The sequence below is a fragment of the Apium graveolens genome, chromosome 9, assembly GCF_009905375.1.
Source record: "Apium graveolens cultivar Ventura chromosome 9, ASM990537v1, whole genome shotgun sequence".
NCBI lineage: Eukaryota > Viridiplantae > Streptophyta > Magnoliopsida > Apiales > Apiaceae > Apium > Apium graveolens.
Genome location: NC_133655.1, coordinates 231802618 through 231874706, shown reverse-complemented (window position 1 = coordinate 231874706; position 72089 = coordinate 231802618). Strand labels below are relative to the sequence as shown.

Below are 72089 nucleotides of genomic sequence, written 5' to 3'. Positions count from 1 at the left end.
CATCTGATCAAACAAATCATTAGTTCGAGGTAACAGATATTTGCTCTTGATAGTAAACTTGTTGAGCTTTCACTAGTCGACACATAATCTCCTACTTCCATCTTTCTTATTAACAAATAAAACCGGTGCACCTTATGGGGTACCCTAGGTCTAATCGCTCTTTCCTTCTAACATTTCTTGCATTCGCTTTACTAACTCCTTCATTCATCTGGCGCCATTATGTGCAGGGCTTTGGACACTGGCTTCATTTCAGGTTCTAAGTCAATCATGAACTCAATTTCTCTATCTGAAGGCAATGTTGGTAACTCGTCTGGAAACATATCTTGAAACTCATTAATTACTATAAAACCTTCAAATTATGTTTACTCCCGACTTCCATTCATAATCACCGTAGTGCTTACCTCTTGGTCACCGTAACTTCTTAGCTTAAGTCCTCGTTAACAAATTCTTTACCTTCCTTCATCTTCTGAACCTCATCATATTCTCATTTGGCATCTTCATAACTATTTTTCATCACGACGGTCTATCTGGGCATCACGCTTAAATATTTAATCCATTTCTTAGAATAATGTCAAATCCTCTTATCTCAAATGATATCAATTCTTCACAACTTATTTCCAGAAATCTCAATTCCACTATTGGTACTTACTTATTTAACAATTACACGTTCTTGACTTGCTAGTCCTTTAGTCATAATCAATTCAACAGGGTAATTCATCTTATCAACAAAACCTTGAGAGATAAATGATCAAGTTGCTCCCACATCTTTCAATACTTTAACGCATAAGGTATTCATAATTTAACAAAATTAGAGTTGAATAGAAAGAAGAAGTAATGACTTGAATATGAATGAGACAACCATATTGGTACTTAAGATGGCCAGTCTTTCGTACCATATGTCATACATCACATAATTAGGTGGTGTCCCACCCGACTCTTTATCATTCCTGACAAAGCGTCTCACCATAATACTGCTCGTCCCAATTAGAGAGCAAACTTAAGGGAAAGAATTAAATTTATAAGGAATGAAACATCCTCCTTTTTCTTATCACCAAAAAGAATTTTCAAGGAAAGAAGTTCATACATATTTAGGAATCATAAAAAGAATATACGCTGTAGTATTGGAGAAAATAATGATACTATTGGTCGCCATCCACACTTCACTTATACCCATCTTTCGAGCTTGTTCGATCATATTCCATTTGTGTTATATAACAACTTCAGAAATTTCGCTGAAATGCCTTCGCAATTTAAGCATTATGATGGATTCTTACTTGTTAAGTCTGGCGTCTCTAACATCGCACCTACACGTATATTATTTTAACAATTCGATCATAATGGCGCTCTTATCGGATAACTTCAAGTTTTATCTATGCCACTTAAAGTGACTATTCTTTTGTTACTAATGTTCTTCCTTTAGAAAAGTCTGGAAATCTTCACAATCTTCTTCGATCATGCTCAAGCTCCTTTTAAATCAATGAATTCTTTAAACTTTAAGGGCCCCTGCAACTGGATGAATAACTTCTCTGTACTCTGGTTCTGTTGTTAATCTCATCAAACAAGATTCACATTCTGCTGTTAGGATTAATCGAAACTTCTTCATAATAGCGGGTCCATTTGGCCCTCGGAATCAACCATACTAATTTATGGAACACGTACTTTCTAAGTAATCTGGTCTTATAACAAACAATAAACTCAAGCAGTAACTTGATAACCAATGTTTTAAAACTTATTTTATTAAAGGGCTTTTGGAAATTTTGTTAAGAAAAATCTTTTTCGAAAACTTGTTTAAAAATTTTAAAAATCGCATATCTGGTTGTCCTTACTATATGAGTTGGTTGTTGTCCTTCCTACCTATAACAAGGTACCAAATTAAAGAAATGATCACATAAAGGTCCATCTGCCTTCCTTAATCAACGAAAACTTCAGTTGTTGTTGCATGTTATCTTATTCGTAGCTTCACATCAAAGTTTCCATACTGGTAATACTCCCGTCATCAACTTTGCAGTCGTTAAGTGGAACAGACTATCCAATAGTCAACAAGTCGGCTGATGTCACATCACATTGTTACTATAAATGTATCCCCTCGTCATAGCACCATTATCTAACTTCAAGAAAGCTCCAGATCCATAATCTTCTCTAACTCTCTTTCTAAACTCATCTAATCTATTCCACAAGCTAGCCATGGGTGGCCTAGTCACTAATGGCTTCTTTTAACCTGGTAGAAGCTACTATCCACAACACATGAATCCTTTTTCTAAAACTCCTTCTCACCTTTATTAATATCTCATGTACCCACCATTTACTGTAGCTCTTGAATCCATCCGCGAAGATACTGTTACTCCATGGGACAAGTTTTAAACTGAGGGTATAGAACAGGGTATAGAGTAGACTGAAAATATACACTTACAGTTAAATGTCCATTAGAACAAGAATACGAAAATGAAGGTTCTTAAATAGGTGGTCTCACATCAGAAGGGGTGGAATAATGTAGAATAGCTTGAAGGGGGTGCAGTTGTTATAACAGGAGGTAATACAGTTAATACTGTGGAAGAACAATGTGCAAGTCAAATATGGGTGAAAATAACAGTCCTCGAACGAAAGGCTCCGAATAATCAGATAATACGGGGAGAATAGGATCTGCCATTGCCGTTATCTAGAAATCACATCAGAAGATAACAATCTTGAATCGCAACACGAACCGTACCGAAGACCTACCATATAGTCGCACTCAACCTCACAACGTCTTATCTTTCTATTTCCTAATCCTAACCCTCCACCCAATCCCGAAAATCTAGGCTTGTTTCAGTGACTTATAACCAGTAGCTCTGATACCAATCTGAGGCGCTCTCCAAACCCAGATCAGAAGTTTGGGGTCCACAATACATACAATATATATAAACTTGTACAAGAAATATTATTTGCAATGACCCTGCTTTACATAACCACGGATCGCAATAGGTTAAAGTATGAAAACAAGCCACAACCTTAACTTTTATTACAACGTACTAAATCCCAACTAATTTAACTTACAACTGATAAAGAATTTATTCTTACAATCTTGCTAACTCAATTACCATAAAAAGCTCCTGCTAGCTCGATCCAACTCAATCTGGTATCCTAGCTCGAATACTGAACTGGGAAACCTCGCTATCAACCATATCCTTCTTAGCTGTAGAATACAGAAAAAGGTTCGCAAGAGTGAGCTAACTAGATCAGCAAGTCATGTTAACAATAACTAAGGTTAAACAATGATCAAACAAGATGATTCAGAGGAATCAGGTTTCTTGTTAAACCATTATTAGAATTGGATATTCATTTTAAATTTTAAAACCAAGGTTAGGCTGTTGATCAGTCACGCACTAACCCCGAGCAAGGCACACAACTCTGCTCTATAAATTAAATCCAAGGCACATATTGGCCTAATTCGACCACGAATATGGTCCACATAAAGAAAACTATTCAATTCTAAAGCAGTTCAATATGATAAATGGTATAACTCAGTGTAATAAGCTCATCATCAACAGTAATAAAACATTTGCATAAGAGCATGGTGCAATGCATGGGTACCACGAGGGTATATCAAAGTATGTAAAAGAAATGGCCTCCATCCTGTAAAGGAATCAGGTATTAGATGAATCAAGGATTTTTCAAGGTTTAGTTCTTTGATGTTATACACAATGGTTGGGGTATAAAAGTTTCTGTATGTTCAAACAATTCGGTTCCAGTGTTTGGTGTTTGGTAGTTATATATTTGGAGAGTAGTATCATATTTGTGCGGTTTAGTATCTGGAAATCAACAAGGAATTGTTTACAAAGAATAAGGCTACGGCTCAAAGATCAAATGATGTGATCCGGGTTCAAGGCTGTATGATTCAAAGTACTCATAATATAAAACATAACTATTTTGAATACTTAACAATATGTCACAAGAGAATTTAGAAATGTTTGCACTATATCTCGAGAAAGGTTTAGAAGTACTTGTTAGGAATATATGTGTACTAGTTTGATGATAAGCTAAACAAAACACTTAAGTAGAAAACTAGTGTTTGTAGCCTCAACGGATAAGACCACTTTGGCTATCCGTTGATGGAGTAGCTTTACTTAGAAATAAGTTTAGTATTGTAGCACATTTCAGTCTTTGTAAATGAGTTATAATTCTTAGAAGTTGTAGGAAATTATAAGTCATGTTGACTACTAGTGGATATGCAAATAGGAGGGCTAATTGTAAATATTCCATGCCTTGTAATTTTGTATAAATGAAGTAGTATCAACTGGTAAATTAAAGACCTTCAACGGATGAGAAACAAAGCCTCAACAAATGTCTCTAAAGCTTCAACGGATAACATCCATCAACGGATGAGTGCATCAACCGATAAAGCTTCAACTGCTAAAGCATCAACGGATAAGAGCATCAACGGATAAAGCCACCAACGGATGAAAGCTTCAATGGATGCTCAGTTCCATAGCAGTTGATAGTGACAATTCATAAGCTGACAGAGGCACATGGGTTGACAGAGACAATTGGAATGTGGTAGCCTCTTGGAGGAATCAAGAAAAAGCAGTATTTCCATTCTGGTGCAAACAAGGAAGTATTCAAAGATTCACAGATTATCTTAGATTGCATCGGATAGAGTAATGAAGAAGAAACATGTGAAGGACTATTTTATAATTGTATTTTATCTTTGTCTTCACTTGAAATACTTGGTGATATATAAACCAAGTCGCAGATAGTAATTAGACGTGAATTTTCAAGAGCTGTTTAGAAAAATTCAGAGAGAAAATCATCTAGTTTGTACTAGGAAGCAACTGTGAACAATTTTTTGTATCACAGATTTTCTGAAATACACATCTCTGGTGGAACAACAAATCCACCAGAAAAGTTTTTAAAGCCTCTGTGTTCTTTACATTTGTGTTTTAAATATACATATGTCTGTACTTACTTAAAGCAATTCACACACATCTGTTCATCATACACTTAGCTTTTGAAACTGCTCAAAACTTGAAAAAGTTTTGAGATTTACATTCAACCCCCCTTCTGTAAATCTCATTGTTAGTTCCTTGGGAATAACAGTACTTGCCTTGCAGGGCTTTATAACTATTACTGATCGACCCTGAGCCGACTCTGTCGCTCAGGCTTTATTATCTATCCAATAGATCACCCTGGATTCGACCTCAACACTTAAGTCCTTTGATTGGAACCTTATTGAGCTTTCCAACTGACCACCAAACTATCTTTCGTCCAATGCCAATTCTCGGGCCTTCCAACTAGAACCTATAGAGTCGAAATACCCTAATTTAGACTTTCGATTATGCTTGACATATCCTCACTAACAATCTACCCGTGCGTTAAAAAAACCCGACCCGTAACACATACATTATTGTAATACAAGCATCAGTTAGGGTTCACGTTCTCGAAAATCGATTCGGTGTTCGTTTTTCAGAAAATACGTATACTCGTCATTGTACGAAATTAAGGTCATTGGTTTTGGCAAGACATTTCACCACAGCATACGATCAGGTTTCGAATAAAACATATGTTCATAAATTTATATATATTCGCTCAGCGTCCCGATAATTATTGGATACGCTCCTATATTTCCGTAGTTCGATTTCCCGGAAATCGGACAGCGTTTCCTTTGCTTATTGGACCACCTGGTGAAACAATTCGACGTCACAATCAACAAGCAATTCAACAATTAATCCAACAATCACAAATCCTAATCACCGGTGTTATTCAATTATTTACCATTATTCGCGTTTCCAATTCGGACCTCAACAATTATATCCGCCTATTTACACTTCGAAAATAATGGTACAAATTAAATATTAAATATGGTTTTATAATTATAGGACTCAGAATTAATTCGTCACGGTCCACCGTCAACTCATCGAAAATCACTGTTGACGGCGGCAAAATTCGTCGGTGCCCGTTTATTTCGGGTGTCCCCGTACAAATTTCACCGATATTACCGTAAAAACGAACATTTAATTCGATAATCACGAAAGCCTCATCGAATTTCCTTCACAAAAATCACACAAATAATTCGAATAACCTGAAATAATGGTTCAAATTATTCACAGTAACACAACAACATTCCAAATCAACAACACCGCAACAGTAACCGGAAATAAGCCGAGAACTAAACAACACAGGCCGAAAAAAGACTGAGGCAACAGCAGACACACGCACAACTCACACACTGCACACACACACACACACACACTGTATATTACACACACCACACACACATATAATACTCAATCGAAACCCCATATTCACGCGCCACCATACCCGTTGGGAAAGCAAGACAGGCAGCAACGGATAACAGGGGCGGTGGCCAGAAAAACCGAGGCGGCGGCCGGACTAACCAAAGAATAAAGGGAATCACTGGACAATCGGGAGAAAATAAAGAACAGGGAGGAGGATGAAATAGGGGAGATCGAAGGGGGAGATAAGAAAAAGAGAGAGATGCAGCGATAGAGGGAGAGAGAGAATTAAAAGATTGAGTGAGAGAGACCATCGGGCTGTGTTTGTGTGTGTATTTTGTTATACATAATTTATTATTTTATTTTTATTCTGCAGCAACCACTGAGCAACAACCACGAATCAGCTGAATTGCCAAAAATCTGACACGTGTATTTCCCCCTTTTCTGACGGCCCTATTTCGTCACGTTTTCACAATTTAACGAACCATCGCGCGAATAAAAATAATCCCGAAAAATTCTAAATTAATTTTAAAATATCACAACTAATTCAAGGTTTTTAAAAATAATTTTTTCATAAATTTTAAAGTATTTTTGAAACGCAACTCGTACTCACATTTAACAATTAAAGATCCGAGCTACACTTAAAAAAATTCAGAAAATCACAAAAATAGTCTTAAAATATTTCAAAAATCCCGAAGTTTACAAAAACATAAATTTCATAATTTTAAAATAAATTCTGAAACACAGTTTATACCCGCTTTCATCAATTAAACGAATCGACGAGCGAATGAAAGTAATCTAAAAAATTCCCAAAATAATTTTAAAATTCTCAAAATATTCCAAACTTAAATAAATATGAGTTTCATAATTTTTGAAGAATTCTGGAATTAAATACATATTTTACAAATAAACGCAATTAGAAAATAATACAAATAATTGATGAAATATTGATTTCTAAATTTTATAAAATCCTAAAAATAATTATTGTAATTATAAAATCATTAAAACAATTTTTAGAGACAATTCACATATTTATACAAATAAATTTGCATTAAATTTACTTTTAAAACAGGAAACAATTTAATACTATTCTATAATTAATTACGGGGATAACCCGGTACACCATAAATCGCACATACATAATAATAAAATAACATCGAGCTGACAAAAGCTATACACATACTTTATTGATTTAGTACTTTCATAATTACATATTTAAATAATTCAAAAATACACGAGTCGTGATACATATCCAGTTGGAACCAGATTTCTTAGCTATCCAACTTGCATCACTGTACCCCTCGAGTACCCCGGAAATCTCCGGTAATGCAAGCCAAGGGAAATAGTTCCCTTCAGATATCTAAGAACTCTATCCAGTTCCTCCTAATGAGTCTTGTTTGGACAGCTTTTATATCTAGCTAACTTAGACACAAAATCAGAAATATATGGCCTAGTTACATTAGCAAGATATTGCAAACTGCCAATAATCTGAGAATACTTTAACTGAGACACAGGAACTCCTGAATTATTCTTGACTAAGGCAACTTTTGAATCATATGATGTACTAGCGATTCTACAATTTGAATAACTGTACTTCTCAAGTATAGATTTCTCTATATAATGACACTGTGACAAAGTTATTCCATCAGTTGTCTGAGTCAACTTGATCCCAAGAATCACACTAGCCTCACCCATATCATTCATCTCAAAGTGCCTCTTCAAGAAATTGTTTGTCTCGTTAATAATCTCAATATTGGTTCCAAACAACAAGATATCATCTACATACAAGCACACGATCACAAAATCATTACCTCTAACCTTATAGTAGACACACTTGTCACTTTCATTAACTAAAAACTCGAAGTTTAAAACAGTTTCATCAAACTTTTTATGCCAGACTATAGGTGCTTGTTTAAGGCCATAGATGGACTTGACTAGTCTACATATTTTCCTCTCATTACCAGATGCAACAAATCCATCAGGTTGATCCATATAAATCTCTTCTTCAAGGTCACCATGAAGAAAAGATTTCTTTACATCCATTTGATGGATGATAAGACCATGTATAGAAGCCAATGCAATAAGCATTCTGATTGTTGTTATTAGTCCCTTAACAATATAGCAAGAATTACAGAAGAGGGGTTGAATGGAATTCTTGACCCTTTTTCTTGAAATAAAAATGTTCAACTCGATTATAGATACATTTGTTTTGATTAGCACAATGCGGAATGTAAACTTGAATGAATCAAAACATAAGTAATTAAAAACAAGAGTCTTTAAAAACTTTCTGGTGGATTTAAAAAATTCCACCAGAGATATATATATAATATATCGAGAGGACTCTGTGTGCAGAAATGCTCACAGCTGCTTACAAAATGGAACTACTGAGAATACAGGAAATGCTAAAGATTATGCTTACAAAGATTTCTCTGTTTGTGTGTTTCTCAGCTATCTCAGTCATTTTTCTATTTGCTACTCTCTTGGTTTATATATTACCAAGATTACAAAGTCAAAAAGACTGAACAAATATAAAATCTAACAGTCTTGATCTTTGCTGATTTTCGTCCTCTATTACCCAGTTAATGGGCTTCCACAGTGTGTTTGTATCCAACTGGACGGCTGTGTGTCAGCTTTCACTGTTCAACTGATGTTTGAATTCTTGATATGATCATCCGTCGATGACATGATTGATCATCCGTCGACTGCTATGTTAAACATCCGTTGATAGTCATTTGATCATCCGTCGAAGGCTTTGTTAATCATCCGTCGGTAGCTATTTTGGCACTTGACTTCATTTCACTTATACAGAATTACAAGACATTGCTTATGTACAATTAATCAACCTATTCTGCATATCTAGTTAAAGTCAACATGACTTATATGCTACTACAGATTCTATACAAAGGTGCATACATCACTGTGCTACAAACTTATTATTACATAAGCTACTCACTCGATGGATAATAAGTTAATCATCCGTCGAGACTATAATGAGTTATCCGTCGGGACTATAATTCTTATCCGTCGAGAGCTACATAATTTCACTAAGTAAAACCTACTTAAACATTTTGTTTAAGTGATCATCAAGTACACAACATATTCACAATAATCTCCCCGAATTTATGTCTACTGGAATTATAGCCATAAATTAAGAGACACTTGATGATTACAAAACATCCTAAACATATAACTTTAAAGATAAGTAGATAAAACTGAAAGTGCTTCAATTTAAACAAAATGTACAAGGTTTGGCTCACAGTCAGTTCAAGATGCTCCTCTAGCCTGAGCAGATTTTTCTAGTTTCTTGAAGGTCTGGATCTTCTTCCAAGCTTTCTGTTATTTTCTTCAATTTGATTCTGGAGCTGCCTGTGGAATTCTAATTCATCAGATTCTGAGAGATCTAGCATTTCTTGCATCTCCAAGAGAGTCTCATTGCTAGAGATACTCAATTGGTCTTCTAGTCTGAAGAATCTTCTCACACCCTTGTCATCCATGAATTCCATCAGCCAGTAGGGCCTTAGATGCACTCTTCTCCCTGTGTATGGGATGATAAGAGTCTTGGGAAGTGCATCTTTGGCTCTAACACTTCTTAGCTCTTCAATCTTCTTCAATACTAATCTTCTTGCAGTTACATTGAACCCAAAGTTTTTCTTGAAGGATGAATAGACTTTGATCAACACAGCTTGGCTTCCTTGAAGTATCCTGTGAAGAGGCCACTGAATCTCCCTTCCTCCTTTGTACTTGAACACCAACCTTTCAGGTAGGTTTCTGTATGCATCAATTGCCCTTACTTCATCCAGCTCCTCTAGATAAAGGTTTAGATCTGAGAATTCTTTGATATCACACAAGTACAAGTAGTCTCCCCTGTTGACCTTGGGTTGAGCTTTGACTACTAACTTGGACTTGAGAGGTGACAGCTTCATTTTCTTGACTGCCCTTGATTTTGTCCTTTTTGGCTTAGTAAGGATTGGCAAGTTGAAATCAGGAATTGGTAATTTATCCCACTCTATTGGCTCATCCTTTGGCACAATAGGCTCTCCATGTATGTTCCTGTAGGGGTCCACCACCCTTATGTCTTCAAATACCACAGAGGGCTTTGATGCTTGAGTTTTAGCTTGAGTGGATTCCTTAGGATATTGATCTTCCAATTCCTTGTCAACAATATCCAGTTTCCTTTTTGTTCTTCTAGCCAGTTCTTTCTTTCTTGGGGATTTCTTCTGTTCTTCAATCTTCTTCTTTGATTCAGCAGCTTGAGATGGTTGAGAGGGAATTTGTTGAGAAGAATTCACAGCCTGTAGCTTGGCCAAGATAGCAAACTGTTCTTTCTTTTGTTTAGACTTCTTTGCATCTAGAGCAGCTTGCCTCTTTTCCTGCTTCAATCTGGCTTTTTCTTTTTTCTTTGCATGAGCAAATTATGGATGTCCAGCTACCACACAAATTTCCTTTCCATTTCTAAATATCTTTGCAATTCTCTTTCTTGAGGCTGAATCAACTGGATCTTTGTAGAAGACAATAGATCTTGACAGAAGCTTCTTTTCATCAGGCTTGGGTGTCTCATACACAATATCCATAGGGTTCTTCAAAGATGACTTTGGATAGTTTGCCCTTGGTTTAAGAATTATCTCAGCCTTTGTAGTCTTGATGCAGGAAGATTGTCCTTTCTCCAAATAGTTCATGCTCATCTCATTCACACTGATTGGCTTGACATGAGAGTGATGGATGGCTGACTGAACTGGTTCCTTGACTAATTCAAACTTTTTCTGTATTTCCTCATCAATCTTTTTCCAGTTGATCAGAGTCAACTTTCCTTTATCAGCATCTTTCAAATTTTCTGCTGCTGCATTGATAAGATCTATACCATCTGCAACTGGTGGCTTGGAGATAGTAATTGAAGGTACAATTACTTTGCCGATTTGAACTAGAAGTGTCTCCCCCTCAGTTGGTCCTTTCTCCCCCTTACTTGATTCTCTCTCCCCCTTTTTATTATCATCAAGTGGAGGAGTTAGGCCTTGTGCTTTAGCCAGTTGCATAAGAAGATTCGTCTGAGTCTGTTGATTTTGAAGAAGTAGAGCCATTGAATTCTCAATAAATTGAACTCTGTTCTCCAGCTTGGCTATCTTCTTGTCAGAATCTGATTCTCTCCTTAATCTCAGTAATAGATCTTGCATGGTACCATATGGCATTACTGAATCCAGCTTCTCAGAGTTATAGTCTTCAAGTCAGCTATATCCCTTTTCAATTTATCCACACTGAGATTCTGTCTTAAGTGATGGATCTTCATTAGATGTAGAGAGTCCAGGTGAGCTTGAAGAACAGCCTTGGTACCAGCATCTGAAGTTTCCTGAAGAGCCTGTTGAATAGCTATTACTTGCTTGACCAAGGATACCTCAAATTGTCCTGGTATAGATTCCTTTGCCCATGCCCATTCAGGTAAACTTAAAGCAGAACTTGGGCCTTCAGCTCCCCCTAAGTTCATGCTTCCATCCAAGGAACCAGAGTCATCATCATCAGAATTTACTCCAAATTCTCCAGATGGCTCTCCAGCTTGAGAAGGCATCTTGTTAATAGCAGCTTTATCTCTTTGAAGAGATTCTGTGGTGTGCACTAAATTCAAAGTCTGCTCTGCCTCCACATTACCCTGAGCAGCCAACAATTGATAGGCTGAAACAGGGTGAGTAAAAGTGTCAGCATCCAAGGAAATGTTATCAATTACAGCTTTGTAATGTTGCTGAAATTGTCTTTTCTTTTCAGCATCATCCACAATCATTGACTCACTAGCAATGGCTGGTTCCATCCTTATTTCTCCTGTACCTGCCTTTCTCTCATATTCTCTCTTTTGTTGCATCAGGGTCTCACCCTGGCTCCCCACCCTCACACCCTCACCTTCACCTATTAAGGTGGGACTCCTCTCACTCACTTTTGCCAATCCTGAAGGAATGGATTGCCGAGATTCACTCTTTTCCTCTCCTTTTACCTGGGAGCAACCCAGCCTCTCACTCAATGCACTCTCCTCTCTCAGTCCTAAGAGTGATTGTATTACCGCTAAGTCTTCTGCACTTGAAATTATTGAGGTTTGAAGTTGTGCAGAGACACTCGACGGATAAGTGATATCCGTCGGGTGAGTGGTAAAGCTATCCGACGGATAACTGCTGTTAAGCTTATCCGTCGGGATACAATCACTACTCGACGGATGAGCAATATCCATCGAGAGAGTAGAAGTGAATGAGGTGGGAAGAGAAACTATTGTAGACTCTGTGTTGATTGAAGTTATTTGAGGCACATATGTCACAATTAAATCTGAAAGAATTGGCAAGTGAGCCAACAAATCATCTAAAAGATGATGCTCATATTACACTAGATTTTGGCTTCCGCAACAGAGTTAAAGAAGGGGAATCAGGAATTGAAGTGTTTATCATGTCCACTTCCAGTGAGTTAGTTGGTGAGTATAGTGTTTCAGTGGCTTCTATAATGAGAGATTTTGGCTGTGACTCCACATTTATTGGAGCCACATCAAACTGAATTTGAGAAGGTGCAGAGACTGTGTCTTTAGCACCAGTTTGCACTAAGTGTGTGCCCTGTGCATCCCCAGTTGTTTTGGATTTCTTCTTTCTAGTGTAAGTTTGGGGTGAGCTTGTGTCCCTAACCCTCTTGGCCTATGCTCTTGGATGAGAGCTTTGTTAAATAGCTACATCTTTTTGGGAGGATGCAGCTAGAAGAGAGCTTTTGTCCTTTTTAAGCACTGCAGTTTGTTGGGAAACTGCAGTGTGGCTAGGCTGGGATTCACTCAACTCTCCAACCTTATCCTTGGGGTTTCTTTGATGTTCACCCCTTCCCTCACCTATCTTACCCTCCTTTACACTCCCCTCTTTGGCTTTGGTAAATTTTTCAACTGGTACCTTTTGAGAGATACCAGAGGGGGTTTTCTTTGATTTGGATTTGGAAATTGCAGTTGTTTTGACAGCTTTGGTAGGCAACTGTTTGGTCATTGTCACAGTTGCCATAGCTATGCCTGAAGTCAAAGAAATAGAGGAGACTGGAATAGTTGAGGGTATGGTTGAACTTACCTCACTTACCTGAGGTGTCAGCATTACAGGAAAATAGAACATTGGCACATCCCTGTGATGGTTGGCTCTGTTCAAGTCTGCAATGATTCTTCTCTCTTGAACCCAACAAGCCAATTTGTTGTCTGGGTTCTCAAGTACAATCTCTTGACAAAGATGGTTAGCCAAAAGCATAAAAAATCTAGCATAGTAAACATTCTTTCCTCTTTTGGCTAAGTCACCTAGTTTAAAACCTAACTCATACAACACAAGGTCACTGAAATTGTAAAATTTGTCTGTAACTAGCATGTATAGCATGTTAAGCATGGAAATGTTCACAAAATCAAAATTACTGATTTTTCCAGAAAAGTCTTTAGTTACAACATCACACAAATAACTCCATTCTTTCCTAAGACCTAGTCTTCTAATCTCACTAAGCTTATTAGTAGGAAGTGCATAATGCATGTAATTAAGCATATTGATCAAATCAGTGTCAGTGTGTGGTGAAGTTACATTATCATCAGGAATCTTGAAACATGCTTTTATCACATCACTATTTATACAGAATTCATTATCTTTGATGGTCAGAGTGATGGTTTTGTCAGTAGAGTTGTAGATTGCTGTTGTCCACATCTCCTCAACAACTTCACAATAAATTGTGGGTGATTCCAGCATGGCAAAACTTAACTTGCAGTTCTTCACGAAGTCCATCATCTTGTGATAGTCCTCTGATTGCTGAATACCCTTATTGACCAAAGCAGTGAAGTTGTTCTTCTCATAGATGAACCCAGTCTGTGACATGATCTTTACTACGGGTGCCATTGTTAGAGAAGAAAAGCTTGAAGAGAAAGAGGATTTTTGCTTGAGAGAGAATGAAATAAACACAGTTGAATTTGAGAATGATAAAAGAAAATGATTAGAATGAAATAAGCTTTTATACTTTGCACAAAAACAACGGATAAAAGTAATAAAGAGAAGTAAATTATCCAATAGAAATTGCCTAAATTAGCCATTTTAAAATAAACTGTAAAAATTTCACCCATTATCCGTCGTGTAATGCTTACAAACTGTAAGTATACTCGATGGATAATGTTCAGGGAATTAACGGTTAAGATTTAGACACTTCGACGGATGAGGATAAACTGTTATCCGTCGAGTTTTAAAAGATTCCAGAAAAATAATTGATTTTATTATTTACAATTTGTATATTGACGGATGACTCAACCCGATGGATGATGGTCATCCGTCGAAATGTAAATTTTGACTTAGCCAAAATTTCATTCAAGACTAAAAATAAGCTAAATTTCTGGCTACTTTTCAACTTGCAAAATAATTCAGATAAATTAAAGAGTAATTAAGCATACCTAACTCACTTACCAACCTAGAAAAGGTGAATTCATCCAGTGGCTTGGTAAAAATATCTGCAAGTTTCTTCTCACTTGGAACAAAATATAACTCTACAGTACCATTCATTATATGTTCCCTTATGAAATGGTACTTGATGTCTATGTGCTTTGTCCTTGAATGTTGCACTGGATTTTCAGTGATGGCAATTGCACTTGTGTTGTCACAGAAAATAGGAATCCTTTCAACTTGCAAACCATAGTCTAGCAATTGATTTTTCATCCATAAAATCTGTGCACAGCAACTGCCAGCATCAATATATTCAGCTTCAGCTGTAGAGGTAGAAACTGAATTTTGCTTTTTACTGAACCAGGACACAAGCTTGTCTCCTAAAAATTGACAGGTTCCTATTGTGCTTTTTCTATCAATTCTGCAACCTGCATAATCTGCATCTGAATAACCAGTTAGATCAAAACCAGAATCTCTAGGATACCAAATGCCAAGTTTTGGTGTTCCTTTGAGATATCTGAAAATTCTCTTAATAGCTATCAAGTGAGACTCTCTAGGATCAGCCTGAAATCTAGCACACAAACATGTAGCAAACATTATATCTGGCCTACTAGCTGTTAAGTATAGAAGTGAGCCAACCATGCCTCTATAGCTTGAAATATCCACAGACTTTTCAGTAGTTTTTAGTTCAAGCTTAGTTGTAGTAGCCATGGGAGGTTTTACAGATGTGCAATCCATTAGATCAAACTTCTTTAAAAGGTCAAAAATATATTTAGTTTGACTAATGAATATTCCATCACTGACTTGCTTAACTTGTAAACCAAGAAAGTAAGTTAGTTCTCCCATCATACTCATTTCATACTTACTTTGCATCAGTTTGGCAAACTTTTTACAAAGTTTCTCATCTGTAGATCCAAAAATAATATCATCTACATAAATTTGAACAAGTATGCTAGGGCCATTAACATTTCTGAAAAATAAAGTTTTATCTACAGTACCTCTTGTGAAGTGATTTTCCAAAAGGAACTTTGATAAAGTGTCATACCAGGCTCTAGGTGCTTGCTTCAGTCCATAAAGTGCTTTCAGTAGATAATAGACATACTCTGGAAAATGTGGATCTTCAAAGCCAGGAGGTTGACTAACATACACTTTTTCCTCCAAATCTCCATTCAGAAAGGCACTTTTGACATCCATTTGATAGACCTTGAAATTGGCATGGGCTGCATAGGCTAAGAAGATTCTGATGGCTTCAAGTCTTGCAACAGGAGCAAATATTTCATCAAAATATATTCCTTCTTGCTGGAAATAGCCTTTAGCAACCAATCTTGCTTTGTTCCTTACTACTATGCCATTTTCATCCATCTTGTTTCTGAATACCCATTTGGTGTCTATTGGTTTCTTTCCTTTAGGCTTGGGTACCGGCTTCCATACTTTATTCCTTTCAAATTGGTTTAGCTCTTCCTGCATAGCTAAAATCCAATCAGGATCTAACAAGGCTTCTTCTACCTTCTTTGGTTCTCCCTTTGACAGAAAGCTGTTGTATAGACATTCTTCTTGAGTTGCTCTCCTGGTTTGAACTCTGGAAGAAACATCACCAATAATCAGTTCAAAGGGGTGATCTTTTGTCCATTTCCTTGGTTGAGGTAGATTAGCCCTAGATGAAGAGACCTCAATGTTGTCTTGATGTGTGATTGAGTTTTGATTGCTAGAAACTCCCCCTAAGTTTGTGGATCTTTGATTTGAGATAGGGGTACTTTCTATGGGTGATCTGCCTTGACTTCCTGCTCCTTTTGATAACCCGACGGATGGTGAATTTTGAGTACCGACGGATGAGGCAGGTTGTCTTCCGACGGATAATACAGATTGCCTTCCGACGGATGAAGCATTATGTAACTCGATGGATGTTGAGTTTTGTGCTTCATTTGTGGTAGATTTGTCTGCATTATCCTTAGACACTGTTTCTTGATCACTCTCATCATCACTTTCATCACTAACCATCTCAACATTGTCGAATTTGAGGCTCTCATGGTAATCTCCATCTTTTAGTCCTTCAATCTTTTTTTCATCAAACACAACATGTATAGATTCAACAACAATGTTGGTTCTTAGATTGTAGACTCTATATGCTTTACCAACAGCATATCCAACAAAAATTCCTTCATCTGCTTTAGCATCAAACTTCCCATTTTGATCAGTTTGATTTCTCAGAATATAGCATTTACAGCCAAAGACATGAAGAAAGTTTAGAGTTAGCTTCTTGTTCTTGAACAATTGATAAGGTGTCATGCATCTTGCTTGATTAATCAGAGAGATGTTCTGAGTGTAGCATGCAGTGTTTACAGCTTCAGCCCAGAAATATGTTGGTAATTTTGATTCTTCAAGCATTGTCCTTGCAGCTTCAATAAGAGATCTATTCTTTCTTTCCACTACTCCATTCTGTTGTGGAGTCCTTGCTGCTGAAAACTCATGCAAGATCCCATTTTCCTCACAAAATGCTCTCATGACATAGTTCTTGAACTCAGTTTCATTGTCACTCCTGATTCTTCTAACTTTAAAATCAGGATGATTGTTAACTTGCCTTATGTGATTGATGATGATTTCACTAGCTTCATCTTTAGACTTTAGGAAATATGTCCAAGAGAACTTTGAGAAATCATCTACAATTACTAGGCAAAATCTTTTCTTAGAAATTGACAATACATTGACTGGTCCAAAAAAATCCATGTGAAGCAGTTGCAGAGGCTCTTCAATTGCTGAATCAAGTTTCTTCCTGAATGATGCTTTAATCTGCTTCCCTTTTTGGCAGGCATCACACAGTCCATCCTTTGTAAACTCCACTAAAGGAATGCCTCTAACTAGCTCTTTCCTTACCAGCTCATTCATAGTCTTGAAGTTTAAATGAGATAGCTTCTTGTGCCATAGCCAACTTTCATCTTGACTTGCTTTGCTGAGAAGACAAGTTACAGACTCTGCTTTAGTTGAGTTGAAGTCAGCTAGATACACATTTCCTCTTCTCACACCAGTGAGAACCACTTTGTTGTTTTGATTATTGGTCACAACACAGGCTTCTTTGTTGAAGGTTACTGAGTTGCCTTTGTCACAAAGCTAGCTGATACTCAACAGATTGTGTCTGAGACCATCCACTAAGGCAACCTCTTCAATGATGACATTGTCCTTTGAAATCAAGCTATATCCCATAGTGTAACCTTTGCTGTCATCTCCAAAAATGATACTTGGGCCAGCTCTCTCTTCAAACTCTGTGAGCAGGGTAGAATCACCAGTCATGTGTCTTGAACAGCCACTATCCAAGTATCGAAGATTCTTTCTGTTTCCCTGCACACATCAAAATCAAATCAAGTTAATTTTGGTACCCAAGTTTCCTTGGGTCCTGCCTTGTTAGCTTTCTTCTTCTGTTTCTTAGGTTTTAACTCATTTGACTTAGGAATTTCAGATTCTTCCTTAGTCATTTGGGTTGGGCCTTTGAAACCACTAGATGCAACAAAATTATCATGCATATTATGGCTAACAGGAAATGGCATGCTTGGTGCAAACATGTTATTCCAGTAAGGCATGCTAAATGGCATTTGAGGCATATTGTATGCAACATAATATGGATTAGGTGCAAATGACATATTAGCAAACTGTGCAGTCATATTCTGTGTAGGCATAGCATTAACAGGCATGGGAGGCATGGCATTTATATTAGGAAATTGAGGTTGAACAGACATGGGAGATTTGCAATTAACAGATAAATGATTTACACTACCACACTTGACACAGATCTTTCTAGGAGCATATTTATCAGGTGTGTAGTTATTGTGTTTGTTAATCCCTACTTTACCATTCCTATTGTTTTTCTTTTTAGTCTCTGTTTTTACCTCTATTTTCTCAAGTCTGTCACTTAACTGTTTGACAGTCATGTGACCGACATTATCCTTTTTCCCTTTCTTAGCTTGACTTGATTCTCCTGAAACAAAATTCTTGGAAACAGACCCATACTTATCATTTAGCTTGGTTAATTTGGCTTTGCTGATGGGTTTGCTTATAGCCGACGGATGAGGATTTTTATCATTCGACGGATAACACTTTTTGTTATCCGACGGATAGTCCTCATCATCCGTCGAGTCTATATCTGTTAGCAACCCATCTACCAAAATAGGTTCTAGTTTCGCCTTATTCTTTTTCCAGGCTTCATCACAAAAGGACTCAATTCCTTGAACCTTGGTGATTTGAGAATTAACATCTCTGGATGTTTTCCATGCTTTAATCACCTCTTGTTCACGATCGAACTGCTTCTTTAAAATTTCTTCCTTTTTGAAGGACTCAGTTAATTCCTCCTTGGCAATCCTACACTCAATTTTTAGTTTCTCAAACTCAACAAACTGAGACTCAAGCACATTATTCCTCTCACTCAAAAACAAGTTATTTTCTTTGATTTTAGCATTTTCTTTAGTGAGGGACTTAAGTGTAACACGCAAATGATACAATTCTGTAGACATGTCATTTATGGTATCATTACACTCAGCTTTAGATAAATGTGCAAGGTTTGTAGTGATTACCTGATTGCTTGAGGAACTTGTCTCTGTTTCATCAGACTTGGCCATTATGGCTAGATTGACATAGCTGACATCTTCATCTTCATCCAAGCCATCAGCTGCCCAGTCATTCTCTTGTGTAATAAAAGCCCTTTCCTTTTGTTTGAGTAGATCAAAGTATTTTTTCTTGTAATCTACAGACTCAAATCTTTTCTTACTGGAATCTGACTTTCTACACTCATTTGCAAAATGTCCTGCCAAGCCACATTTGAAACACTTGAATTTTGATTTATCCACCATGTTTCTATTTGGCTTGGCAGCTCCAAAGTTCTTCTTGAACTTGAGCTTGGCAAATCTTCTTGAAAGGAATGCTAGGTGCTCATCAATGTCCTCCATGTCATCTTGGCTCAATGAATCTTCATTTTCTGCAGCTAGCCCCTTACCCTTGCTTTCACAGACCTTTGAAGTTGATTCCACATCTTCCATCTTCACTTTCTTCTCCTTTTCCAGATCAGCAACTAGTGCAATGGATCCTCCTTTCTTCTTTTCTCTCTCCATTCTTTCATCCTGCTCTATCTCAAGCTCATAGGTCTTCAGAATGCCATACAGTCTTTCCAAAGTAAACTCCTTATAATCTTGTGAGTTTCTCAATGAGACTGTCATTGGTTTCCATTCCTTTGGAAGAGATCTGAGAAATTTCAAATTGGAATATTTAGTCTGATAGACTCTTCCATGCAACTTAAGAGCATTTAGTAGTTTTTGGAATCTACTAAAAATGTCAGTGAGTGATTCACTTTCCTCATTGTGAAAATGCTCATTTTGCTGAATCAGGAGCTGCATTTTATTTTCTCTTACTTGCTCAGTACCATCACAGATTATCTGTATTGTGTTCCAAACTTCCTTGGCAGTCTTGCAGTTGATGATGTTATCAAACATGTCTGCATCCACACCATTGAACAGAATGTTCATGGCCTTTTTATCTTTCCTGACTTGTTCAATGTCAGGATCAGACCATTCATGCCTTGGCTTTGGAACAGATGGCTCATTTCCTGTTGCAGCTCTCATTGGAATATTAGGGCCTCTTTCTATGCAGTCCACATAGGCCTCATCTTGAGAAAGTATATGAAGATGCATCTTTACCTTCCAATGATGGTAATTATCTTTATCAAGAAAAGAAATCTTGACTCCAACATCTTTCTTGTTCATCTTGCTGAATTATTTTGATCTTTAAACTCTTTGTAGATTAAGAGCTTACTTTGATACCAATTGTTAGTCTCTTAACAATATAGCAAGAATTACAGAAGGGGGGTTGAATGGAATTCTTGACATTTTTTCTTGAAATAAAAATGTTCAACTCGATTATAGATATATTTGTTTTGATTAGCACAATGCGGAATGTAAACTTGAATGAATCAAAACATAAGTAATTAAAAACAAGAGTCTTTAAAAACTTTCTGGTGGATTTAAAAAATTCCACCAGAGATATATATATAATATATCGAGAGGACTCTGTGTGCAGAAATGCTCACAGCTGCTTACAAAATGGAACTACTGAGAATACAGGAAATGCTAAAGATTATGCTTACAAAGATTTCTCTGTTTGTGTGTTTCTCAGCTATCTCAGTCATTTTTCTATTAGCTACTCTCTTGGTTTATATATTACCAAGATTACAAAGTCAAAAAGACTGAACAAATATAAAATCTAACAGTCTTGATCTTTGCTGATTTTCGTCCTCTATTACCCAGTTAATGGGCTTCCACAGTGTGTTTGTATCCAACTCGACGGCTGTGTGTCAGCTTTCACTGTTCAACTGATGTTTGAATTCTTGATATGATCATCCGTCGATGACATGATTGATCATCCGTCGACTGCTATGTTAAACATCCGTTGATAGTCATTTGATCATCCGTCGAAGGCTTTGTTAATCATCCGTCGGTAGCTATTTTGGCACTTGACTTCATTTCACTTATACAGAATTACAAGACATTGCTTATGTACAATTAATCAACCTATTCTGCATATCTAGTTAAAGTCAACATGACTTATATGCTACTACAGATTCTATACAAAGGTGCATACATCACTGTGCTACAAACTTATTATTACATAAGCTACTCACTCGATGGATAATAAGTTAATCATCCGTCGAGACTATAATGAGTTATCCGTCGGGACTATAATTCTTATCCGTCGAGAGCTACATAATTTCACTAAGTAAAACCTACTTAAACATTTTGTTTAAGTGATCATCAAGTACACAACATATTCACAACAGTTGTCATTCGGGCAACTGGAGAATATGTATCAAAATAATCGATGCCTTTCATTTGCCTAAAGCCCTTAGCAACTAGCCTAGCCTTGTACTTATCTATTGAGCCATCAGGGTTTAGCTTCCTCTTAAAGATCCATTTACATCCAATAGTAAAACACCCGGGAGGGAGATCAACTAACTCCCATGTTCCGTTTGAAACAATTGAGTCAATTTCACTCTTTACAACACATTTCCAATGCCTTGACTCCGAAGAATCCATGGCTTGACGGAAAGTTAAAGACTCATTTTCGATATTGTAAGTGATAAAGTCACTTCCAAAGTCCTTGACTACCTTTACACGGTTACTCCTTCTAGGTTCCTCTACTTCGTTAGGAGTAGAGCTACTACCAGGATCCACAACCACATTTGTCATCTTTTTCACATGATTAGGAATAAAACTCCATGCGTGAGTGGGATCATCTTCAGAACTACCCAAAGGTATACCAGTCTTCATTGGGAATACTTCCTCAAAGAAAGTTGCATCACGAGACTCAACTATCGTATTCGCCACAATACCATCTATGTCAGATTTTAATACTAAAAATCTCATAGCAGTTGTGGTTTCAAGATAGCCCATAAAGATACAATCAACAGTTTTCGGACCCAGTTTCTTTCTCTTGTGTTCAGGGAAAAGCACCTTAGCAAGGCACCTTCACACACGAAGATAACTCAAACTTGTTCTACGCTTTCTCCATAATTCATATGGTGTCTTGTCCATATGTTTCAGAGGGACTCTATTCAGAATATGGCAAGTCGTATTCAGAGCCTCTCCCCACATGTACTTAGGCAACCCAGAATTAATTAGCATACTGTTAATCATGTCTTTAAAAGTTTTGTTCTTTCGTTCTGCCACCCCATTAGGCTCAGGTGTGTATGGTGGAGTAACCTCATGAACTATACCATTGTTTGCTCAAAATTCATTAAACAAGGTACTCGTATACTCACCACCTCTATCAGACCTCAAACGTTTAAGTACTTTGCCAGTTTGTGTTTCAGCTTCATTTTTATACATAATGAATTTATCTAGTGCTTCATCCTTATGTTTAAGCAAATAAACATAACAATATCTACTACAATCATCTATAAAGGTAATGAATATCTACAGTGATCCTTAGTCAACACACTACCAAATTCACATATGTCTGAGTGCACTAAATCTAACAAGTCTGAATCCCTAACAACATTATGAAAATGATTCCTTATTTGTTTAGCAGTTACACACACTTGACACTCAGATTTCTTATCAATGGCGTACTTTGGATTCAACTCTAAATTCATCATATTCTTTAGAGCACCAAAATTTAAATGACCAAGTCGTAAGTGCCACAAATCAGATGATTCTACACAATTAACAGAAGGTGCAACACTATCATTAATAAAACCACCCAAAACGGGTTCAACATTTATTAAAAACAAACCATCAGACAAGTAACCATTGCCAAAGAATGTACCAGTATGAGTAATAACTACTTTATTACACGTCAAAGAAAGTTCAAAGCCGTTTTTAACTAAACAATTTCCATTTATTATATTTCTACGAATAGAAGGAATATGATGCACTCTAGTGAGAGATAGAATCCGCCCAGAAGCAAACTTCAGGTCCACGTTTCCTATTCCAAGCACTTGTGCAGCACTAGCATTCCTCATCGTCACTGTCACTCCATGACTCTGTTGATAAGATACAAACAAGCTAATATCAGTACAAATATGTACATTAGCTCCAGTATCAATCAACCACTCATATGACAGATAAGTGGAAAGTAGTACAGGGTTGTAAGTAACATACCCGTCATCGGTTCCAGAGGTAACAACCTCACTAATGACCATGTTAGCTACTGGCCCACTCGTGGTTCCAAGTCCAAGCACAGTATTTGCTTGAGCTACCACTCCAACTTTCTTAGCTTTCTTACTTGGACAGTCCTTGCTCCAATGACCAACCTGTCCACAAGACCAACATGATTTGTTCACATTTGGTTTCTTAGCCTTGTTCTTGTCAGGTTTAGTGTTAGCCTTCTTAGTGACTACCTTTCTTTTCTGTCCTACAGTCACTACATTCACCTTCGAGCTCCCATATTCCATAGGCAACTCATATCCCTGTTTGGACTTGTGTTGCTCCTATACAGAGATGTCCAACATCAAGTTAGTCCATGTGATCTCTCCTTTCTGTCTTTTCAAGAAAAGAGCAAACTCTTCCTAAGACTTAGGGAGTTTTTCAATCACAGACATCACTCGAAACTTCTCAGACAATACTATATCGGACTCACCCAAAGCATGAACCAACATCTCAAACTCATGAACTTGTTCAGTCATGGATTTCCCATCCACCAACTTGAAATCTAGAAACCTAGCCACAGAATACTTCTCAAGACCTTGGGAATCAGTATTATGGGTTTGGTCCGGCTTATCCCATAAGACTTTAGCAGTATAGGCATATGATGAATAAACATCGAATAAGGTGTTCTCCAAGGTTGCCAAAATAGCTGCCCTAGCCACCCCATCCTTCTCAGCCCATAAAGCACAAGCCTTAATAGATTCAGCCTTCTCTTGATCCAACACCGAAGGATCATACTGTACCACTGGCCATAGACCCTTAACCGTTAATCAGAGCTTCATCTTTTTCTGCCAACAAGAAAAAGAAACCCCACCCATAAAGCTTTATCAGAATTAGAGAATCAGCTGAGTCACCAAGCCCTCGAGAAGACTTGACTGTTCTTGAAGAGATTATTGTTCCATTTACGTTGTGATGGGTTGCTGCAATATCACTTCCAGGATAAAACAGCTCAGAGCGATCCGTTCACAGATACAAGAAGGCTCAACAACGACCAGCACCTCAATTCACCAAGAAAATCAATGAATATATGTATGTATATGTGGGAGAGAGCCACATAGATGATGTTCTAGGGTTTCTTTCTATTTTTCCCAATCTATCTCCCTCTCAGATTTTCACACACTTCAACTTTTGCTCTTCTCTACAAAAGTAACGTATGTAATCTGATCTATTATATATTGTATAAGAGTCTAATTATTATTATTATGAAAATAATAATATAATCACTCAAATATTAATATATAATATACTTATTTATACAAAACATGTTTATATAGTTTTAGCAATTGGCTTCCAGTTCAGGCTCTAAGCATAAGCCTCAGGTCCTAAACAAACCAAAAATTTTCAGCACCTCAGGACCTGAACATCTAGCCTCAGGCCCTGAACATTGCAGCGTTTTCAGCATACCACAGGTCCTGAGCTTCCAACCTCAGGCCCTGAACATTGCAGAAACTTATTTCAGCACATCATCAGGCCCTGAACCTCTAGCCTCAGGTCCTGAACATTGCATAAATTTCACAATATGCTTCTCAGCTAAAACCGAAACAACTCTTACACAAATAAGCATTCTTACTCTTATTTCTACATGGATTTTACTAAGAAAATGTCTTAGTTCCAAATATGAAAGTTTATGTTCTTATAGTAAGGAACAACCTCCACTTGTTGTTAACCGAAAATTACATCAAGAAGATATATTACATGTGTTCTCAAATTTACATATTCTAACATAAGAATCATGAATAAGAACGGAGGGGTATGATATATGATAATAAGGATCAATGTAAAATGAAATGAAATAGAAATCCAAGAATTATGATATGTTTGATTTCCCCCTACAATAAATTCCCATCACTAAATTGCTAATTCAGACATAAGAGATAAGTGCAACTTGTGTAGTTGATAAGCTGGAAAAATTATGCAGTTTTTATTTGGATTTTAGTTATTGATGTTGCATGATATCGATGTATACAAAATACGAGGTGTGTGAATTGTGATACCGTGATGACCACGTTCCCAACATCAATAGCGGGAAGAGTAAAAATCATGTTTTGTTTGATCCTAGTCCTACACATAAATCGCGCTATTTGTACTATACGTGTTCTGAACATGGCTATCTACGTGCTTAATTGCGTCAATATCTGTACCTGTGTATTTTCAACTCAAATATATGACTAGTGCCTAATGGAGGAGATGGTTTAGAACATGTACGTATATTTGCAAACATCACTATAGACTTTGTGAGGGTAAGTATTAGTTGAGCAGATTCCATCCAAGACATAATAATTGCTATTTTCTAGTAAATTAGAAAATTGGTGGCCCTTTATTTTCTCCATGATTACATCCATTATATCTTTTGTTAATAATAACAAAAAAACATATACATGTACAATTAAATTTCCTTGGATTTCCTTTGATATAGGTTTCAATAAAAAAAGATTTCCGTTCGAATACAAAAGAAAAAATTTTGAATGACCAAAAATTCTGGAGGCCAATAGCTTTGGCATCTTTAATGGGTAAAAATTCTTTGTTAAAAATATCATAAATAAATATTATGGAGATCGTGTAAAAATTAATCCACTCGAGGTACATTTTTGTTAACTAAAATTTTAGCCAACCTCTCTTGACTATATTTGTCGAACATAGTTAAATTACACATAGTTTATTTACTATATCAAAATTATATATTCTATTATAATAATTTAAAATGATAAAAATATACTATTTTAAAATATAACCAATCATTATAACCAACTCCAGGAATAAATTAGCTAAGAGGTTCGACAAATTTTACATAATAATTATTTTATATCATTTTAGCTAATCATATTAGCTTCTTGGTGAACGTAGATCGAACTATAAAATGTATTTTACGGAATATGATTTTCTATGAATTATAATTACTTTGCGATTCATAACCCAGTTAGAACAAATATTTCTAATGAGTATTAGATATTTTTTTTAAAATCAAATATCTTCACTTTTACGAGATTCACCTCAAAAAGAACTTTAAAATATCTTCATTTTCTCAAATATTGTTGAAGATTTTCTCAAATATTTTTGAAGAATTTTGACCGTATAGTAAATAATATTTTTTATGTGAAAGTATGCAATAAAAATAATAATTTACAAAAAAAGAATTAAAATTTTAATTAGATGATTAAACTTTTTTTTTAAAATATGTGTAAAATTAAAAAAAAATGAACGGGGGAGAATGATTTACACACATCAGACCATAACTTATAAATCATATAACAAATAACTTATCGACGAGTATTTGTCGACTCAAATTATAAGTTGAATTTAGAACTTATAAATTGATAAATTGAAGGTTAGTAACGACGTATTTTTTCTCAACTTATTTAGATTTTTTACTTTTTTATGAACTTTAGTTCTAAAACATATGTTTAAAATATTTTTGTAATATACAATTCATGAATTAAGATAATGTATTTAAAGATTATTTATTTTAGTTTATTTAAGTTATAAAAGATTCTGACTCATAAGTAAAATTATTCAAACACTTGTACAACTTATAAATATTGATCTAATTATAAGTTATAAGTTAATTATTCATTTTAAATCATAAGTTATTTGTTTTAAAACGGATGTTCTCTAGTGTGTCCATGAACACAGAATAAGAAGTAATGTGTCAAATTTTGATTGATATTTTCATCATAAATGTTATGAATCCCCGGCCTTTATATCAATTTCAAATTAATAAAAATAAGTGTTTAATGTGTGCAAATGGACACACACCCGACAAAAACCCACGAGTCTGCGTACCAAAATTGTTGAAACCCGGTCATATTATTCGCTAAATCAGAAAAGGATGGAAAACACTTCATATTATATTTAGAACAATAACAGGTAGGGGTGTTTATCAAACCGCACACCCTGCACCGATCCGCGTGATTTAAACTTTTCGTGATGCGGTCGTGATTTGCATTTTTGTCGAACCGCGTGGTACGGTGCAATTTGCGGTTTGAGACTTTACTCTCGTGGTTCAAATCGCACCCACCGCATATTATAATATATATATATATATATTATTGTACCTTTACAATAAATAGTATTTATAATATTATTGTCCCTTTATAATATAAATAAATAAAAATATATAATAAAATTTTATGTAGCAATGTTGCAGTTTACATTGGATGGTTGTATGCTAGCGTTTATTATTTTTTTGTGGATACTTGCAAAAAATATCAAATTTTTTGAAATTGATGACCAAAATATCAAATTTGAAAAATGCGGCAAAAAAACCGACGAAATATGTTTTCCAAAATTCGGTATTTGAAATACACTATCTTAGACTGGTATTTAACATAATTTTTTATTTTTTAAAAGTCGAGATACGCTTTCTCAGTTTAGGTATATGAAATACGCTTTCTCAGGCCCGCAAGAGTTGGCTCAGTTGGTTAAAAAGAGAAAAATTGTCCTCTTGGTCACAGGTTCGAATCTCACGGGAGGAGAATTTATGATTATGCCTCCTGAGTCAGAGTCTGTCGCTTAAATGTGGTTTACCTTGGTTCACGTAGTTTGCAGGCTATTGCGTGAGCCCGTAGGGTTTACCCAGTGCGCACCCGAAGGGTAGCGGCTGCGGGTTACCTACGATAAAAAAAATACGCTTTCTCAGATTGGGTATATACCCGAATACCCATTCTCAGATCGGGTATTTAAACCAAAATTTATTTTTGATTTTTTTTTGAAAAATGCATTTTTACAAAAGAAAATAAGAATTTTTTTTTGAGTACCCAATCTGAGAATGATTATTTAATGGGTAAAAATGGCCAAAATATTGATAATAGGTATTATTGTCATTTACTTCTAAAAAGTGTTATTTATGTCATTTTTTTGGTCAATAACTAAAATAATTTGAAATTTTATCTCATGTATGCCAAAAAAATAGAAATTATAATTCATAATTTAGTTTACTAAAATTATATTTTGAAGAACTTGGAACTTATTTATTAATTCATTTATTGATATATAAAATATTGTAAACCGCCAACACTAAAATTTATTATTTTCTTAAATAGCTTAAACCACACCACACACCGCATTTTTATAGTGTGGTTTGCGCAATTTAAGACCTACGAGTTTACGGTTTTGGTCCACGTCGCACCGCGAAAAACCACGAGTCTGCCTACCAAAATTGTTGAAACCCGGTTACATATTACTCCCTCCGTCCCGTTGAGAAGTATACGTTTGGTTTGAGTATGGAGGTTAAGAAAACGTGAAATATTGTGAGAAAGAGTAAGAAAAGTGGATAAAGTGGTGTGACCAATTAATATTTAATATATAAAGTCCGTGTAGTGAAAGAAGGTAATGGATGTAAGGGGGTGTAGTTAAATTTATATTATAAAATTTTTACTATTTTTGGTAAGTTTAGAAATATATAGAATTGAATGTATATTCCAAAAAGGAAAGTGTCCAGAAATAAATGGGAAATTAGGTATAGAACAATAACAGGTGAATAAAACAACTGTAAAATGACAAGACGACTTTTTTAACATTGAAAGATAAAAGGAGGGAGAATATTAAGTATTTAAGCAGAGTAGAACTTCTCTGCATTCTCTGTGTTTCCTCTCTCTCACTCTAGAATTTTCTTTGCAATCTCTCTGCATTTTACACAATACACCTTAAGAATTTTCTTGGTTTCTAGAAGTAAATTCATTCTTTGCAGCTTGAATTGTAAGCAAGTACTTCTTATAAAGCTGAGATCTTTTTGTTGGTTTGTTTTATCTTGCTCCAAGTTTCAATTTTTATGCAACTTACTTCATCTTTCTCAGGTAATTTACTTCCCCTTGTGTGTATTTTTGTTTTGTAAGTACGATGTTGTGTTACAAATATTTTATATAGGTTTAATTTTTAGAAATGTGGGCTTATTTTATTTGTATGAGCAATGTCTAAATGAGTTTTTTAATTTGATTTCTTGAAGTTTTTGTGGAATGTGAGATGTATTGTGTGTGTGCTATATATGCCATCTGTTGTGCATAATTTTATTTTTTTTAATATAATTTAATGTTAATCTAAGATTTATGTTTAGTGGAGTTGGAAAAGAGTTTGATATTAGGCGATACAAGAAGTACATAATTGCAGATTACTTCAAAATTTAGATTTTAATATAAGGGTACTAAATATGAAAAATGATAAATTGATCTGTATATGTTTATATTTGACTGATTTAAAAAAGTTAAGTAACATTTGTGTACAATGAATTTTTGAGAAAGTTGGAGACTTGTTTAATTGTTTTTACAATTGTTGATTTGCAGTATTGTCAGCACTGGTTTATTTGCTGACACTTGGTGGGAGAGACTGATTTTCGGTACGGAAGGGGGACTTAGAAGATAAGATGATGGGGGGTTTTGCTCTTGGCGCTGTACTTTCGAAGATGAATAATTTATCTACCTCTGATCACTCATCAGTGGTGTCTGTGAACTTGTTCGTAGCACTTCTTTGTGCATGTATAGTTGTTGGTCACCTGTTGGAGGAGAGCCGATGGATGAATGAGTCCATTACAGCGCTTGCGATTGTTAGTTTTTTACTTGAGTCATTTGAATCACCACATATGTTTAAGCTCAGGCGCTTTCATCTGCTCGGAATGTTTGTGGTATTATGTATTGATTCTCTGATTGTTCTATTTGCAGGGGCTTTGCACTGGAGTTGTTATTCTATTATTCAGTGGAGGGAAGAATTCCCATCTCTTGGTTTTCAGTGAAGATCTCTTCTTCATCTATCTTCTTCCACCTATCATTTTTAATGCTGGGTACGTTGTAACCTGTTTAATTCTTTCCCTGTGTGCTTGTATGTGATTGTCAATGCTGGATTGTTTTTGGTTATAGTTCATTTTTAACAAGTAAATCAATAGAATCTGGTCTTAACTACCCTAAATTCGAAAAGAAAGGGAGGCACCAAAATGACCTCCAGACTTTAATTAACTACCCGAAATAAATAAGTAACAATTTGCGTAATCGTAGCCCGACCCATCTACCTGAATGATCATGTTCTTTATTTGACTGTATAGTTGAGGGCAGGCATGCGGCATACCTACATGTTTTAGACATTTACGTTTAAATGCAGCAGTAGTAGCTGTAAACTGTTTCGGATATTCTGGAAGAGATAATAAATTTGAATTGTATACTATTATATTTTATTAAGGACTAAAAAGTGTCAATTTCACAAGTTTGTAAGTTAAATGCATCAACTAACTATATATTCTTTCATAGGCATTCCGTCTCTCTGTTGTCCTCTGTATGTCATACACTAACAAGATATGTTTTTCTACATGCGACTCGATATATTAAGCTAAGTGTTTATACGCATGGTAATTTGTGATATATAGAAAACATAGAGTACCAAATTTCCATTATGAGCAGATGAGTAGATCTTCTATATGCTTTTTCTGACATGATTATTTTATACTTGTTGTGGCTTAGTGCTATATGCTATAATGTAGTGTTGCAAGAAATCATTTATATTTGTTCTACATACTAGGCTGATGTACCTTAAGACTAAGAGTATAACTTTTTTTCTTGGCAAATGTGTAAATCAGGTTCCAGGTGAAAAAGAAACAATTTTTTCGGAACTTTATGACTATCACTCTCTTTGGTGCCATCGGTACTTTGATATCTTTCAGCATAATATCGTTGGGTATGAAAGTACACACATTATAAGCTCTTCTCCTTTACTTTGAAAACATTTATCTTTTTGAAGAGAAAGATTGTTATATACAGTGTCTCAGACTCTGTGTTGCGAAGCCTAGACCAGCACGTTCATTGCACTTGTATAGTTGTATTGACAACAAATTCTACAGAAACACCCGGACTCTTTTTAGCCAATTAAGCAACTATGAGCATGCAATAGAAGCCTAATATATTTATAAATTTTATGTTGGTTTATGTGCTTGCATTAATTTTCTCAACCGGGTAGTTAAAGTATATATTTAAAATCAACTATGATTATTGATTCCCCTGTACTATTTTTCAAATTTGGAACCCTTGTGCAATTATTAACTTTTTACTTTTGAAGTCAAGATTTCAACCTTTTTCTTTAATGCATAACTAGAAAGCAGGGATTTTCGGTAACCCAACGAATCCCCTTATCCCCACGCACACCTGTATCAGATACTCGGAATCTTGGGAATACTTGGATTCTCAATATACTCAATTAAAATTCATCTTTTTGATATTTGTACTACAAACATAACATAAGTGATTTTAGTTTAAATTCGTGTGTTTTAGATGTTTATATCAAGTATTTGATTCAATTTGCATAGAACTATTAGTATTGTTAAAGATATTCATCATTCATAACATCAAATATATTTTTATAATGTTAATAAATTTGCGTTACCCCCCACAGCGAATCTCGTTTTATTTTATTTTCCGAATCCATGTATCCGCGCACCCGTAGCTTTGCATCTTAGATGCATAATTAACCTGATAAACATCAGGATTCGTTTGTTAGAATTGCTCAACACTATAAAAATGGATTAACAGTATTAGATTAGCTCTGCGGTTATACTTAGTTATATAGGTGTAAATAGTAATTAAATCCAACATCTTCTTGAACCAGGTGCTATCCACTTCTTCAAAAACATGAATATTGGTTCTCTTGAGATAGGAGATTTTCTGGGTAAGTTTATTTTTTCGGTCAACATTATATTCCAATGTACTCTTTCTTATCACATATCACCTGATTCTATTACTTTTTATCCAGCAATTGGTGCAATCTTCTCTGCCACGGATTCTGTTTGTACATTGCAGGTATACAAGGCTTAAGAACTTGTAGTTATTCAGGAGTGCAACATCTGTCTGCTTTCTAATGCTATATTTAATGCTGCAGGTGCTTAATCAAGATGATACACCCTTACTATATAGTCTAGTTTTCGGGGAAGGTGTCGTTAATGATGCCACATCAGTAGTCCTTTTCAATGCAGTTCAGAACTTTGACTTGTCTCATATCGACGCAGTTACAGCTTTGCAGTTAGTCGGCAATTTTATATATCTATTTATCTCGAGCACTTTACTGGGAGTTTTCGTAAGTCTCTCTCTCTCTCTCTCTCTCTCTCTCTCTCTCTCTCCCTCCCTCCCTCCCTCCCCCTCCCTCCCTCCTCCTCTCTCTTGCCCCCCCCCTCTCTCATGTATCTCCCTAAGTGTTAGCATCAATATGCTTTTGGTGAAGTACTAATGAATGTTACACTTTGCTTTCATCTTCTGCAGGCTGGACTGCTTAGTGCATTTATCATTAAAAAGCTCTACTTTGGACGGTTAGTAAATTTGTACCACATTTTCTTTGTTTAACTCTAATCTATACTTTCTAGAATCTCAGTATATAGGCATTTTGAGATGAAATCCGTGCTACATTTGTATTTGGCAATTGGCTATTTAGCTAATTAATTATTTGTTGACTTCTAATTTGTTATTGCTTTCAGGCACTCTACTGATAGAGAGGTTGCTATCATGATACTAATGGCCTACCTTTCTTACATGCTGGCTGAGGTAAACATAACTGCAGATCACTTGGCCATTAATCATACTTATCGGTGCTTGTTTTTGACATTATACTGATCCATTATTTGTTGCAGTTGCTTGATTTAAGTGCTATCCTCACAGTGTTCTTTTGTGGAATTGTGATGTCTCATTATACCTGGCATAACGTCACTGAAAGTTCAAGAGTCACTACCAAGTAAGTTGTTTTAAGTACCATCAATTGCTGTTAACATATATCCCTTTGACCCTTTTATTCTAGTTCTGTTATTTACAAAACAATACACCCAATATCTTTCTGTTAGTGACATGTTTTCTGCACTTCCTCAGGCATACTTTTGCAACATTGTCATTCATTGCTGAAATATTTATATTTCTTTATGTTGGTATGGATGCCTTGGATATTGAGAAGTGGAGATATGTAAGCGACAGGTAAGTTTGCTGTTATCTTTTGTGCTTGCTAAGTGTCAAAGATCAATTGTAATGGATGACTGTTTTAAATTCTAACTTTTAATATTCTTTTCCCTAGCCCTGGAACATCAATTGGAGTAAGCTCTGTTCTGTTGGGACTGATTTTAGCAGGCAGGGCAGCCTTTGTTTTCCCTTTATCATTCTTATCCAACTTGACCAAAAAGTCTCCCGAAAATAAAATCGAGCTAAAACAGCAAGTATGGGTTGTATATTCTTTGTTGTATTCATTTTGAGTAACTTGTTGGCGAATGAAGTAGATAAACCCATTTTCCCCTGATTTTACAGGTTACAATTTGGTGGGCTGGTCTTATGCGAGGTGCTGTTTCAATGGCCCTTGCTTACAATCAGGCAATTGTTTCCCTTTTAATTTTTTCAGTGAAATTGTGATTTTACCTATATGTATCTAATTGGAAAATTAAGAGAAGTGTATAAAACTCAACCCCATCAACGTTGTGATTTTGAAGCTTTTTAGTCTTGTTTATTGTTAGCATGCTTATGGGCCATAAAAAAATGAAGGTGGATTGTGCACGAAATGTATGCGGGAACATGGTATGTGTTTGACTGAGCTTTTTTTCATCATGCAGTTTACAAGAGAAGGACACACTACACTACGTGGAAATGCAATCATGATCACCAGTACCATCACAGTAGTTCTTTTCAGCACAGTGGTAAGACTTCTAACTTTTTCACATTTCAGCCCTGTGCCCTGTCCATTAATGCTTTGGTGTGGGATGTAAGGGAGGGAAGTAGGAATTGCAGTAGTTTGCTCGAGGAGTGAGGAAAAACTAAAAAAACAACAAGACACGATTAGGAAGTAGAATAATTTGATTGGTTGTTACGGTATGAGGTGGGATGGGGAAGGAATACATGAAATTAGAGGTGGAGGGGGGTGGAAGTAATAAAAGCTGGTAAATGGAAGAGGCGAAAGAGAGGAAGAAAAATTGATGAAACTTAGAATGTTATAACTGGTAGACATGTAGGATGTAGTTTGTGTGAGCTGCTTTTTAATTAATATTTAATAATATAGCTTAGGACTCCAGTTCCGTTCAATTTCACCAAAACCAAGCGAAACATAAGTCACTCTGATTTGGAACATTTACGGGTGCTTTTTATTCATGGCAGAGATGAGGAATACATCATTAAGTTTGACCTGAAATTAAATTTTTGGGCAGCTAATCCTGCTCGACTTCATTTAGTTACCAATCCTAGTCTTTGAATCTATATGTGCCACCAGGGCTTTCAAATCAAATATATACAGAACTAATATTGGAATACTACAAAAACAAAATGTAATATAATTATTCATTCCAATTTCAAAGGCAACACCTGTAGATAATTGAATTCATAAATTAGCAATGTCTTGAGATTTTTGTTGGATTTATGCAGGTATTTGGATTGCTCACCAAGCCTCTAGTTAGACACTTGCTACCTTCCCCCAAACACTTGGTCAGCATGATTTCGTCTGAATCACTCACTCCTAAATCTTTCACTGTACCTCTTCTTATAAATGCTCAAGATTCAGAAGCTGATCTAGGCTCAACCATAACCCGTCCGACTAGCTTAAGGATGCTTCTGACAGCACCCTCTCGATCTGTCCACCATTATTGGAGAAAATTTGATAATGCCTTCATGCGCCCTGTTTTTGGTGGACGAGGTTTCGTACCCTATGTTCCTGGCTCACCAACAGAGCAAGATGATTCTCAATGGAAAATGGACACGAGTAAGTGACAAAACATGTTACAGCCTTCTTGTTCTTCAGTGTTGCATTGAAATATGCTCGTCTTTTGAGGTTTGTTCTTGGGTGGCGATGTTACCAGCACAACTGAGTAACTTCCACCAATTTTACAGCATCTCACTATATATATCGGATTTGCACCGGTGATGACTTGTTTGCGGTTGTCAAGCCTTTTTCTTTTTACCAATTTGCTTCCTAGCAAGTGCTCTACGGGGTGTGGAGCACACAGAGCTTGTCTGTGTATTCTATTCATTTTGGTAGCTATCTTTTTCATCCAATCTTGTATTCTCGGTCAGTCACTCCAGCGACCAGGACAGATGTCTACAAGATTGCCGCTTCATACCTGACATAATTTTTTTTTGGGAAAATTTGATTTTATAGTTTGGTTAGAGAACAATTAGAGATTGTAACATACATAGTACCCTGATGAACATCCTTCGATTCATGTTTATCAACAATTTGGATTGTAAAATAGTGTTTTAGATCGTATTGTTAAGTTTTGTTTGTTGATAGGCCAACGGATGCCTCCGGTGTTTACATGTAGTACTTCCTGGATTACAGAAAAGAATTCATCAAGTATTATTGAAATGGAATGTGTTATGCTCTCAGTAGTTCATCTCTAGCATGTACTCGCAAATAACCGATTTTATTTTTTTTATTTATTTAAATTATAGTGTGGAATTTACTGCATAACAGAATCACAAAAATAGTTCTTCTCAATCTTCTGTATCAAGTATGATTGGCCTGTGCGCCCTGTGGAAGCTCAAGTTTAGTGGATTGTGAAGTGTGATTGTATTCATTTCAGTGATGATAAGCATTTACAAGCATTTAGCAACTATGTATACATCAGCATTGTGATCCAAACATATTTGAAATTAATAGTTCCACTGTAGACCAGGACCTTGATTCTTCAACCAGAGCTTAGCAAAGCCGCCTTTTGTTCAGAGTTTGAGCATGGTATTTGCATAGAGATGTAGGAAAGGCCTACCGGTCGGACCTTAAAAAGGCCGGGTTTTGACCGGGCCGGGTTTTTCGGGTTTTGATTTTGACCAGGCCGGGCCGGACCAGACTTTCCGAAACTGTCGGAGCCCGTATGGGTTCTCCAGACGGGCCTAACCAGACTTTTTTTCGGGCCGGTTCGGATCGGGCCGGGCTTTTTTGTAATTTAAATTCGATCCTAATTTAAATCGGATCGAATTTATTAGAGATTCCTAAAACTACATATGTTAGCAACTAGATTATCGTAAAAATGTATTAGTTTGCGTAAAATATTTAATGAAAATATTATCTCATTGAAAACATTTAATTTCGGCAAAAAATAAAAATATTTATAAAATAATATGTTTTATCAAATGTCAAATATATATAATATACTTACTATATCTTCTTTCATTATTTCTGCAACAAATTATATAAATAGTATTATTAATTACAAATATGTAAATATATATATGTGCTTAAAGTATTATTTATATCTATAGTAAATGTCATAAATATATAAGAAGATATATTAAAATAATCAGATTTTAATCGAGTTTTTTTGGGATTTTAATCGTACCGGTCGAAGGACCGGGCCGGGCAAAAGTCCGGACATTTAACCGGCCCGGGCTTTGCCTAAAATTATAGGGCACGTCGAGGCCTGAGCCGACTTTTGACCGGGTTTTGACCAGATCGGGTTGAGGATATATATTATCTCATGCAAATTCAAAAAAAGTTATTCTTAAAGTATAGAATTTTAAAAGTCTTCTTATTTTTCAGTTTGATATTTTTTTTTTGAATAAAACGTACTTGCATTAAACATTATCAATATGTAGTACATGTTCAATAAAATCAGGTGGAGTGACATGCCATTCACCTATATCTGACATAGAATATGTAGCCTTTGCTAACACATGGGCTACCATATTCGCAGATCTGTAAGCGAAACTAACTAGCACCTGATCAATGTGCTTCATTATAGAAATACAATATGAGACAATAGTACCAAAATAAGCCTCACCAGGTATACCATTACATGCATCAGCTAGATTCTTTGAATCTGTTTCGAACACGCAGCAAGTAATGTTCTTTTCTTTCACCCAAGACAAGGCTTCTCTCAAGCCTATTGCTTCTGCCTCCTGTGGTCGCCAAGCCCCTTCTATTCTCATGCAACGAGCACCTAAAAACTGCCCACTCGTATCTCGCATCACACATCCTACTCCAATATACCCATTTTGAAAAATTGCAGCGTCTACATTCACATTTACCCAGCCAAAAGGTGGTTTAACCCAAACCCTTACTCCTGCTACAACATTTTGGTTCCCACCTCCTACGAGCACTTGTGCTTCACGCCATTCATGCAACAAATTTATAGCTGACGCTTTAACCCCAAAAGCTGACCTGTTCGCTCATTCCCAAACCCATTTATTCCGTCTGTTCCAAAGAGCCCAGCACACCATTCCCACCAACACACATTGTTCCCTGTTGCAATTCCCAAAACTCCTCATTATAGTCATAACTGCTGTATCGTTTGGCCATATTTGCACCAACTGTTGTAAACCAGAACTACGCCACAGTGTTTGAGCAAAATCACAAGTGAACAAGACATGAGTATCATATTCTACCTCAGTATGACACCAGGGGCACTATGAATTCAAATCCACCTGCTTCATCTGCAGTGCGTGCATAGTTGGCAAACATCCTCTACAAACCCTCCAGAGAAAGTTCACCACTTTACCAGGCATTTTAAGAGTCCATAATCATTTCCAGAAACTTGTATCCACATTACTCTGTTCACCGTGCAGCATCCTGTAGCAACTACGAACTGTAAATCTTCCACTATCCTCCAGGTACACCCCAGACCTTAGTGTATGCACCATTACCAATTTTTCTTCGAGTACCCATTTTCACAATTTCTTGTGCACTCATAATACTCCTCCATACATAACTAGGGTTTGACCCTAATTGTGCACTTAAAAAATCAGTAGTGGGGAAATATTTGGCTTTCATAATGGCTGCTACTAAAGTATTACTCTCATTCAAAATCCTCCATCCTTGTTTAGCCAACATGGCTAGATTAAACTTCTTTAAATTACGCACTCCCAATCCTCCGTTTCTTTTCGGCATACACAACCTCTCCCACGCCATCCATCTCACACCCTTCCCAGCTTGTCCGTGTCCCCACCAAAAAGCGTAGCCTTCACAAAGAGTTACCGGAATCAAGAAGAGACTCATCCAAAAACTTGGTATAGTCTGTGCTGCAGATTTTTATAACAAGAGTTTACCTCATTTAGATAACTCTTTATTGCTCCATCCTTGCAGTTTTTTATCAAATTTGTCACTCAGAAAACCAAATGTTTCCATTTTATTCTTCCCCACACACATGGGCATGCCTAAATAATTTTCAGGCTTGTCAATTTCCAGGACTTGCAGCTGCTCACAAACCTCTGTTTTAATTTGCTCATGAGTATTGGGACTGAATGTAATACTCGACTTGCTATAATTAACAACCTGGCCTGAGAGTTTCTCGTACCTCGCCAATATGTCCTTCATGATGGCTGCTTCCGATCTACAGGCTTTAAAAAAGAAGTAGCAGTCATCTGCGGATAGCAGATGAGAGATACTCGGAGCTCCTCTTTCCACCTTACACCCATGCAATAAACCCACTTCTTCATACCTTCGAATACTTGCGCTCAATCCCTCAGCACACAATATGTATAAGTATGGTGATATGGGGTCTCCCTGTCGGAGCCCCCGTTGTGGAACCACCTCACCAAACACATCCCCATTGTGCGGAGATCCACACGACACTGTTTTTACACATGCCATAACTCTATCAACCCACTTAGCATGAAATCCAAATTTATGTTGCATTTTTTCAACATATCTCCATTCCAACCAATCATAGGCCTTAGAAATGTCAATTTCTAAACCCGTTATACCACTTTTTCCTTGCGTTTTCCTCTTAATAAAATGATTGACCTCAAAAGCAATTAGAGCATTATCAGTCAGTAATCTACCTTCAATGAATGCACTCTGTTTTTCTGAGATTATACTTTTGAGGCACGGTTTCAACCTGTTCCCTATTACTTTAGAGAGGATACGCATCAACACATTACACAAGGATATTGGCCTTAAGTCTGTCATCTGCTTTGGGTGTTTAATTTTCGGTATAAGGCACACAAGTATATTATTCACTCCTCTTGGCAGTTGTCCTGTATCAAAAAACTCTCGACAAAATTTTATTACATCACCCCCCACTATGCTCCAGTACGTCTGGAAAAACGCCGGGTTTAACCCGTCGATCCCTGGTGCCTTCTCCCTATGCATAGCAAACACAACTGCCTTTACTTCCTCGTCTGTAACAGATAGCATCAGATCACGGTTCTGTTCTTCCGTAACCCTAGTAACTTTGTCCCGTTCTGACATCTGCTCCCATGTAGCCGATGTGCAAAATAGATCAACAAAATAGCTCTCGATCACCTCCTTAATTTCTTCATCTGTTTCTCTCCACACTCCTTGTGCACCCTTCAATTTCTTGATCTTATTATGATCCTTTCTCACCGAAGCATATTTATGAAAAAATCGTGTATTATTGTCTCCTTCCTTAAGCCAAAACTGCTTCGCCCTTTGTTTCCAATATATCTCTTGTTTCTCCAGCAACCGTAAGTACTCTCATCTCAACTGATTGTACCTCTGAATACCGTCGTTATCCCTTCGAGATCGTAATTTACGTAATTATTTCCTGTAGTTTATTAACTGAACACGCATCTCTTTCAACATTCCACCCCCCATTCTTCGAGCTTAGCACAACATTCAGCCATTTTATCTAAGATTTCCTCAACCCCTTCCTTGTTCCAGCAGGTCTGTATAATATTTCTACACTCTTGCTCACGAATCCACATATTTTCAAATTTAAACCTTCTTACTTTTGGCATATACACACGCCTGTTCAGCTGAAGATACAGTGGCATATGGTCCGAGGTAGAAACTTCCAATACCTGAATTTCTGCACTAGGAAACAACTCTATCCACTCCTTGTTTGTCAATCCCCTATCTAGCCTTTCTTGAATCCATCGATCAGTACCCCTCGACCTCTCCCAAGTATACTTCTCACCCGTGTATCCAAGATCCACTAAACCACAATCCATCACCGCCTATGAGAAACCCTCCATTAGATGTCTTGGTCGTCTTCTCCCTCCTCTTTTCTCCTCCATTACCATGATATAGTTGAAGTCCCCGATAATACACCAAGGGAGCGATGATCTTCCAGCTAACTCTCGAAGCAAATTTCACGAGTCTATTCTTTTATCATGTTCGGGATATCCATAATATCCCGTGTATCTCCACCTTCCCACTACTTCATTAGTAACTTCAAAGTCTATAAAATTACTGCAGCTACTTAATATTTGAACTCCACTAATATTTCTCCACAGTAGAGCAACACCTCCCCCATGCCTATGGGCATCAACCGCATAGCAACCAACAAACCCTAGTTGTTTACATATTTTTTCCATTTTTTGTTTTTTTACTAATGTCTCACTTAAAAAGATAATACTTGGCCTATATTGGTTATTGATTTCTTTCAGAAATCGAACTGCACGTGGTTGGGCCATACCACGACAGTTCCAGGCTAGTAGACTCATGATGATGGGCGGGCCTGGAATCCAGGACCCGCCAGCTGCAAGTTTTTTGGCCCATTAATAAATTGATTACCTGTATCTTGTGTAATGGTAAGGCCGTTATTTTTGCCATGACTTTCTTCATCTACTCTCCGTCTTTTTGGGTCAATCACAACTATATCACTTTGTATATTATCTTCTTTTCCTACTAAATCCTTATTTTGAACAATAGTTGACTGTTTAACAGCTCCCTTTTCCCGCTCCAAATTGTCTCTCTGTTGTATCTGGATTACCCCATTATCTCCATCAACTCCGTGTAATACTCCTTCAATCTCCATAAATTTCGGGTGCCCACTTCCTCCTCCCTGGGCCATACTCGACTATCCACCAATGTTGGCTGCACTGGACCACTGGTTCTCCCCATCACCTGCAGTACGCAGCCATCTTGCCCCCGTATTATTTTTTACGTTTCTGGACGGAGCTCTAAGCCAAGATCCATATGTTTTCTCCACCACCTTATCTGAGTTAGCATAGACAATGTTACATTCGCGCTCAAAATGTCCTAGGATCCCACAGACAAAGCAAAATGTACCCAATCTTTCATATTTGAAGTTAATCCAACTCCAATTTTGCCCATCTTGTTTGAGTTTCATTCGCCTCTTCAATGGTTTTTCCACGTTCATGGCCACTATAATACGTAAATATTGTTTCCATGTTCCACCAAGATTCAGTGGTTCCATCTTAATATACCTACCCAGCGCCATTCCCACACTCTTAAGTATGTTCTCTGATATGCATCCCCTTGGAACATCATACACCTGTACCCAAACTTCAATCTCCTGCAGTCTTATGGTGTGTGGATCTTCATTCTCCTTTAACTGATATAAAACTAATATTGATTGTTCAAATGACCATGGGCCTCCCTCTACCACTTTCTGCAAATCTATTTTGTGAAAAAACACAAATGAATATCTAAACCCACACTTCCATCCCCTCCTTAGGCCTCCATAAAGGTGCTAGAACATGTTACATCGCATTGAAGTTAATATTCTTTTCCGTCAAAAACCTCCAAACAAGAACGTATGTTTGTCTTGGCTCTGTAATCGCAGTTTGCTCCACCATGATTCCTCCATCTTCTTTGTCCTCCAATCGGAGATTTGCATACAATTCCTCCAATAATTGCTGAGAATGTGTCATGTTTATCAAGAGGTCTTACGTAATAAGCATGAGCAAAATGGACTAAAACTGTTCAAACAACTGTCACATAGACAGAGAGAAAAACTTACTTGCCAATTAGCAAGACGATTAGTATTGGACTAGGATCTAAAAAGGCCATGTCTCTATATGTACTAGTATAACATGAATTTGGATAACAAATCACATTATAGTTAGGGTACTATTTAAAAATCAAAGATACATTTTGACTGTACTGTAATCGGCATTATCTCTGTGGAGATTATGTGTTGCTTATTACTATTTTTGAATTTGATATTAATACTTTGAAAGTATACTTTTAAAAAATTAGATACATCATGTGAACTGTTTGTTTCGAAAATCGAAAACTTTCGTTAATTTGTGGGAGTAACCAAAGTAAAATAAACACAACCCAGTCCTACTCCATTCCTGCCGAGTCCTACTCCTGCCTATCAAAATAAATCCAGTCTCAGCTTTGATATATAAATTTTGGATCTACTAGAATTGTTTTCATCTCCAAAATGGCTGCTTCTACTATTTCATTCTCCTCTCCCCTCGCTTCCTCTCTCTCTCTCAACAAGGTACCATCCTACATCCCCCCCCCCTTTTTGTTAATCTTCGTTATTTTTGCTTTGTCTCTACTTTAATTTGTTATCAAGTTCGTTTTTGTGGCTAAAGATTGAATCTTTGTTGTTTATGTTTTCGATTTCTCGAATTATTGTATTATTTTCATTTTTAACTTGCAATTGTTTGTTCGTTTTAGCTTATATGTTTGTGTTTATACATTTGTGCTTTTATCAATGCTGTAAAGGCTGCTATTAGTTCTGTACTCTACCTCAATTGTTGTATATATAGCTATCAATTGATTTTTAAATCTGTGATTTTCGATTAATTTTAAGATTTTATTAATACTTACTTCTAAGCTGCTCATTGCATCCATTATGAATTACATTATATCTGAAATTCACTTAATTGGGAATATTGGTATTTCAAACTCTCTGTGGCAGGACCTTTTTTTTTAATTCTAGATTAAATTCTATTGATTGCTCGATTTTGGTTGTCAATTCATCAATTTATGAAATTATAGATAAATATTAATCTCCTGTAATGTGATTGGGTTTCACTGACTCTTCTATTGTTGAATCCTGCAGGGACTTGCCAACAATTCAGTCTCACTCTCCATCAATGAGAGATCTTTCCCTGCACTTAGGTTGCAGTCAGCATCGCGTCGCTTCAGGGTTTCTTGCGCAGTATGCTTCTAAGAACATTTGTTTTCTTGTTCTGTATTCTGATGTTACATTCCAAAATTTAAAAACTTTAATGTGGTTATGTTGTTAATATTGGACAACAATATTAGAATCTAAATTCAAAACATCAAAAAATCCTGCAATGTTGCGTATAGTGCTCGTTTCTTATAATTACTCCCACATATAGCACTAGATGCAATAGATGAATTGAATTTAATTCCACCAAAAGTTGTGTTATCATTCTTACAATTAGCTATTCCTTCTTGCTAGCATCAAGGTAGTTTAAGGTATTATCTTAAACTACTTAAAATAATCTAATACGGCTTGGCAGTTGCAATTTTTATCATGCTACTTATATTGTTTAAAGCCTTTGCAAATTAAGCAAAATGTTATTTCTTTAAGCAGGCCAAACCTGAGACTGTGGATAAGGTATGTGAAGTCGTCAGGAAGCAACTGGCATTACAGTCTGATGTTGCAGTCACTGGAGACTCAAAGTTTGCAGCTCTTGGGGCTGATTCTCTGGACACAGTATAAATTACTAACTTTCAAATTGTTATCATGCTTTACATGACATCCATTCTACATATTTAATAGGCTGATACTTTCTTCTCGCTAACTGAGAATGTTTACAACTTCCTTTTATAGGTTGAAATTGTGATGGGACTCGAAGAGGAATTTGGAATCAGCGTGGAGGAGGAAAGTGCACAGACCATTGCTACCGTGCAGGATGCAGCAGATTTGATCGAGAATCTTGTTGAGAAGAAGGGCAGTGCTTAAAGAATGAGGGGAAATTCTACAAAAACATGTTCAGAAGAAAATTAAGTCTGCCAGTATGCAATGTAGCTGTAGCTATTAAAGATTAACTTTACATTTAGTCTTCGTTGTTAGAGTCGCAGAGCTTTGTTCTTTCTCTTGTTTTGTTGTGTTTTATGTTGTCTTCCAAGACTCCTAGTTGGAGTTTATCAAAAGATCATATATTTGAGTTAAAAATCGCGGGGTCGTCGCCATATCTGCTGAATGCTTCTTGGTTTAATTATGCTCCAGTTAATTGTTTTTTTGATATATTTGTGTTCTTTGTGACAAATGGGGTGTAGTAAGCATATATACTCACATGGAACAGGCAACTCTGCTTTGCTATATTAAATAATTAGGAATACATTACACGGTATTGATAGGGCAGAATATTTAAGTAAATTGCTGCAATATCCAACAGTGGTATTCTGTCAACTATTCATTTTTTCTCTTGACAAAGTTTATAACCATGATGTAATCTTTCTATGTAGAACGGTCCATACACTTGTATAGGGTGATCAGAGCAGCCCTCAGGTGTTTCCAAGTGATGATCAAGGCCGTGCTTAGGTATGGCAGAGTGACAATCTTCTATGATTTGCTAAACAAACAGGGATACCTATGTGTGTGTTTTGATCTGATCTTTGAAGTACATTAGCATCAGTGTCCTTGACGGTTTATGTTTTTGAAAGATTATGCATTAAAATTGAGTTCTTTATAGTAGATTGTTGAATTGAATTCTTTATAGTAGATTGTTTGAACCTTTGTAAGATCAAGGATGAGTGCTTTTTCATGAAGATATCCTTTTACTTTGTCCCTACTTATATAATCATAATCATGCCCGGTAATAATAGTAGAATAACAAGAGTAGATAAATAGATTACTCCTCGGTCAAATCTATAATTATTTTTATTTCAGATTTTGAAATAAAGTAGTATGTGAAATCAAAGGCAAAAGAAATTTTGCAGCTTCCGAATTGAAGCTAATATATAAGTAACAATATACTTTTAGCCTATTTAAAATTTTATAACCAAGTTATTTAGGTTTATACCACACTCTGTAGTTATTAAGTTGTAGATTTCAGATCAAACAAAGGTTACATGGACATGAAAAGTTCTGATATCCAGTAACCAGAGAATCTGTACCCAAAGTATTTCGAACTTAGATTCTCTCAAAATATTTAGAACTTGTAATACAAAGAGTATAAACCGATCATATGCTCATTACAATGATTAATTAAATATATAACTGCCTTAATTAAAACAATAACAAAAGTAATCTAGATGATTGATCACCTGACCAAATAGAGTTACTTTTGGATTTTTCCCCCACCCCAATCAAGTAGATACTCAAACTGGTACTAAACATGCCACTGACCAGGAACTGTAGTGCATTATTGTAATGAACACTATACATAAAATATTTTTTCACATAACTAACATGTACAGCTAGGAACAGTAGCTAGTTGCTCATTCTTACGCCAATAGATACCTTCTTAAACTGCAAAATTGTGAATTGACCAGCATGAAAAAAAGACCATAAACACTGCAAACTTTAAAGACCTGATCATGCTCAGTGTCCCCGCAGATGAATCGCGCAAGTGCCCAGATGGTGAAAGTGCAGAATCCGGGCTAAAAGCGGCTACTTCATCGGGGTTTTGGCTCGGGTTTGAAGGGATAGTTGGGATGGAAGCAGAGTCAGTTGAAGGCATCACACCACCAGAAGATGGCAAAAGCGGTGAAATATCTGGTGATATCTTGGTAGATGGAGGTGCGGGGACAGTATTAGGCAGCAATGCTGGTGCTGCTGGTATCGTATCTATTTTGAGTTGATGAGAAGGTGAAGAATATGAAACTGAGACCATAAAAGACATGGTAGTGAGTGTGACTGCCATAAGCAATACCATAAAAGATGCCATCTACTATATACAAAGAAAGAATGATAGGTTTTTCTAGTGCAACTCACTTTAATAAATGTGCAATGAGGAGGAGCTATGCGAAAGTGGGATTTTCAAGGGGCAGAGTTATGATTTAGATTTTAGAATATGAAAAAGTTATGGTTAGAAAAACATTCATAGGGTGGGGTATACAAAGCATGTGGATGGTGATTATAGGAGATTGATTAGAAGATACAGGTTGGCAATGTTGGAGAAGAAGACAAGGTTTTCAACAAATTATGCGAACATATGATAACATTACACTTCCCTGCAACTAGCCTTGTAATTGAAGCTGTGCTCCTAAAGCTCATTTATCTAAACTTATCTTGACTCGACCTCATATACGAAGTTAATAATGTACCGTACTCAATTAAGCTCGACTCAAAAATCCTGCTCGAATCGAGTTGAAACTTTGTTTATAATTTGAATTAAATCAGTTAAATCATTCCTGATTTTGACAAGTTCATTTAAGTTAAACAAACGGCTAGACTAGTTTAAAAATATCCGAACTTGGACTCGCTTTTCGACTTAGTTCGATCAAAGTTACAACCCTTTTTACCTACTCTCTCCGTCCCAATTTATCTGTCATGTTTGATTTTTTACGGTCAAACTGATTTTATTTTGAATGAAAATTTTATATAGTATATAATTGAAAATATGTATAAAAATTATATCACTAGAAAGTACATTTAATATACTTTAATATGCAATTTTCAGGTTTTTAAAATATCGAAATAATGAGTTTTTATTTACGGTCAAAGTTGAGTCAATTTAACCGTAAAAAATCAAATAAGACATATAATTTGGGACAGAGGGAGTATTATACATTTTTTGAAATTGTGTAAGTGTACAAGCTTGCATTTACTGGACTCGAATTACGTTACTATTATACATTTTTTAAAACTCAATTAGCGTGCACACATTTATATCCCCTTGAACTCGAATTACGATATTTGATTTGAAATGATTAAACATTCAATATAGTTATTTAATCTCAGTTTTTTCGACAAATCATAAAACCTTTGTTATAAAACGATATTACAATAAATCTCATAAAGTCTCATGTGTGTGTACATTGACCTTAAGATGAAGTAGAAGTCCACCTTTAATTTGAAAATGAGTAGATTTCTGTTATTTTATGCTGTGAATCATTTGAATTTGAGGTACCTGGTGACAGTAGTATTCCCTACAGCTGTACAGGCAAATATTGAATAAAAAAATTGTATTAACAAAATTTCTGTATAGCTTGGGTTCAACTATAAAAGATCTTAGTGTTAAGAGAACCTGTTCATCTACACCGGAGAGAGTTGATCATTTAATTATTCTAACTTAATGTTCTATAACATTAATAACAAGTTAATTACTGTACTTTATAAAACACTGATTTATTAAAAACAAAATATTGTTTATAAAAAAACAAAAAACTTTAGTTTGGATTTTCAAATCAAAACCTTTTTGGGCTGCAAAGATGTCGTCTTTGGGTACTCGGGCACACTGTAACTAAAGTCAAGTGAAATGCAAACCTTAAAGTCCATGTTAAAGTGTTGGACTTCAAAATCCAAAGGGGGAAAAGTCCTTTTGAGCTAATTATAATACTAATTGCTTGATTATTCTATTCAATAGAACCTATTTACATTTTTTACAAATGTGTAAGGATTGGAATTTAGTATCGCACAAAACAAATTACCGTAAAATGAGATTTTAACTACAGTTAAACCTCGATTAAGTAATATCCGATAAAGTAATAACCTCGCTTAAGTAATAATTTTCATCGGTCCCAACTTGGGCCAATGTTGTAAAGTAATATTCTCGCTAAAAGCATAAGATAATAAAAAATTCGAAAGTCATTAAGGGCCCAAGTAATATGTAAAGTAATAATTCCATAATTATATATATATATATATATATATATATATATACTGTATAATGTATATGATTACAAAATTTAATTCTTATTAAAATATGAATCTATTGTAGCTTGTTTCTTCTTTCCACCAAAGCCAAAATTAATCTCGTCCTTGACTTTATGTAAAGCAAAAATAACTCCTGGTATGTTTTGCTCGTGTTGTAACAAGTAATTGTTCAAAGTGGTGAGTGCTTGAAATGCTTCCTTTGATGACACGCTTGGGATGACATTGCTATCGTCGGGTTCAGGATCAGTCCCTTCATCAGTGCTCATTACCGACTCAATGATTTCTTCGTCCGTAGGTGATTCCATAACCGCATCATAAAAATTCATTGCATGTGATTAATTCTAGTTTTTATACGTACATTATATATTATACTGTACCACGTAAACATAAAAATTCGGTAAAGTAATAAAATATTACTTTATCGATAAAGTAATAAAATATTATTATATCGATAAAGTAATAAATTCGGTAAAGTAATATTTTTTCCCGGTCCCAAGGGTATTACTTTAAAGAGGTTTAACTGTATTTGGCTTCTATTCTTAACTGTTAGTAATCATGTACTTTTGATTATAACTTAATCCTTAACCATGTTTTGTAAGTTAAATTTTCTGTAATTCTTCAACGAATTATATTTTTATGAAGTATTATTGGGTTGCAAATTTATTACTAACAGTAACAGATAAGAATTGTGTAACCTATTCCTTAATAAATGGGTTGTACGAGTTTCTCTAACATTCAAGATCATTAATTATTGTATCAACGTCAATAACTTATCATTAATGAATTACTCCTACAAACATTGAACCGTTTTTGTGTTATTGATGACCTCAAGTAAGTTTTCATTAATTTTAATATGTAAAACTTATTTTATCTGATGTCACCGTCATTGGAATTCTAATTAAATTTACGAGAATAAGGATTTTAAGGTTAATTTTAGGAAAATTTCTCAAGGTAATGATTGATTTTCAGTGTATTATATTTGTTATCAAATTGCTTATTTTTCTAATTGAAAGACATGTAAACTATATGACAAGTGAATATTTAATAATAAATAATTGTGATTATTTGTTTACATGTATTTGTGGCGATCTTAGAAAAGGTATCCTAAAATTAATCGAAAAAATGACCAAAATATCTCTTTTTAGATATCATTTTGTCCAAAATACCCATTCTGAAAAAAAGGTGTCCAAAATACCCACCAGATACTCCACCGATACTGATCATAGCAGTGTTTTCATGCATAGGGACTTGAAAAGAAGAGACAATATCATGATCATTCATGCAGGGAGTTCCTAGAGTGGATGCAGCCAAATGCTCTAAATATGCAATTCTATGTTTGCAAGAGGCAGTGAGACTCTCTAGTGCTCCTACTTTCTCTTTAATCTCATTATTCTCTTCCTTAACCCTCTTAAGTTCAAGTTTTAGTTCATGAAACATGGTTTTAACAGACTCAAACTTAGACAAAAACACATCTTCCTCTCTAATGAATTGAGGAATAACTGTGGGAGTTGCCTCTTGAGGCTCACAGTGCATCAGGGGCACTTGTGGCCAAATGTGTTCATTAGTGATTTGAGAATCAGCAAGATTAGAAAATGCTTCAGGCATGTTAATGTTGCAAAGTGCAAAAAAAGATGAGATTAGCATACCATAAGGCATATAATCTATAAGATGTGCATTGATCATGTTTAGAAGAATAACATAAGAGATACTGAAGTGGATTTTATTTGTGCATAAAAGGTACATGAGTTTCATATCAAAGAAATCAAAGTACTTACTTTGATTTGGTTTTGGCATAACATTTGCCCTAATGATTAGAGCAATATGCTGAAAACTGCCAGTGAAATGTTTGAAATGAATACCACAGTTAATGTCACATAAACCATCAGGAATGTCAGATTTACAAAAAGTGCCAAGCACTAGTTCAAATTCAGATTTGTTAAAAACAAACAGAGAGAAGATGTCCTAACAAGGCAACTCACACAGATGCAAAGGTAAATGCAGTGCCCTATTAATGCTTTTGTTATCAACACAAATGACCTTTTTGTTGACAGATGTAGTGAAATGCAATATACCATCTATCCCTTTGATGACATTCATGTTACAGTAGAACTCTCCCATGAGGTGTGTGCAATAGTGCTTACCTAAGTTATACATGAGACCATCCCACCTAGCCCTTCTAATTAAGAATTCCACTTTACCCTTCACATCAACACAAGTACCAGGTTGGATATTTTTGATAAGTTCAAGAAACTTGTTGGTGTTTGAAGGGTTTGACAGTTTTGGTGGAGGGGGCTTTGGTGTGTTCATAGAGTTGTTTGTGTTTTGTCTTAGGTTAGCTTTTCTGGTGTATACTTTGGCTTGCAAAGGTTTAGGAGGTCTAGGGTTAGGGGATTTAGGATTTTGATATTTTCTGCTTTGATAGAAAGGGATGGTATGGTTTTTATATCCCTTTCTGTATTGTCTTGGAGGGAGTTGTCTTTTGTGATGGTGTTTGGGCAGAGAGGTTGGAACAGGTTTGAAGGCAGAGGTCTTATGGTGATGAAACTGATTTTTCTCCATATCTTCAAGAAGATATGGGTTTTCAATCAGTGGTCTTGGTTTAGGGTGAAAAGGGTTAGTATAACGACTCGTGTGTTTTTGAATTATTTAAATATGTGATTAGTACGGAAATTATTAAATAAAATATGTGTATTGGTTTTGATCGCTCTGTGTTGGTTGATTATTATATAGGTGTAATTTATAATATACCGGGTTGTTCATGTGATTAATTATGGAGTCGTATTGGATTGTTTTCATTTTTAAAAGTGGATTTGGTGCAAATTTATTTGCATAAATATTGGGAATGTTTCAAAAAATATTTTTATGATTTTATAATTACAATAATTATTTTTAGGATTTTATAAAATTGAGGAATTAATATTTTATTAATTATTTATCTTTAAATGATTTTCTGAATGCTTTTATTTGCAAAATCCATTTTTAATTCTATAATTCTTCAAAAATTATGAAACCCATATTTATTTATGTTTGGAATATTCTGAGAATTTTAAAATTATTTTGGAAATTTTCGGGATTAGTTTCACGCGCTCGTTGTTTCGTTTTATTGATAAAAGCGGGTACACGTGACATTTCAAAACTTGTGCTATAATTTTGAAACTTACGTTTTTATTTACTTCGGGATATTTATAATATTTTAAGACTATTTTCATGATTTTCTGAATCTGTTTTAAGTACACCTCAGTTCGTTAAATGTGAAATACAGGTATATACTGCGTTCAAAAATTATTTTTAAATTATGAAACTTATGTTTTTATAAACTCCGGGATATTTCTAACATTGTAAGACCATTTTGGTGATTTTATGAATTTGTTTTAAGCGCGACTCGGTTCGTAATTGCGAGTTTCAGAATAAACCGGGCCTTAAAAGGTTCGTATTTATCCTTGTAGACACGGGTTAATTTATCAGCAATTGGTTGGACACGTGTCTTGACTCTGTTTAATTTCGTTTCTAGCGAATAAAACACACACGCAGCTCACTCACTTCCTCTCCTCTTATCATCTCTCTCGCACATCTCTCTCACTCCTCTCGCCTCTCTCACGCATCACTCTCTTCTCTCCCCCTTTATTTCTTTTTCTCCATCTTCAATCTTCCTCCATGGATCCCTGTTATTTTTCCGGTATTGCCGCGATTCCGATGTGGGTAATTGCCAGTGATTCGTTGCTTGTTCTCTGGATGTTATGCTTCTGTGTATATCCATTTGTTGATATGTGTATTGTTGCGGTGGTAATGTTGATGTCTGGTTCTATTATTTTCTGGCCACTACCTTGTTCCCGGTTATGGCTTCGGTTTGGTCTTGTTGAATTATATATGTATGTATATGTTGGGTGTATGTACGTGTGTTGCTTGATTACCTCGCCTTGCTGCTGTTCCGTATTATCCGGTTGCCGCCAGATTACTTTCCGGTGAGGTGGCCTGAGATGGGTCGCGGGTTTTGCTCCGTGCTTTAAGTCTGCTATATTTTATTCATTTGTTGTTGGTTATTCAGAATGATTACTGAAATTTTAAATGATTTTCTGTGGTGTTCATTCGAAGTAATTTCTGGAAAATCCGTGTGAATTGTATCGTATTTTCTCGGATTATTTTAGGAATAAAACAAATAGATTCATATGATTATTCGAATATTGTGATTATGGAAAACTTAGTAATTTCTTATCGGTGAAGTTTCATGTGGAAACCCGAAATTTTTCGGGTACCAACGAATTTTTGCCGCCGTCGCCGATGAGCCTCGGCGAGCCGACGGTGGACTATAATGATTATATTCTGAGTCCTAATTTAACAAATAAATGTAAAATGCGAATAATAATAGTATTGAATTGACGTTTGGGAAATTGTGAATATTGGTTGTTGTGAATTATTGTGGTGAAGTGACGTCGAATTGTTCGACGGGTTAGTCCGATAAATAAAGGAAGTGCTGCTCAATTTCCGGGAAACTGAACTACGTAAATACGGGAACGTATTCGATGATTATTGGGATGTTGAATGACTATATATATATATATGTGTGTGTGTGTGTTTTATACGAAACTTGATTGTACAATGTGATGGAATATTTTTCTAAATCGATAACCCTGATTTCATAAAATAAAGAGTATGGTATCTTCCGAAAACGAACACTGAACCGATTTTCAAGAACGTGAGCCCTAAGTGATACGTGTATTATTATATGAAGTATGTTACGAGTCGGATTTTGTGAACGTTCGGGTAGATTGTTAGCGAGGATATGTCAAGTATAATCGAATGTCTAAGTTAGGATATTTCGACCTTGTAGATTCTAGTCGGAATGCCTGAGAATTGGAATTGGACGAAAGATGGTTGGTGGTGAGTCGAAAAGCTCATTAAGGTCTCAATCAAAGGACTTAAGTGTTGAGGTCGAATCCAGAATGATATAGTAGTTGGACGTAAAAGCCTAAGCGGCAGAATTGGCCCAGAATTGATCAGTAATAGTTGTAAAGCCTTGTAAGGCAAGTATTCCTAAACTTTTCTTCAAAATATATTACCAATGTTTTCGAACTATTTCGTAACATGTCGCTAATTATCAAAATAATTCCTATTTTATACTGCAAGTGCTTTAGACTATTAAACCTTAAACCCTGATTCTTTCTTGATCTTGAGTCGTAAGCCTTATTCTTTGCAAACCGTACTTTGTTGATCCTCAGACACCAAACCACACAAATATGATACTACTTCTCAAATGTATAACTACCCAACTTCAAACACTGGAACGAAATTGCTTGAAAACACAAAAGTTTTTATATCTCAACCATTTCTTACAACATCAAAGAACTATACCTCGAACAATCATTATTTGTTTAATACCTGATCACTTTACAAACTGAAAACCGTTTCTTATACGTACCTTGATACACCCCTGTGATGCATCTTGAATTGTATTATGTTTTATTACCGATGCTTTATCGCTGTTAAATATGATCTTGCTCATTGAATTACATTGTTATTACACTGAATTGTTTTAGAATTGGATAATTTTCTTTATATGGACCAGATTCGTGGTCAGACCAGATTCGTGGTCGAATTAGGGCAATGTGTGCCTTGGATCCAGTAATTAGAGCAGTGCTGTGTGCTTTGCTCGGGGTTAGTGCGTAACTGATCAGCAGCCTAACCTTGGTTTTAAAACTTAAAATGAATATCCAATTCTTATGACTAGTGAAAAAAAAGAAACTTGATTCATCTGAATCATCTCACTTGATCATTGTTTAACCCCAGTTTTTGTTATTATGACTTGCTGAGCTAGTTAGCTCACTCTTGCGAATCTTTTTATGTATTCTACAGTTAAAAAGGGATACGGTTGATAGCGAGGTTTCCCAGTTCAATGTACGAGCTAGGATTCCAGATTGAGTTGGATCAAGCTAGCAGAAGCTTATGGAGGTAGTGAGATAGTAGTATTGTAAGAATAATTTTATTATCAGCTGTAAGTTAAATTAGTTGGGATTTGGTACGTTGTAATAAAAATTAAGGTTGTGACTTGTGTTCATACTTTCACCTGTTGCGATCCATGGTTTTGTGAAGCAGGGTCATTATAAATAATATTTCTTATACAAGTTGATATATTGTGTTTGTGTTGTGGACCCCAAACTTCTGACCCGGGTTTGGAAGGTGCTACAGGTTGGTATCAGAGGTACAGGTTATAAGTCACTGAAACAAGCCTAGATTGTCGGGATTGGGTAGAGGGTTAGGATTAGGAATAGAAAATAGAAAGATAAGACGTTGTGAGGTTGAGTGCGATGGTATAGTAGGTCTCCGGCACAATTTGTATTGCGATTCGGGATTCTCAGCTTGCGACGTGATTCCCAGACAACGACAATGGCAGATCTTGATTCCCCGGTGTCATTGGATCATTTGGAGCTTTCCGATCGAGGATCTTCACCTTCTCCCAGATTGGATTTGCACCTTGTTCCTTCACCAGCATTAATGGTACTTCCTTCTGGTATAACGATTGCACTTCTTCAAGCTATTCTACGCTAATTTTCCGCCTCTTGATGCGAGATTACCTATTCAAGAACTTCTATCTGTTTATTCTTGTTTCATTGGACATTCGGCTGTGAGTGTATCTCTTTAGTTACCCTACATCCTGCTCCATACCCCAGTTTAGAACTTGTCCTATGAAGCGATTGTACCTACGAGGAAGGATTCGAGAGCTACAGTAAATGGTGAGCGCTTGAGTTATAAATAGAGGTGAGACGAAGTTTAGAGAGGAGATTTAAGTGTTTTAGAGGATAGCTGTTATCGGGTTAAAAGAAGCCCTTAATGACTAAGCCACCCGTGAATAAGTATGGGATGAACCAGGTGAATTTTGAAAGAGTAAAAGAGAAAAGTATAAATCTGGGATTTTTGTGAAATTAAATGACAATGATATGATAATTGTGATATGTAAAGTAGTAATGTGATGTGATACGAGCAAACTTTGTTCTATGAAATAGACTTACTAACTATTGGATAGCCTGTTTTACTTAACTACTGCAATGATAATGTCGGGAGTATCACCAGTATGGGAGCCTTGATGTGAAACTACAAATAAGATAATGTGCAACAATAATTGAATTTTCGTCGATTAAGGAAGGTAAGTGGATTTGATGAAGAAGAAAAGGTAGATTGAAGCGAATGGACTTTTATATGATCGATCCATTAATTTGGTACCTTGTTATAGGTCGGAAGACCAACAACCAACTCATATAGTAAGGACAACCAGGTTTGTGATTCTTTTTCAAACTTTTTAAACAAATTTTCGAAAAAGATTATCCTTTACAAATTTCTAAAAGCCTTTCTGAATAAAATGATTTTTAAACATTGGTTGTCAAGCTACTACTTGAGTTTCTTGTTTGTTAGAAAGCCCGGATTACCTGGAAGGATGCTGTTTCAGACTTAGTATTGCTAATTTCGAGAATGAAGTAACCTATGATTATGAAGAAGTTGATTATTGCTAATAGTAAAAGTGCAAGTTTTGTTCGATAAAATTTACAACAGAATCAGCGTACGGAGTAACTATACATTCAATTACTAGGACTATCAGAATTCGAAGAACTCATTGATTTAGCAGAAGCCGGAGCATGATCGAAGAAGATTGGAATGATTTCCAGACCTCTCTAAAAGCAGAATATTATCAGCAAAAAGATCGTGATATTGAATGGTACGTGGTTATTCTAAATTAAAAGAGGAATCTCGAAGTTACTTGATAGGAATGCAATTATAATCGGATTCTTAAGATATTATACGTGTAAGTGCGATGTTAAAGATGCAAAACTTAGCAAGTAAGAATTCATTATAATGCTTGGTTGCGACGACATTTCAACAGACTTTCTAAAACTGTATATGATGCGATCGGGATATGATCGAACAAGTTCGAAAAGTGAATACAAGTGAAATATGGATGGTGACCAATGGTATCGTTCTTGTCTTCAATATTACAGCGTATATTCCCTTTTTGATTCCTAAATAAGTATGAACTTCTTTTCTTAAATAAACTCCTTGCTATGATATCGAAAAGGAGGATATTGCATTCCTTTCAAATTTAATTGTTTCCCCCAATTTTTGCTTTCTGATTGGGACAAATAGTGTTATGGTAAGACACTTTGTCAGAATGACGAAGAGTCGGGTGGGACGCCACCTAATCATATGTTGTATGCCATATTCTAACACCCTCCAAATCCGGGGTATAGATTTGGGGCATTATTAACAACAATTACCAACTATACCTGCACAAGCGGAATATAAATATAATAATTACCCCGAACTATCACTACTCAGGATCTTTTAAGGTTTGAGTTTGGAAACAAGAATCATACACTACACTTTATTACAAACCCAACTAAATAAAACCTGTCTCAAGAACTCTCTTTATTACAAAACTTTATTCTATCTACAGTTTCACTACACAATCTTTTATTCAAACTACACAAGACTTTTATTCAACCCAACATTACTACTTATCCTGCTACACCTGATCTGGCAATTCAAAGCTCTCTTCGGGAATAGGCAGGAACACTCTTGGTATAAGAGGGTCCCGCTGCTTGACTCGCTTCTTGACTATGCGGGTCCTGATGGGTTTCATTCTCTACCTTAACTGTAAAACAATAGGAGTAACAATAAAAAGGGATGAGCCAAAATTGCTCAACAAGCTGCAACAATATATATATTTATAAAGAGAGAGAAATAAATGAACCAAGAAGCTGCTGGTTTGAACAACCATCTGTATCTGTATATGATAATAATTTGCCAATACTGGCGAGTGCCAAATGAACAAGACTGGAAACAAGAACCAACATATGCACTATAACCTGCTGATCAGTCAGAATATAGTGCGGATCTATACCCAACTGCATAGACCCAACCAACATTAGGAGTACTCAGGCAACTATGGCCTATTAAATAATGGCCTGGGTAAAACCCAGCCCGTAAAGTAACCATCCAGTCCAAGGCTTAGCATCCGGAATATTCGGAATGCTATTGATATATCCCAACACCAGGATATACCAGACTATATGTAACAAGGGTAAAGGAATTGAAATATGAACAAGGAATTCAATAAATTGGGTAAATCAAGAATTGAAATGAAATGGAACAAGTGATAATAAATGGGTAACAGTGTATATGAACAATGATTATCAAAGAGAATTGATACGATAGAAAGGAATTATAAATCACTATTCTGAATTTAGAATAGGGGAAAAACTTGCCTTGCGCGTACTTAACCTGGTTTAACTCACTGCCTTCTGACCCTAGCTTGCTTTGTCTTGCTAACACTGAACAAATCATGGAAAGATAGGTGTTTAGATAATTTACTACATACGTGTATCTTGAATTGATATCACGCAACCTTATCAGTCTACCCATGCGTTTCTATCTGACTCGCATATATATATATATACATACATTTATACAGCACATCTATTCACATAATCACATAAAGCACGTAGCACGTAAATCACATAATTAATTTCTAGATTTATAATTATTTTTAGAATCAATTCTGGACTTATACCTGCATTACTAGTTGTATCTGATTTTATTATAATTTTTCGGGATTTATTCGGCTCAATTATATCCCTACTAGGACCTACAAACTATTAATTATCACCAAACCACTCTTTTTCGGAAGAAATTATAACTTACAACCATTTTTATTGGATTCGTCTCATTTTTCTGAGTCTAAAGGTCTTCGTTTCACTCAAATCGGACTAACGGTTGAATTATTATGAATTAAACAAGATTTAATTAATTAATAATTAATTATAAATAATTAATTATAATTAAACAATCCTTAATTATATTTTTAAATAATTATTTAAGAAAAATCAAAGTCAAAAATAACTTTTTTATAATTTTTGGAGTTAAAACGAAGAAGTTACGATTTATTGAAAATTATGTGATTAATTATCGCAATAATTAATCACCTTTTTTTAATATTGAATAAATAAATAACTAATAAACAATTAATAATTGCTTATTTAATAATCTAAAATAATAAATCTCTAATTATCAGGATTAATCATAATTTATTATAATATTTATAACGTATCGATATTTATTCGATTAGATCGATTATTTACAAATAATCGATCGATTCTATTAACAGATACGCTATTTATCGAATATCTACTATGTGTTCGAATTATAATCTAACTCAACGATTACTTACTCGTATAAATACGAGCTACTCGCCATCCTCATATAATTATCGAACTATTACATTATTACTGAAACTTATACGATTCGTTAATCAATTAATTATCGGTATTTAATTATACAATACAAATAATCACTACAATATTATTCGAATAACTATCGCTCGAATAATAATTCTCATTATCGAATCATTACTCGTAATAATAACTAATTATCGAATTATTAATCATATTATTTAATTATTTTTAATCCTTATTTCTTAATTAATTACCTAATTATTAATTAATTACCTAATTATTAATTAATTAGATAACTAATAAATAATTAGATAAATAATTAAATAATTAATTAAATAATTAAATTCGAATTTATAAATTAATAAAATAATTTAGAAATTAATAATACTATTTTTCAGAATTTAAAACTAATTTTTAATTAATTTTTAGAATTTTTTTAAAACTGATTTTTTTAATTTTACAAAACATAGATAAATAATTATTAAATAAGAAACAAAAACAGGAAATGGATTTCTAGGTTTAGGGGATTGAAACCGGGTCATAACATCGGGTCAACGGGTCGTCCCCCAACCCAATCGGGTCGGGAAGAACAACCACCGCCATCACCAGATTCTGGTGACGGTGGCGGTTCCCGACGGTACTCCGACGACTATACAGCCACGAACAGCTCGATTCCAGACTGATTTCTTCTGTTTTCTCGTTCCACAGTAGTCCACAGCAGTCTCCCCCACCATCCACCTCCTTCCTCGTCGTCCCCGACATCGAGAAGCTTCAAGAACGCCGCCGCCGCGGCGGTTCTCCGGCGACGCCAAAAACGAAGCCAAATCCTACGAGACTGGTACGAATCAATTGCAAATTACACGATCTAATCACCTATATCATCATAACCATCTAACAAACAACGAATCGAACAACCCGAATTAGAATTTTAAAACCGAAAATACGAAATTAACATCACGAAATCAAACAACAAAAACGCTTACATAATCAGAAACTACGAATCACAGGCTTCAAAACGGATACTTACACGACTGATTTGGTTAACAGAATCACGATCAAACTTGGCTTTGATTCCAGGAACTCCAAGAACCCTAATCCCCCTTTCTGAATTTTCTGAATTATTTTCTGATTTTTTTATAATTAATTAATAGATAATTACTGAAAAATCAGATATTTATACTATGTAAAATAATACCCCTAAATAAAATTAAGGGGCTAATTACACTCCTAATAAAAATATTTGGCCCCAATTTTTATAATTTTTGGGTATTAATAATTAATTTTTAAATATCCAATAAATACAAAATAAATGCTAAAAATTCCCAAAAATTGTGAATATTACAAAAATGCAAAGAAAAATGATATATGATAATTTCATGATCATATAAAAATAAAAATGTGATTTTTGTGGGGCTTTTGGTACCCGAAGGGGTCCGGAAAAAGTCGTTTTTCGCGAAAAAGGTCAATTGGTAAAACGTCTAGGGGTTCAGAATAGCGATATGGTATAGGGCATTTTTGGCAAAATAGGGCCAATGAATTTGTTTGAAATACGGGCTTTTAAAACATAGTTTTGAGCTGTACAGGTTTTGATATAATATATATAACTGACGATAAAACGTTCAATAACTATCCAAAACACGTTTGGATCAAAACAACCAACACATAACACATAGCAGTTAGGGTTCAACGACTTAACACATTTAATCACATAATAATACACATAATTTATTATTATTATAATATAATACAAGCGTAATTCCTCGGTCGTTACATTCTCCCCCCCTTAACAAGATTCTGTCCTCAGAATCTAATTATGCAAATAACTGAGGATACTTTTCTAGCATTTCACTTTCAAGCTCCCAGGTTGATTCTTCAACCACTGGGTTTCTCCATAAAACTCTCACTAATGACACAGACTTATTTCTTAATACCCTCTCTTGCCTATCTAGAATTCTTATTGGCTGTTCTACATATGACAAATCTGCCTGAAGTTCTACTGGTTTATATTCTATTACATGCCTTGTATCAGGATTATACCTCTTAAGCATAGATACATGAAATACGTTGTGAATGTGCTGCATATGGGGTGGTAGAGCTAACTCGTACGCAACCGTCCCAATTTTCTTCAAAATCTCAAATGGTCCAACGTATCGTGGCTTCAATTTCCCTTTATTGCCAAATCTGGTCAATCCTTTCCATGGCGATATTTTGAGCAATACGTGTTCTCCTTCCTGATAGTCCATATCCTTCCTGGCTTGGTTTGCATATCTGCTTTGTCTGTTTTGTGCTGCCTTGATTCGTTTTCGAATAAGATCAATCTTTTCTTTTGTCTGCTGAATTAATTCTGGACCCAAAATCTTGCGTTCTCCAACTTCATCCCAGTGCACGGGTGATCTGCATTTCCTCCCATATAATGCTTCATACGGTGGCATTCCAATACTGGCGTGATAGCTATTATTATAAGAAAATTCCACTAGGGGTAAATGTTCATCCCAACTGCCTTCAAAATCGATCGCACAAACTCGTAGCATGTCTTCAATCGTTTGAATTGTCCTTTCACTTTGGCCGTCAGTTTGCGGATGATAAGCTGTACTCATATTCAACTTCGTTCCTAGACATTCTTGGAATTGTCTCCAAAATCTTGAATTGAAACGAGGATCTCGATCCGATACAATTGATACTGGTACTCCATGACGCATCACAATTTCTTTGAGATACATGTGCACTAATTTGTCGAGCGAAAATCTTTCATTAATTGGTAGAAAATGTGCCGACTTTGTAAGTCTGTCAATGATTACCCATATCGCATCATGATTTGCCCTAGTCCTCGGTAGTCCTACCACAAAATCCATCGCTAGATGTTCCCATTTCCATTCTGGAATGTCTAATGGTTGCAATAACCCACTCGGACGTTGGTGTTCTGCTTTAACTCGCTGGCATGTGTAGCATTTACTCACCCATTCTGCTATCTCCTTCTTCATATTCGGCCACCAAAAGTTTTCCTTTAAATCGCGATACATTTTCGTGCTTCCTGGATGAATGGAATACTTCGAATTGTGCGCATCTCGCATAATTTCTTCTTTTAATTCTGCCTCGTTAGGGATCCAGATTCTTGACGCAAAACGTAAAATTCCTTCATTATCATTCTGAGTTGTAATCTCTTCTCCTGTTAAGCTGTCGTCTTGACTCATCACTTCTTCTTGACAACGGCGAATCTTTTCCAGCAATTCTGGTTGGAAAGTCATAGCGTAGATAGTTTCTGCAGATTCATTAGGAATACGAATTTCGATTTCCAATTTGTCGAATTCCCTGGCCAATTCTTCGCATGAAGTCAACCGATTCAATCTTTCTTTTCTGCTTAGCACATCTGCTACAACATTTGCTTTTCCTGGATGATAACTGATTGTAACATCGTAATCTTTAATCAATTCCAGCCATCGACGTTGTCGCATGTTTAGTTCCTTTTGCGTGAAGATATACTTCAGACTTTTATGATCCGTGTAGATTTCACATTTTTCACCGTACAGATAATGTCTCCAAAGCTTCAATGCAAATACAATTGCTGCCAATTCTAGATCATGCGTAGGATATTTCTGTTCATGAGGTTTAAGTTGTCTCGACGCATATGCAATGACGTTACCATGTTGCATCAACACACATCCTAAACCACGATATGAAGCGTCACTGTAAATAATAAAATTTCCTTGCTCGTCTGGCAGTACTAATACTGGTGCCGTCACCAACCGATTCTTCAACTCTTGAAAACTTTCTTCACACTTACTATTCCATTCGAACTTTTCACTTTGTCGAGTTAACTTGGTCAGCGGTGTAGCTATCTTCGCAAAATCTTCGACAAATCTTCGATAATATCCTGCCAAACCTAAGAAACTTCGAACCTCTGTCGGCGTCTTTGGTCTTTCCCAATTCAACACAGCTTCAATCTTTGCTGGATCCACTCGAATGCCTTCTCTGCTGATGATGTGCCCTAGAAACTGCACTTCTTTCAACCAAAATTCGCATTTGGAAAATTTTGCATAAAGCTGCTCCTTCTGTAATATCTCCAATGTCGTTCTTAAATGCGCTGCATGCTCTTCTTCCGTCTTTGAATAGATCAAGATGTCATCAATAAATATAATGATAAACTTATCCAAATACTTCTTGAATATTCGATTCATCAAATCCATAAACGCTGCAGGTGCATTCGTCAATCCAAAAGCCATCACAAGAAATTCATAGTGTCCGTACCTTGTTCTAAACGCTGTCTTTGGAATATCTTCGGCCTTGATCTTTAACTGATGATAGCCTGATCGTAGGTCGATTTTCGAAAACCATGCTGCTCCTTTTAGTTGATCAAATAAATCATCAATGCGAGGTAAAGGATATTTATTCTTGATAGTTAACTTGTTCAGCTCACGATAATCGATACACAGTCGCATACTACCATCCTTCTTTTTCACGAACAATACTGGCGCACCCCATGGGGATACACTTGGCCTTATAATTCCTTTGTCAAGAAGTTCTTGTAACTGCTTTGCTAATTCCCTCATTTCAACAGGTGCCATTCGATATGGAGTTTTCGAAATTGGTTCAGTCCCTGGCGTCAAGTCAATAGTGAACTCGATTTCTCGATCTGGTGGAAGTCCTGGTAATTCGTCCGGAAAAACATCAAGAAATTCACAAACTACAGGAATATCTTCAATCTTCAAATTTCCCTTATCAACATCTCGTACATAGGCTAAATAAGCTTGACATCCTTGACGTAGCAATCTTTTCGTCTGCATTATTGATAGGAATTTCTGCTTTTGCTTCTCACCTTTAAATATTACCGTTTCATTTTCTTCAGTTTGCAATTTCACTCTCTTATTCGCACAGTCAATTTGAGCATTATTACTAGACAGCCAATCCATTCCTAAAATAATATCAAACTCCCCTAACCTAAAAGGTATCAAATCAACTGAAAAATGACATCTCCCTATCTCAATATCACAGCTCGGACATACTCGATCTACTGCAACCTGATCATTATTCGCTAATTTTATGACTAACACTTCATCCAACCACTGAATCTCACAATCTATCTTAGAGATAAAGGCTTCAGAAATAAAAGATCTAGTAGCTCCTGAATCAATCAATACTAAAGCATTTACGGAATTTACAGGAAGTGTACCTGCAACCACATTCGGACTCTGTACCGCTTCCTTCATTGACATGTTGAAAGTCCTTGCTCTGGGCTGATTTTGCTGTGGTAGTGGAGGTGGAGGTAATGCTAAAATTCTTGGAATACTGGCAGCCATTGCAATTCCTCTGCAGTCTTTGGCGATATGTCCTTTTCTCCCACATTGGAAACAAGTAACTTCTGCCTTTCCCATTGGACATTCTCCAGAATAGTGTCCCCTTTGCTTGCACTTGAAACACGTAACATTTAGCTTGTTGCAAACTCCTGTATGCTTTCTACCACACGTTCTGCAATCAGGTATAGGCGGTCGGATAAGTCTCTGCTGAATTGGGGCTGGAAGTCGATTTCCCATCCTCTGATTGTTCTGCTCTGGCCTTTTGAAATTTACTTTTCCCCGAGCTTGAAATCCCGGCCTTTTGTTGAAACGATTCTGAAAATTCCCTGGTCCTTTCTCTTTCTGAGCTGCTTCGCTTTCTCCTTCAATAATCATAGCCTTCTGAACAACAGCCATATAAGTTGTCAATTCAAACACAGCTACCCTGCTACGAATCCATGGTTTCAGTCCTTGCTGAAATCTCTTGGCCCGCTTCTCGTCCGTATCCACCTGCTCTGGAACAAACCTTGCCAATTCAGTAAACTTGGTTTCATAATCCGCAACCGATAAGTTGTCTTGTTTCAGCTCCAGGAACTTGATCTCCATCTGATTCTTCATAAAACGAGGAAAATATTTCTCCAAGAAAAGATCAGTGAATCTGTTCCAGGTCACCACACCTTCTTCCAAAGCTTTCTTTGATTCCCACCAGTAATTAGCTTCGCCTTTTAGAAAATAGCTAGCGAAATCTGTCTTCTGCTCTTCCTCGACCTTTACCAACGAAAAAGCCTTTTCCATCTCTTTCAGCCAAGCTCTCGCTTTTGTAGGATCTGTGGAACCCATAAATTCCGGTGGCTTCACCGACTGAAATTGCTTGAAAGTAGTCATAGGTGCTGCTGGAGGTATTTGATGTCCTGGATGAGCGGCTTGCTGTAACATCTGTTGCTGGAACTGCTGTTGCTGCTGCTGCATTTGTTGTTGCATCATCAACATCTGCTGTTGCATGAGATTAAACATCTGATCCATCTGTTTATTATTGTTTTGGCCATCGGTGTTTCCATTCGATGAGTCGGGCTGCGCTTTTCTCTTAGGTGCCATTTTTCTGGTAAATAAATAATGGATCTTATTTAATAACAGTATATTAAACATATATTAAAACAGTCGATTCGAGAAAATAAAATAACTTATTAAATAACTGGATAGATAAAACAGTATGATATGTTTTAAATTTAATAATTTTTTTCAACATGATCGTGAATAAAACTACATCTGTAAATATGCAATGGTACTGAAATAAATGTAAATGCTTAAATGACTGGAAATAAAATAAAGAAAACGTGCAAAAGATTATCTCATATATATATATATATAGGTAGAACACCAGCTACAGGTGTCAGTGCTTGATACAAAAACCTATGATATAACAGTCGTACTGCTACTACTATCAGTCAGAGTCAGTAGCTACACTCATACAAACTAGTCATACAATACTATGCTGCCTCTATCTACAAAATATACATAATACAACACTCATTGATCTACTGTTCTCAAAATCCTGGTGATACGTGGCTCAACTCCTCCTGCACTGCCTCTAGCACTGCCTCGGTAAGTCCCAATGCTCTGCGATATGCTGTCTCCGCACTAAGATCCTGCTGTCTCAAATCAGTAAGCTGCTGCGAACTAACCCGGTGAATATGATGTAGTCTCTCTCTCAGTATATAATCCGGTCGTAATGCTCTGACAGGACCATCCGTCTGTGTCTCATACAATCCAAGGATCTCTCTACACTGGTTCTGCCATCTAATCCTCTCCTCCCTCTCTGCCTGAAAGCGCTGGTAAGTCACGGTATGATGCTCCTGAAGATCAGTACTGGAACCTCGAGAAGGTAATGGTCCATCCACCACGATCTCATCCATAAACTCTGGCTGAGGAAACTGATAAACTCCTGGAACAGGTGCATAAATGGCTAATGGGGCAGGAAATAAGACAGGCTGCTCCATAGGCGCATACACGGGCGGCTCTGCCTCTGGCTCCATCGGTGGCATCTCTGGAATCTCGACTGGTGGCATATGAATCTGAGGCTCTACATCCTCCCACTGCGGAAGATCAACCATATCAGGAATATCAAACATCGGAAACTCTAATGGTGGAATATCTGGTATTTCTGGCTCAACGTATGGAAAATAATCTGCAAAACCTGGTACCTCCGGGAAAAGTGGTATCTCTGGTGCTGGCTCAGGTGGCAATGGAGGTAAAACCTGCTCTGACACTGGGGCTACTACCGGTACATCCACTGGATCTGTCTCGGTCCTCTCCGTAGACGATGATAAAGAAGCCATCTAATATACATGAAAATAATAACACAAAAACAATCAAATCACAATCCTATAACTCATAACTTCTAATCACATAGACAAACAGTCCTAACACTCTCACTCTCATCCTATCTTATTTTCCTATCTTATCTTAACCCTAACATTCTTGTTTTCCAAGGTCAATCCTAAGCTCTGATGCCAACTCTAACACCCTCCAAATCCGGGGTATAGATTTGGGGCATTATTAACAACAATTACCAACTATACATGCACAAGCGGAATATAAATATAATAATTACCCCGAACTATCACTACTCAGGATCTTTTAAGGTTTGAGTTTGGAAACAAGAATTATACACTACACTTTATTACAAACCCAACTAAATAAAACCTGTCTCAAGAACTCTCTTTATTACAAAACTTTATTCTATCTACAGTTTCACTACACAATCTTTTATTCAAACTACACAAGACTTTTATTCAACCCAACATTACTACTTATCCTGCTACACCTGATCTGGCAATTCAAAGCTCTCTTCGGGAATAGGCAGGAACACTCTTGGTATAAGAGGGTCCCGCTGCTTGACTCGCTTCTTGACTATGCGGGTCCTGATGGGTTTCATTCTCTACCTTAACTGTAAAACAATAGGAGTAACAATAAAAAGGGATGAGCCAAAATTGCTCAACAAGCTGCAACAATATATATATTTATAAAGAGAGAGAAATAAATGAACCAAGAAGCTGCTGGTTTGAACAACCATCTGTATCTGTATATGATAATAATTTGCCAATACTGGCGAGTGCCAAATGAACAAGACTGGAAACAAGAACCAACATATGCACTATAACCTGCTGATCAGTCAGAATATAGTGCGAATCTATACCCAACTGCATAGACCCAACCAACATTAGGAGTACTCAGGCAACTATGGCCTATTAAATAATGGCCTGGGTAAAACCCAGCCCGTAAAGTAACCATCCAGTCCAAGGCTTAGCATCCGGAATATTCGGAATGCTATTGATATATCCCAACACCAGGATATACCAGACTATATGTAACAAGGGTAAAGGAATTGAAATATGAACAAGGAATTCAATAAATTGGGTAAATCAAGAATTGAAATGAAATGGAACAAGTGATAATAAATGGGTAACAGTGTATATGAACAATGATTATCAAAGAGAATTGATACGATAGAAAGGAATTATAAATCACTATTCTGAATTTAGAATAGGGGAAAAACTTGCCTTGCGCGTACTTAACCTGGTTTAACTCACTGCCTTCTGACCCTAGCTTGCTTTGTCTTGCTAACACTGAACAAATCATGGAAAGATAGGTGTTTAGATAATTTACTACATACGTGTATCTTGAATTGATATCACGCAACCTTATCAGTCTACCCATGCGTTTCTATCTGACTCGCATATATATATATACATACATTTATACAGCACATCTATTCACATAATCACATAAAGCACGTAGCACGTAAAGCACATAATTAATTTCTAGATTTATAATTATTTTTAGAATCAATTCTGGACTTATACCTGCATTACTAGTTGTATCTGATTTTATTATAATTTTTCGGGATTTATTCGGCTCAATTATATCCCTACTAGGACCTACAAACTATTAATTATCACCAAACCACTCTTTTTCGGAAGAAATTATAACTTACAACCATTTTTATTGGATTCGTCTCATTTTTCTGAGTCTAAAGGTCTTCGTTTCACTCAAATCGGACTAACGGTTGAATTATTATGAATTAAACAAGATTTAATTAATTAATAATTAATTATAAATAATTAATTATAATTAAACAATCCTTAATTATATTTTTAAATAATTATTTAAGAAAAATCAAAGTCAAAAATAACTTTTTTATAATTTTTGGAGTTAAAACGAAGAAGTTACGATTTATTGAAAATTATGTGATTAATTATCGCAATAATTAATCACCTTTTTTTAATATTGAATAAATAAATAACTAATAAACAATTAATAATTGCTTATTTAATAATCTAAAATAATAAATCTCTAATTATCAGGATTAATCATAATTTATTATAATATTTATAACGTATCGATATTTATTCGATTAGATCGATTATTTACAAATAATCGATCGATTCTATTAACAGATACGCTATTTATCGAATATCTACTATGTGTTCGAATTATAATCTAACTCAACGATTACTTACTCGTATAAATACGAGCTACTCGCCATCCTCATATAATTATCGAACTATTACATTATTACTGAAACTTATACGATTCGTTAATCAATTAATTATCGGTATTTAATTATACAATACAAATAATCACTACAATATTATTCGAATAACTATCGCTCGAATAATAATTCTCATTATCGAATCATTACTCGTAATAATAACTAATTATCGAATTATTAATCATATTATTTAATTATTTTTAATCCTTATTTCTTAATTAATTACCTAATTATTAATTAATTACCTAATTATTAATTAATTAGATAACTAATAAATAATTAGATAAATAATTAAATAATTAATTAAATAATTAAATTCGAATTTATAAATTAATAAAATAATTTAGAAATTAATAATACTATTTTTCAGAATTTAAAACTAATTTTTAATTAATTTTTAGAATTTTTTTAAAACTGATTTTTTTAATTTTACAAAACATAGATAAATAATTATTAAATAAGAAACAAAAACAGGAAATGGATTTCTAGGTTTAGGGGATTGAAACCGGGTCATAACATCGGGTCAACGGGCCGTCCCCCAACCCAATCGGGTCGGGAAGAACAACCACCGCCATCACCAGATTCTGGTGACGGTGGCGGTTCCCGACAGTACTCCGACGACTATACAGCCACGAACAGCTCGATTCCAGACTGATTTCTTCTGTTTTCTCGTTCCACAGTAGTCCACAGCAGTCTCCCCCACCATCCACCTCCTTCCTCGTCGTCCCCGACATCGGGAAGCTTCAAGAACGCCGCCGCCGCGGCGGTTCTCCGGCGACGCCAAAAACGAAGCCAAATCCTACGAGACTGGTACGAATCAATTGCAAATTACACGATCTAATCACCTATATCATCATAACCATCTAACAAACAACGAATCGAACAACCCGAATTAGAATTTTAAAACCGAAAATACGAAATTAACATCACGAAATCAAACAACAAAAACGCTTACATAATCAGAAACTACGAATCACAGGCTTCAAAACGGATACTTACACGACTGATTTGGTTAACAGAATCACGATCAAACTTGGCTTTGATTCCAGGAACTCCAAGAACCCTAATCCCCCTTTCTGAATTTTCTGAATTATTTTCTGATTTTTTTTATAATTAATTAATAGATAATTACTGAAAAATCAGATATTTATACTATGTAAAATAATACCCCTAAATAAAATTAAGGGGCTAATTACACTCCTAATAAAAATATTTGGCCCCAATTTTTATAATTTTTGGGTATTAATAATTAATTTTTAAATATCCAATAAATACAAAATAAATGCTAAAAATTCCCAAAAATTGTGAATATTACAAAAATGCAAAGAAAAATGATATATGATAATTTCATGATCATATAAAAATAAAAATGTGATTTTTGTGGGGCTTTTGGTACCCGAAGGGGTCCGGAAAAAGTCGTTTTTCGCGAAAAAGGTCAATTGGTAAAACGTCTAGGGGTTCAGAATAGCGATATGGTATAGGGCATTTTTGGCAAAATAGGGCCAATGAATTTGTTTGAAATACGGGCTTTTAAAACATAGTTTTGAGCTGTACAGGTTTTGATATAATATATATAACTGACGATAAAACGTTCAATAACTATCCAAAACACGTTTGGATCAAAACAACCAACACATAACACATAGCAGTTAGGGTTCAACGACTTAACACATTTAATCACATAATAATACACATAATTTATTATTATTATAATATAATACAAGCGTAATTCCTCGGTCGTTACACATATGGTATGAAAGACTGGCCATCTTAAGTACCAATGTGGTTGTCTCATCCATATTCAAATCCTTACTTCTTCTTTCTTTTCAACTCTAATTTTTGTTGAATTTTGAATCCTTCTAGTCTTTTTGTTGTACTGTCGTTCTTTGCAAGAAGTTTTCAAACAGAAATCAACGTATCCTGAATCAAGTGGACGAAGTTCCATCTACATCTTATGTATGGGAAGGAAATAAGGGCACCTGGTGAGGATTGCAAATCACTAGTTCCAGTGAAGAAGCCACTAAGAATCAAGGGAATCTACTCCAATAAGGAATATGTTTTCAAGAACGAGAATATGCGATTTTCCTGTGAAATATGTTATTCAGAATACGGACGTGATAATATGGATGATCAAGGTGAATACCTTACGCGATAAAGTATTAAAAGATGTGGAAGAAACTTAATTGTTTATCTCTCAAAGTTTTGTTGATAAGATGAATTACCCTGTTGAATTGATAAGATTGTGATTAAAGGGTTAGCAAGTCAAGAACGTGTAATTGTCAAATAAGTAAGTACCATTGGTGGAATTGAGATTCCTGGCAATAAGTGGTGTAGAATTGATATCTTGGAAGGTAAGAAGATTTGATAATATTCTAAGGAAGGGATTGACTACTAAAGCGTGATGTCTAGACAGACCGTCGTGACGAAAAGATAATTCTGAGGATGCCAAATGAGAAGGTGAGGAGGTTCAGAAGATGAAAGAAGGTAATGAATTTGTTAATAATAATTGCGGTGATCAAGATACGAGCCATATGGTGATTATGGAATATATAAAAGTCGGAAGCAAACAAAATTTGAAGATTTTATAAAGATTAAAGAGTTTCAAGATATGTTTTCAAATGGGTTATCAATATTTCTTTCGATAAAGAAGTGAAGCTCGCGATTGACTTAACACTTGAAACGAAGCTAGTGACCAAGGCCCTCCCCAAAATGGCACAAGTTAAAATAAGGAAATTAGCAAAGCAGATGCAAGAGATGTTAGAAGAAGAAGCGATTAGACCTAGTGTACCCATAAGGTGCACCGATATTAATTATTAATAAGAAAGATGGAATTAAGAGATTATACGTCAACTAGCGGAAGCTCAATAAGTCTAATATCAAGAACAAGTATCTGTTACCTCAACCCAATGATTTGTTTGATCAAACGAAAGAAGCAAAGTACTTTATGAGATTGATTTAAGATTTGGTATGTCACCAACTGAAGATTAAACCTATGGATATATCAAAGATAATTTTCAGAACTAAGTACTGTTCTCGTATCGTCAATTGGATTAACCAATATACCAGTAATATTTGAACTGGATGGACAGAACCTTTAAGGAATATCCGAGTAAGCTATAGTTGTGATACTTAAAGTTAATGGAGGATCATGCAAAACATTTAATGATGACTGGGAAGTCGGAGAAGAAAGAAATTATATGTAAAGTCTACAAGGTAAAATTTTAATGGCAGAAAGCATAAGTAATCAGTGAGGAGGAGACCAAAAGAGATCCAGTGGAAATCAAAGTTACTATGAATAAAGAAAGGCCAAAATGTACCAATAAAAGTAAGGAGTTTTACCATGGACCGGGTATTATTGAAAATTTGTGCAAGATTTCTTGGAAGTTGCAATACCTTCGACGAAGCTAACCAGGAGAAATAAGAAGTATATATGAAATGGAGAAGAGTAAAGAAATTTTTGCGGAGTTAAAGGAGAGAATGGTTACATTACCGGCTTTATCATTTCAAAAGTATCAAGGAGGTATGGTAGTTATGGTGTTGCTTCTCATAAGGGAGTAGGATGTGTGTTGATGCAGCATAATAAAGTTATTGTATATGCACCCAGACAACCGAAACCTTATGAACAAAAATATCCTAATCATAACTGGGACTAATAGTAATAATATTTATTTTGAAAGATTGGGAAACATGATATGTATGGAGAAAGGTGCAAGATCTATATGGACCATAAGAGGTTATAGTATGTATTCATGAGGAAAAGCAAATATAGAGTTATCTATGGAATTTTAGAAGTTGGAATTGGAAGTCAGATTTTATAATCCAAAAAGGAGCAAGGATGGATAGTATGACCTTTCAGTCGAAGTTGTTAAGGGAAAGATAAGGAGATGTCAAAAGAAGATAATGGATCATGATGTTAGCAGTTAGTAAAAGGAAATTTATGCGCCCAGGGGAACGAGCACGATATCCCCAGGTTTTCTTCCAGCACTTGAATGCTACAAGTAAAAGGATTAAGAAATGAGATCCCACAGGGAATTTACAATATAAAGTATTTAATCTATTGAAGAGATGCCAAGATGTACGGAAATTTAAAGAAAAATAGTGATAACCAGATATAAGAAGGAAATTTCAAGATGAATTAGGGAGTGTTGGATATGTCAAAGAATTAAAGCAAAGTATGAGAGGCCTAGTGGATAAGGCAGACCCAGGGAGTGGTTTTACAAGAAGCGAATCGTGAAGTGTACCAATGATGTTTAGGAGAAGAAGGAATGAAATTATGAGAGTAAGTACTAATTATCGAGAGTTTAACAAAACAACGAATAAGAATAAGTGACCCCTATAAAGAATTGACTACTTATGAGACCTAATTCAAGAAATGTGATATGTATCAAGGATTA

The 72089-nt window shown here is 35.7% G+C and overlaps 2 protein-coding genes across 3 annotated transcripts; both read left to right on the top strand.

Moving 5' to 3' along the window:
• Window positions 1-28832: 28832 nt before the first annotated feature.
• Window positions 28833-35588, top strand: LOC141684167 (sodium/hydrogen exchanger 1-like). The gene is made up of 15 exons (XM_074489006.1): window positions 28833-29072; window positions 29556-29815; window positions 29931-30049; window positions 30836-30933; window positions 31858-31917; window positions 32002-32048; window positions 32128-32322; window positions 32505-32551; window positions 32717-32783; window positions 32870-32970; window positions 33102-33203; window positions 33301-33439; window positions 33528-33590; window positions 33827-33910; window positions 34629-35588. The coding sequence occupies exons 2-15, from the start codon at window positions 29636-29638 to the stop codon at window positions 34968-34970; spliced, it is 1644 nt and encodes a 547-aa protein (XP_074345107.1). The 5' UTR covers window positions 28833-29072; window positions 29556-29635; the 3' UTR covers window positions 34971-35588.
• A 6504-nt stretch (window positions 35589-42092) lies between these two features.
• LOC141682427 (acyl carrier protein 1, chloroplastic-like) lies at window positions 42093-44032 on the top strand. Of its 2 annotated transcripts, none has more exons than XM_074487119.1 (4): window positions 42093-42352; window positions 42923-43021; window positions 43421-43546; window positions 43664-44032. In XM_074487119.1, exons 1-4 carry the CDS (start codon window positions 42293-42295, stop codon window positions 43793-43795), a joined length of 417 nt encoding a protein of 138 aa, XP_074343220.1. In that variant the 5' UTR covers window positions 42093-42292; the 3' UTR covers window positions 43796-44032. The 2 variants fall into 2 exon arrangements, with proteins under 2 accessions (XP_074343220.1, XP_074343221.1); XM_074487120.1 differs by having other exon boundaries at window positions 42101-42352; window positions 43424-43546.
• Window positions 44033-72089: the final 28057 nt, after the last annotated feature.

What these genes read in the sequence shown, in the direction of transcription:
- LOC141684167 (XM_074489006.1), top strand. Translation starts at nt 29,636, where the DNA reads ATGATGGGGGGTTTTGCTCTTGGCGCTGTACTTTCGAAGATGAATAAT. An exon ending in ATTCTGTTTGTACATTGCAG is followed by an intron (nt 32,049 to 32,127) that starts GTATACAAGGCT and finishes TTAATGCTGCAG; the next exon opens with GTGCTTAATCAAGATGATAC. An exon ending in AAAAAGCTCTACTTTGGACG is followed by an intron (nt 32,552 to 32,716) that starts GTTAGTAAATTT and finishes TATTGCTTTCAG; the next exon opens with GCACTCTACTGATAGAGAGG.
- LOC141682427 (XM_074487119.1), top strand. Translation starts at nt 42,293, where the DNA reads ATGGCTGCTTCTACTATTTCATTCTCCTCTCCCCTCGCTTCCTCTCTC. An exon ending in CCTCTCTCTCTCTCAACAAG is followed by an intron (nt 42,353 to 42,922) that starts GTACCATCCTAC and finishes TGAATCCTGCAG; the next exon opens with GGACTTGCCAACAATTCAGT. An exon ending in GCTTCAGGGTTTCTTGCGCA is followed by an intron (nt 43,022 to 43,420) that starts GTATGCTTCTAA and finishes TATTTCTTTAAG; the next exon opens with CAGGCCAAACCTGAGACTGT.